This window comes from Ruditapes philippinarum, unplaced genomic scaffold (genome assembly GCF_026571515.1).
Source record: "Ruditapes philippinarum isolate M1 unplaced genomic scaffold, ASM2657151v2 ctg4563_1_1_1_1, whole genome shotgun sequence".
In the NCBI taxonomy this organism is placed as follows: domain Eukaryota; kingdom Metazoa; phylum Mollusca; class Bivalvia; order Venerida; family Veneridae; genus Ruditapes; species Ruditapes philippinarum.
Window position 1 is genome coordinate 1 of NW_026866083.1, and position 65,478 is coordinate 65,478.

General features: G+C 31.2%; 1 protein-coding gene and 1 long non-coding RNA gene across 3 annotated transcripts; both read right to left on the minus strand.

Moving 5' to 3' along the window:
- Nucleotides 1–98: 98 nt before the first annotated feature.
- On the minus strand, nucleotides 99–1,531 carry LOC132731270 (uncharacterized). Its single transcript, XR_009625856.1, has 3 exons — nucleotides 1,408–1,531; nucleotides 831–906; nucleotides 99–529 (listed from the first exon to the last, which is right to left on the minus strand). It is a non-coding gene; the product is annotated as an uncharacterized LOC132731270 (long non-coding RNA).
- A 2,397-nt stretch (nucleotides 1,532–3,928) lies between these two features.
- Nucleotides 3,929–57,463, minus strand: LOC132731271 (uncharacterized). 2 transcript variants are annotated; one of them, XM_060717427.1, is made up of 11 exons: nucleotides 57,325–57,463; nucleotides 28,220–28,364; nucleotides 26,928–27,121; nucleotides 25,574–25,780; nucleotides 24,885–25,006; nucleotides 24,279–24,435; nucleotides 22,609–22,740; nucleotides 16,942–17,184; nucleotides 15,897–16,016; nucleotides 6,300–6,344; nucleotides 3,929–4,020 (listed from the first exon to the last, which is right to left on the minus strand). In XM_060717427.1, the coding sequence occupies exons 1-11, from the start codon at nucleotides 57,404–57,406 to the stop codon at nucleotides 3,944–3,946; spliced, it is 1,524 nt and encodes a 507-aa protein (XP_060573410.1). In that variant the 5' UTR covers nucleotides 57,407–57,463; the 3' UTR covers nucleotides 3,929–3,943. The 2 variants fall into 2 exon arrangements, with proteins under 2 accessions (XP_060573410.1, XP_060573411.1); XM_060717428.1 differs by lacking the exon at nucleotides 57,325–57,463 and adding an exon at nucleotides 29,463–29,594.
- Nucleotides 57,464–65,478: the final 8,015 nt, after the last annotated feature.

Here is a 65,478-nt window from a genome sequence, read left to right on the forward strand (position 1 = left end):
GGTAAAAGAAGAAATTGGGTAAGAAGCATTCGTTTTCTGTCTTATTTGGTTTGGTTTTCAGATTTGGTTGACCAACACTGTAAAGGTCATACAGCAAGATAAAGTTATTTTGTGAAACATTTTAATGAAACTTATATTAATAGTTTTCACGTCCACAACCTGAAACTAATCAAAATTGGAGTCATATGAGAAATCTTAGTCGTGACCTAAGTAGAGCTAGAACTGACGATCCCAGGGTTGAGTGGCAGACAACTTTCAAAAGTATACATAATATGTCATAATTTATAAATAATGAATTGATTCAATATACAATCTCAAATTAAATGTAAAAAATCAATTTGACATCATATCGATTATGTAAAATTTAAATTTACAGATAAATAAAAGGTTAAAGAAAACGTGTCAAACAATTAAATACAAGGAAGGAAAGTTGTTCACAGTAAGAACATAATTTACGTACCATGTAGGGAATCATAAGCCAAATTATTTTCCAGTATCGGCTCTGCTTTGAAGTTGTTCATAGGTATTTCTAGATATAGAATAATATTTTATAGTTAAAACAAATAGTTTTCTTTGCAATTTCGGTCACTAAATCAGTTAATTGAGTGTTGATGCTTACAACAACCGGGTTTCGGGCTAAGTTTGACAAATAATCTTCTTTCTGTTTTTTTTCTAAAGCTATTATATTCGTTCAGAATAATTTTATAATTTATGTAGTATCTATATCAATTTTGTTCACACAAAGAATAACTAATTATGAGTGATTTAAACCATGAGAAAAAATAATTAACATTTTTAGCAATACAAACAAACATTTGACAATTTCTTACGGTAAATGTGACGAAGCATTTAATTCTGTTTCTCGAGATATTGATGATGTCTGGTGTTGACTTTGCTCCGTCCTACCTATTTTAACATAATCAGGATATAAACAATTTCCTTTAATCTTTCTGTATGAGTATTTTTTCATAAAAACACATTTTTATTAATGAAGCAGTTCCATATATAATGACATTTGTTATGACATAGTTAAAAACTAAATATCTAGTTAAAATTTTGGGAAGAATGCAGAGAAGGGTTAAGTAGTATAAAAACGTGACTGTGCACTTTGCTTAAGTTAGTGACAAGTAAATCTAGAAATTATAATTGGTGCTACATGTTTGTATACTTTATCACTATTTAAGCAAGAATTGGGATCTCTGTAACTATAGAATTCAACAACATTTCAGTCGTAAGATGTATTCCTGATTCTTTAAACATATTTGAGATTATTCGCTAATCATACAATTTTATTCAATGTCATTTATATCCATCAATTAATTTGTACATGAAGCCCACACCACAACATTTTTATAAAAAGCAAATAAAGACAATCACAAAAAATGCCATTCATTTAATTTAAAGTACCTTTCATTATTTGTTTTGTACTTAAATTCACCCATGTTAACGCCACCCCTATTAATACACCGACCGTAAAGAAGGCAATCACAATTGCAGCAATAACACCCGCTGTCAAACATTCCTCGTTTTTTATCTGCAATGACAATGATAAAAAGAACTGGTTTTACAATGGTTTTGCATTTAAAACAACATACTATACTTAAAATGCAGTTTTTTAAGTGAAAGGGAAAACCAATACAATGAGCATTTTAACTTTTGGCAAGACAACCCAAACAATTGTCAATTAAAATTTTTGTCGAATTTGACAATCAAAAATTTAAACAAACATTTGATGTTCTTTATTTTTCCCTATATAATTTTTTAAAGCGAAGGGTTTAAGCTGGGAAAAACAAAAATGCGCTAGACATTCGAAAAAAACCCCCCGGGGTTGGGGTTTTGGGACAACTGAAAAGTCACTCAGGCATTCCCGAAATTCGAAAGGGTTTACAATAAAATTTAAAAAACTAATTTTTTAACCGAGAAAATCAACAAATCAGTTGACGTAACTAAATTACCAATGATGCTTAGAAAAATTTGACTTTAAAACCCTCAACATCCGAAAATTCCCTTAGCTAAAAATAAAAATTTCAATCGAATGTGAAATAGAAAATTAAAAATTAAACCATCATTCAAAATTTTTCCAATGTGGAGCAGCTTAGCCCAATAGAAAAATAAGTCCCAAATTCGTTTATTTGCGAGTTTAAAAAAAAGGTTACCCTAGACAAAATAAAACATTAAAAACATTTTAAAATATTAAATTAAATTTTTCAATATCTTTTTTAAAATCAAAAGCTGCGCTAAAAAAATAAAAATTTTAATTTTCCCAAGTTGGGCCCCCAATTCCCCCAAAAAAAAATTCCCCCCCCGGGAAAAATTTTTTTAAAAAAACCCCTTTTAGAAAAAAAATTTCAGATATACGATATTAAAAAAAAAATTTTTTAACAGACAATCAACAATCAGTTTAAAACATAACAAATTTTACCAATAAATAAACATTAAAAATTTTTTAAAATTTAAGCCCCCCCCACCCCAAAATATTCCTTAGCTTTAAAATATAAAACTTTTGGGGCAAAATGTTGATTGTCTAGTTCATCATTGGAAATTGATTGTTGATTGTCTAGCTCAACATTCGAATAGGGTTTTCTTGAATGTACGTTTTTGAGAGAAAAAATGTTATATTGTAAGAAATAAATCCAAGATGAAGAAAGAACACATATTAAACGAAATCGTTAATATCAAATGTTTACAAAAATATGAAGCATACATAATTTAAATGATAATTTAAACATTATTAAAAATCGTTCCATTTGTATTGTTAATGTTTAAGAACATATGGCGGTATCGCTGATTTTTCCAAATGTCTTAATGCTTATTCAAAAGCATTTGGCTATGGAATATTCTTGAACTATAGTTTACGTGGTATGTTTACAGAAATTAAACTGTTAATGACTTTACATCGAATTCCATTGTCCCCTTTTTAAATATCACCGTTGATTTATTATATTAAATAACTAATAAATTTCTTACAATGCATACGCTGGACAAAATTCCACGAAGAATCTAAAAATGCTAGTTATGTTAAAAATTGGAATACTTTACATATGTTCCTCTAAATATTTACTAGATTATTTATCATTTTTTGATACGTTTTCTGTTATTTAATTGACTTTTGTTATTTAAGTCAGAAATACTTTCTCGGATTGGTTGATATTGCAAAATAAACTTATATAAAAATCAAGCCTTCATCATACACTTTGCAATATAAAATTATTAGAAGAATAAAACAAACGTTGTTTTCTTCAGTGTTATTCAACAGTCTTTAATTGCCGCATACAACGTAATATTATCATTAGAACAATTTGACATAGAGCTTAGAGCTGTTTTGGCTGTTATATCTATTCGATACAAAACAAGCTCTGATCTAATAATAGATAGCCCTTCGTCTAAAGATCTGTCCATAGTCGATTATTTCTTTTATTTAATAGTGTTAAGGCGCAAGAGTTTTGGAGGAGTCTGTTTGAAAATTGAAGCACAATAAGAATTAAATTAAACGATCTCACGTATTTAAGGCATGAATCTAAAATATCATTTTACTATATTTTTTATCGTTTTATATCGTAAATATAATACTCAAATGAGAATTATTCAATATTGTTACTTCCAAAAAACATTATTTGTAAAGATATTACCGAATTTACATTTCATGTTAATAAAGGAAGGTATTTATAAAATTTATTTTCTATAAAGTCTAAGTCAAATGTTTCAATTAGAAATAAATGCATACATTTTAATAATTACATATAATGTTGACACATTTTGGCAGTACATATTTTACATATGCTTCGATATTTGAAAATTGTTTTAGATTTATATAGTTACATATATAAGAATTTACTTGAGTGTGGTTACAACATACAGTATCTTTAAAACATACCACGATCAAGATATTTACTTTCTTAATGTATAGACTTGATATAGTAAAAATCACCTGAACAAAGGCTATTTAAAAAGCTTTTAAACATTTCAAATTTATACCTGTTGTAATTATAGCATTGGTTGTCATTCCATCACCTGGATTAACTGAAATTAAAGACAAGCAAACTAGTTCAGTTGAAATCAACCGCCTTATTATATAACTCATTTTACCGAACATCTATAAAAATTGTTTGGTTTCATAACTTGTTATAAATTTAGCATTGTCATTCTCGAGCAAGATGTTAATTTGTTTACATTTGAACATGAAACATTTTTAAATAATACATCAGAAATGATTATTTCTGTCACGGTCTTTCAACAATTTAATCGCACGAAGAACAGTGCATATGTTTCATATTTCAACTATATAAAGACAAAAAAAAAAAAAAAAAAAAAGATCACGCCTCATAATGACTTTGTTTTCCTATCAAAATAAGTTGTTTGTCTACACCGACTTAAACTCATTTTCGGGCATATTCTTTCCAGACGGTCTACCTAAGCTTTTCTGTGTAACTAACCACTACGTGATCGACTATAAAGAAAAAGATAAAACAGAACTCGGATAAAAATATCCTTAATCTAACACAATACAATCTAACGAAATCAACTCTAAATAGAACAGAATCAATGAATGATTATTGAAGTTTGCTTTTATTTAACTATAGGAATTTTAAAGAATGGTAAATGATAAATCATTTTTGAACTGTTGTAACCCTTTTAGAATACATTAAGGTTTATTACCCTTCCATATTTTTTCCGCCTTTTTGATTGGATATTGATCACCCGAAAGAAAGTGATATTAACGAGCCAGACGGGTAATATACACACTAAATTTCCCCGTTAGGTACCCCACGTTGTAAACAACATGCGCTGTGGCGATGCACGTACGGTTTGATCTTACACGATGTAAATTCCGATTTACAAGCACTTTTTAACTGTCAAATGATAAATGTTTACCAAAATAGAGTAATGATACATATTCTCATCAGTATTGAAAACAATATGACTTTGTCAAAGCTTGATATTAATTCCAAAAAAGTGCGTTCAACAGACTACTCCTTTTCTCTTGTTTACATTCGTTACGTTCGAAAGAATATACGTCATGTGTTTATGTGACGTCATGTTGTGGTCAAGGGGTACCCTAAAGGGAATCTGATTTCGACGTTTCATTTGAAATAGCAATGATATATTTTAAAATCGTCTAAGCTCGACAGGGGAAGGATAACAAAATTATTATTTTGGTTTTGGGGTGATATATGTGGATATATTACCTGCCAAGATAAAATATCACCCGAGCTTGACAGGTAATATATCCACATATATCACTCCAAAACCAAAATAACATATAATATTATTCCTTAATTTGTACTTTAATTTTGATTATACGTTCAAAATGCCTGTATATAAAATAAACATATTTTTTTTCTAAAGAGCACATGCCACGATATATCTTACTGTAAAACAATAATAACAATATATGAGGAAAAGTTTTTTTTTTCTCAAATAAACAATATTTTATATTTGTTAACTGTTGAACAGTTCACACTTCCCCTTATCAAAATTATATATAGGGTTTTGAATAAGAGGTCCGGGATGTCACTTCACTTACAATGACATATATCAATATATTATATTACTCCTTAAGTTGTTGTGTTTTCTCGACTGACATATTATTTTATTAAGTGGTAGTAAACGAACGTATTTTATACAATACATGGTGGTCCAATAATAGATTCATAGGAAGTGGGGTATTTCAAAGTTGCTACAGTTTTCTTTTAAAACACTTTCTTAAACATGTTAAAGGCACATTATGACTCGAAAATCTATTTTTGTTAAATTCTGTAGAGATCAAGTCTAATGTGTTAAATAATGTTTTAATGACGGATTACGAACATGTTAACATGTAAAGAAGCGCTGAATGTTCAGTTATGTGTCGTAAAGGTAGCAAAATGTCATCAAAGTAGTTTTTTATCTTTCATAAAAAATTAATAATGACTACAATTCATACAAAATACTTATTCACTACAATTATAACAATTGCCAAAAGGAGCAAAAAACGCAAACAAAAATTTATGTATATAACGAATGAGTCCTTTTTGAGAAACTGTAACAAGATACCAGAAATATTTTTTTAGAATAAAAATAACATCATTTGTGAAAAATAAAGCATAATATTAACGATGAATTTGACCGGCATTTTCATATTATTTTTAATGTCTTTGAGATGTCGCCAGCGAAACATATTGACAACTAATTTTTCAACAATGCAATATTTACGTTTAAAACTGTGAAACATTTTCCCGCGAAATTGTGCCTAGTACACGTGTTGTAAAAATCAATATACACAATTATTAAAAGGCAGTCAAATGGAGCGAATTTCGTACCTGTGGTACTTATCGAAGTGCCTGTTTGTCCACCATCTGAGCCAGCTGTAAAATTGGAAACATATTTACGACGAGATATGCAAAATATAACACACAAAAGATCCAATAAAGTTTCCTTTTAAAAGGAAAGGCTTGCCCAGTTGTGCCATCATCCCTTCCCTTTAAAATGATTTTTTTTTTGAAAATCCTCCTAAATCAACTCTTTATGATGAAAAAATAATTATAAAACAGACAATAATAAATTGACCTTATATACCAGTAAGAAACACGTTATTTATGTTTTTTACAGGTATAGAGGGTCAATTTTTTATCACTATATTTTTTGTATATCATAAAGGGTTACTTAAGATTTTTTTTTCGAAAAAAAAAAGTTCACTTTTAAAGGGGTAGGTAGGGTGACCCCAAGACTGGACGAGCACCTGTGCCCGTATGTGTCACCAGTGTTATGCATGCAAATTTCGACAAAAGAAGGACCAGAAGGTCACTGATTATAACTGAACCTGATCATGCAACGTAACAACTTTTTTTGTAAAAACGATTTTTTAAAAAAAATCTTTTCTCTATTTTGTATAAAACTAATAAAGAAAATAATCAATCGTAACTAACATTGACTCTCACATTTCATTTTTCACTTTTTTTTTCTATGTCACAGATATACCGACAACACAGGATGCGCTATCTGTAGATCAGCACATGGTAAGGTTAATGATATGCATGGGCTATTTTTAGAAAGACAAAAATCAATCATAAAAGAAACTAACTTTTGCGTCTTAAAAACGAATTGAAACGGAACATTTTCGTTTATAATTTATTTCTTCCTTTTACTTTCGCTTTAAACCAAAAACTCAAGTAAAACTAGAAATCCTATTGATATGAACAGACTAGGATTACCGAAGTAACTTAAATAGCTTAGATTTCCGTAATATTACTTCGTCTGATTCCGCAGTATGACGGAATCGCCTGAATTGTCACGGTTGCAGCGGAAACCTAGACTGGTTTCCCGTTCCACCATGCACTAACAAATGTAAACAGGAAACCACCTAACCGGGACAAGTTTTCCAAAACATTTTTAAAAATTGTTTAAATAAGATGACGTCCTTTTTCTGTTTTATATATATTATTGTTTATGTAATTAATAACTGACAATATCTTTTGACACATATATACATGTATACAATTTTCAGATGTGTTAAATTACAGAGAATTTTTATGTTACAACTTTTTTCGAAAATTGGCAATAAAATGATTTTACTGTTATAAAAAGTCTACAAAAATCGTAAGATTTTAAATTTTATTGCAAAGAGGCTTAACATTTGTTGTGAGCAAACAAAATGATGACCGTATAAAATTCTGTAAAAATATGAAAATTTTTGTTCATGATTATTGATAAAATTATTATGTCAAAGTATATATGGAACTGAGAGCAAGCAAAATAAATCGCCGTGGAATAATTTGATAAAATTTGGTTGAAACGGTAAAGAACAAGTTCAATGGTTATATATATGTTTATACTTGACAAGTTAAAGTTTAACCAACTTTCCTTCGTATGGCTCTGTTGATCAAATATATTTTGTTTTGGTCCTGGTCAACGAGTGAACAGTCTATATCCGCTTTTTGTTGTGTGAAAAAACATCTTACGAACCATCAAAAGTGATAACAATATTCAAATATTTTTTTAATTTTCGTTCCCAATTGGCTGTTGTTGGTTTCAGATATTGATGGAGCTTTGTTATCATAACGTTGCCCTCCCTAGTTGATCTGTATTCTCATATTTTATATACACAGTGAGAATTGAAACCCTTTAATATCAACTTACTTACTGACATCAGTGTAGAACCTTAGGTTGTTTTCAGGTGTATACAAGAAATTGATGCAAAGAATCAAAGGGCGTCCAAGCAAGACATGCAGCAAGTGAAGATGAACTAGTAGACATATGATGACAACATATTCATATAAACTTTTCAATGGTTAATTGGTTTTTGCCAGAAATGTATATCACTTATGAATGAACGGACGAACGACATTGCTCATTGTGAACTTTGATTGGCATGCTAGAGATTAGAATATTACTTGTTATTTTCTTATGATCGTGATTATTAACAGCAACGGATATACATGTATACAATCATTTATAATCCATATGTGTAACGCATGATCAACACCACACTTGTACTTGTCACTTATTTTGTTATCGCTATTAGCTAAGACCCCCTCTTAAGGTAGTAAAAATATGACACTTGTTATATTACCATGTTGATCATGTTGAGCATAATTGTTTATTATACAATAATTGTAATATCTATTTTAATAAAAAAATACAGATTTTATGAATTTGTTTTGTTTTCTTTTTTGTGTTTGATGTGCAATTTAATACTGAGTTTTTACGTTTACTACTCTCTTTTTTATTAAAATTGTAAAAAGTAAGAATTCAATTGTTATATTGACCGATGATTATTAGTCAAAACTTTACTGGAAAAAGTCAGTAAATTATAGTTAATCTTTCAATATATAATATTGTTTATTCTTAAACCATGTTTATGTACATTTGTATTTTCCTTTATCATTTTTTAAATTATCAATCAATTGAATAATTCATAAAATCTAATTTGTAACTTTGAATAATTCCTCGGCATCTTTACTAAACACGAATAACAGATTAAATAAAATGTTTCAAAGTTGATAGTGTCATATATATACCATAAAAATGTACCTTTGTTCTCAATTATTGTACATATTTATTGTTTTTATCTCATATACATAAAATGAAACAAGTTATTGTTGTTGTTGGTTTTTTTTCGAATTGTATGTTTATGTATAATAATTATCAATAAATTTGAGAGTTGATCTGTGTTAATTAATAACTGTAACCAAACTAAGTGACAAACATTCATTTTGGAAAAAAAGCTTATTTATCTGTAAAATATTTGTTCTGTTCTGTAACGATATCAAACATCTACTCCAAAACCGGGAGAGACCAGACAATAAATGTGTTATACTATTCGCACTATACTAAAATAGACCGGGAATTACCGATAGGAGTACATCCCTCTATAAATAGATTTTCGGAATGTTTAGGTCATCAACTCATCAGTCTATTTACAGCTTTCGGATACATGTACAACAATAACATACCATAATAACCCACTGTTTACTACAAAATGATAAATAAAAAACCCCGAAGAGTTCGATTTATTGACGGAAAAGATTATTTCATTTGAAAATGTTGCAGTGCGAAATTCTCCAGTTCGCTATTCCTTGTACATATCGCGACATTTCATTTTTAATTAATAATCAAGCACCCTCATATCGATCGGAATGATCGGCTTTTATTAAGACCGACTAAAGGGCTCGAGAAGTTGCCGTCGCCCTTTCACAACATCTGATTTCATTTCATAAGGGGCGCTTCGGCGCGGACGCCAAAGAGTTTCCATAAGGATCTCCACAAACTGTAACATAACACTCGAATGCCAGATTGTTGTCCCTATTGGCATCAGCTGCTGTTACGTTATACCTGATTGAAGCTACTCGTGTATATATACACTGGTTGTCACTATTAGCAGTGCCCTCATCATATGTACCTTGTGGTGACAGCCAATAAAGTCATCGCTTGTGGAAGTTTCAGATGTTCTATGCCATCGAATAATCGTTTGTGAGAAGCTTCCTATATCAGCAGTACATGTGAGTTCCAACTCATCTCCTACTCCTTGTCTGATGGTAACATTCCTTGTACTATAAAACCATTCTTCTTTGTTAATAATGATGTCACCTGAGGTTTAACTGGAATATTTAACATTAAAAAAGACACAAATGTTTGATGTTTATGCATTCAATAATTAAGCATAGCGATTATGTAAAAGAATTATGCTTTGACTTTCGAAAATATTTCTAATTACACAAGGATATGTTTGATTGGTGTAAGGCTATACAGGCGCATAATACTGCAAGACAATACAAAATTGGTCTACAAACACACTTTCACATCTCCTAATAGATATTTTAAGGGAGTAAGAAAGAGTTTCATTCTCCTCTACATGTATGTCAGTAAATGGTGTAAGAAATAGAATAAACGTTTCTTACAAGATATGCAACTGTTTTTAGATTTAATATTTATAAAAAAAATAACATGTTTGATAGTTTGCTATGAGTAAGATTTTAATCTGTTTACAAATATATCTAGCAGTCCGATTGTAGCCAGCCTTACATATTTTTATTCTCTTGAAGAGGAGTAAGTTTAAGTGACAAATATATTTATTTGTATCCCATACGAAAATGTCTAATCTGACAAAAATCTATGAACATTTAAAAAAAATCATGCTATGTTTTAAGTGTTTACAATTGTTGTGTTATTTGTATTCAAAATATTCACTATAACTAATGTAAAGATGCGGCTTATAAGTTTAACACGTACTACTCAACTTTGAAACTTTTAATTATTATATCTATATGCGATATTTTGTGTGGCGAAATATAAAGCGTTTCGATTATGATTGGATTCAAGTTGTGGCCCTTTGATGACGTCAATAGGAGATAGGTCGGACATTGCCGATTTTTTTATTTATGATAACATGTATTTATATTAATCAAACTTTAAATCTTTACTCTTGTTAGATGCATTTATTTTCTTGGCAAACTTTGCATTAATGACAAAAATATTAATAGTACGTTAAATCTATATTCTTATACAATGTATGCAATAATATGTCATATAAACCAACACCTTCAAAAATATTTACTTTAAGAGCCGAAGGAACTGGATTCGTTTGTTACTTTTTTTTTCGGTGGACTTTATCCGTTGAGTTTAGTGGATCGTACTATGCATATCGGCCGGTGAACAGATATACCGCAGTATGTTAGAAAACTCACAGTTTGTTAAACAATAAAATTAACTAATCCAGCAATACGGGAGGGCATAATAAATATCTAATGCAACAGATTTAACTAGCAACAACTATATTAAACTTGCTCCGTTAGTGTAATCAGGAAATTACAAAATGAGTTTTAATTTTTGGACGCAGTGAACCATCGGCATTTTACAGACATCCAAGGATAAATAAGATTTTGTCCATCCAAGGGTATATAGTGTGTGAACAGGTGAATAATTAAGTTTATATTATGCCATAATTCCTTTCAATTTCATCAACTAAAATATGAATATTTTTGCGTTTACTTTTTCTGTTTCATTCTATTCCAGAAATAGTCAATGTGTAAAAGACAATGCATTGCCAGTTTGAAAAGACTAAAAATCCTTTTTCTTTAGATTGTGTCAAAAAAGTGTCATCTGAATTTGCTATTAATTCCTCCTTTTAATTTCTAAAATTTTTAATTAGAAACCCTTAGTTACTGTAATATATCAACACTTTTTTTTTATGAACAGCCACACCTATATATACAGTGTATCTCAGAAAACCATGGGTTAAATGATTTATCTTAACCATTTAGTTAAGAATGAGTGTCTTAATAGTTAGATATAGAAGTTTGTTATGGTTTTAACTTCTAAAATTTGCATAAAATGCACGAATCTCTACTATCCACTACAAGACAATAAGGAACATATTTTAGAGGAAAAAAACTCCTTAAACTGTCCATAATGCGAGAAAATAAACAAATCTCGGTGCGTCGATCCGTTCGTTCTCTCACGTAATGGACAGTTCTTGGAGTAACATGATTAAAGATTCGATACCTGTAACGTGTTATTTATCAATTTAATTACCTTAAAAATAGTACAGATATTTTCACGTTGGCACAATATGTTTTTATTTTAGAAGTGTTGCTTGTGATTCCACGCATGTGCCGCTCGCTTAAAAAGACATTATACAAACATACCCTTTTCTATTTTGGTACTTTGTTATAAAGGTAAAAACAATTTCAATCATTTTTTATTAATAATTGTTGTTTGACCTTAACATTAGAAAATAGAAATAGATATTCATTTATGACACACCGAAACAAAATGATAACCTTAAAATATGCTACGAATGTTGCATTCTTTTATGCAGACTCAACAACTCCTTTGGTGATTCTATAAGAAAGTGAATATTTGTAAGCTTTGGCGTTTGCCTTTGCAATGCATCGCTGTTTCATTGCTTAAAGCATTTGTTTGCTTTTAGTATATTTAGATGTACCTCATCTCCATCTTACCATTTGTTCAAAGAAATGCTTCATTATTCAATTAGATTTAGTAATAAAATTGTCTTTAAAATGAAATAATAATTCCGAGCTTTGTCAAAATCAAACAAAACTTACCATATGCAGAGAAAGTGGCATTCCTTTTAACATCACGACTTGTTGCTATTATGGTGCTTTTATATGTCAATTTACATCTGTAATACCTGGCATCATCGCAAACTAACTTCTCAATGTTCATAGACAATGTAAGATATATGTAAGCAGGTGTATCAGAATCCCATGATCCTCCAGCAACATAATCTTTAGTATTTGTGTGTTTGTTTGTTCCTATCATTTTACGCCTTTTCTCAACAGTATTTCAGTCATATAGGTGGGTAGTTTCCTAACCATCGTTCCCGGAGAGTACCAGTACTAGACTAGCTTCCTCCTCGCTAAACTACCAAATCATAGCCCGGGGATCGAACCCACGCAAGAGAGGTAACTGGATTAGAATTTATCGACTATAACCCCTCGACCACGGAGGCCGTCTTTAGTATTTTATATTACATCACCAAATAATATAGGAGTTGGATTTTTATTCCTGCTTCCATTGATGCTAATGTCTGCCAATCATAAGGATCTGATCCAGAAAGTGTAATTGATTTAATTAGTCTAATCTGTATGAGGTAAATAGTAATAACATCTGTTTCAGTGATATTACATCTCATAGTTAATGTACCTGTGCTCTCTAGTAAAACTCTCTCCCGTTTAAGAGTGAAATTCACACCAGTTACTGTAACGTAACAGTTGAAATAAAACAGTATTTTGATAGTATTTTCAATCTTACCTGAAACGTTCAAGTGTAATGCAACCCTATTTTTTATTCTAACACAATAATAGTTTGTAAAGGGAAAATTGCTTTTACTCATAAAATGTACTAAAGATTAAACACTCAATGTGAATGAAAAAAAATCAAGAGGGTTTAGAAAAATATAATTTAAAATTAAGAGATGTACATGAAAGATATAGTATAAAATAGACGTACAGTAATATTTTAAAAAAATATAGTATTAAACATAAAGATATCCACAAACACGTAATATTTCCGTTAAAAGTTGCACAATTAAACAATGGCGATAAACAATGGATATACTTTATTATAACAAACAAAAATGATAATCAAATAAATATATATATTTTAATTTTTGACGATGCCTGTAAATTTAAGACAAATTAATTTTGACAGAAATATGTGAACTTAAAACTACCAATCTGAATAACAAAGTTAACCAGTTGTCTGTCAGCACAAACAGTGTTACAAAACCTCATTAAATTGAAGAATACGTGTAATTGTTCTTACAAGTTCATTTAACAACAAAAAAAAAATTTACTACTGTATTAATAAGGTAACCTTATTGCAAATAAAATAATTATCTAAAAGTATGGTGACGTAAACAGTACATGTACTATAAAGCAATGGACATTAAGTTCAGATGTGCACATTAAATGTTTTAAAGACAATTTTCAAAAAAAAAATGAAAGAAAAATACATATTTACTAGAGATGTTCAAACTTGCAATTAACAACTATAAATATAAAAATATAAAAAAGTATGCCTATGAAAGGTACGTATGATAAAAATACACTACGTAAATCTAAGTGTAGACGTTTTACAAGGGACTCCGTTTTTTGTACTTTAATTATTCAATGAATATTACTACAAATCATGTCGTATTAAACTTAGAAATCATTATACTGGAACACTATAAATACTATGAAAAAACAGCATTGCGATTTTGATTACAATAAGCACTGTGTCTGTTCTAACTAAAATAAGAAGCGGTACCCGGTATATGTGAAGCTAGAAAATGCAAAGCACACATGCTGATATAAAATAAATTTGTTTTCTCATGTATGTTTTGTCTTTTTATGGGGTTGAAGCGGGGGATTATCAACTTGCTGTACAAACTACATGGGATGAATCTATGCAAACAAGTTAAATGCGACTTATTTCATAAAAGATATTTTACCAAGCTTTTGGATATTGATCATAATATACAAGCTTATATAAACCTCAACGACTATCTAAGTACTACATAATATTGTGAAAGCTATAAAGAAGCGTATTTGTGCGCATGCATTTAAATTATTTAAATATAAAATCTTAGCCAGTAATCTGCGTATATGTGTATTTATGAATTTCATTACGAATAATAACTGTATCAAGAAAAGAATCAAATTTAGGATCGCGATTATTATCTAAATCAGATAATTAAAGCGCATATCTTGTTATGTAATAAAGGTAATAAAATTGCATGCATTTTAAATCATTTTTTATTTAAGTAATTTTGAATTTTAACTCTAGAAAAAACAATGGAGTATTTTTAAATTATTAAATTTGATCCTGATCTTAAAATCTTACTGAATACTTGGCCTGGTCTGAGTAATTTATATTTTAAATTAATTTGATTAAATAGATAGAGTTTAATTGAATGAATTTGGTCATAGCAACTTAATTGACAGTTTACTTTTCCGTGTTACACATGCATTTGTAGATCATATATATCTATTCAATGTATAAAACATACTTTAGTTTTATAATTATTTCCACTTCATGTCTTAAGTGGTTTTGAAACAAAGATCATATCTCATTTAAAAGATCTTAACGAAATTGCTGGCCATTGTAAATGTTAAGATTAGACTGGGAAAGGCTGAAACAATAATGTTGATATTTTAAAACCTAAATATTAATATATATTAACATCTAGCTGAACATGTGACAGAAAAACAACCATCATACATATAACAACACTTATCAGCACTTCTAAAACATTGAATATAAAGGATTTAATATGGTATATTTCGAACATTAATGAAAATATGTGAAATAAATAAGGTCCGACTTAACAGTGTAACATTTTTTTTTTCAATTTTGTTTGCCATTTCAAAGAATCTGTTTAACTCTTCAGTATCTACATATCACGCAAAATGATTCATTTTGCTTTGAGCATATTGCATGTACTACAATAAAAGGCCAACTGCATTAAAAGTTCAGAAATAGTAAGTTTAGTTTAATGAGAATCATTTCCTATTAAACATCTTATCCAATGCCAATTTTTATATATATAACATTTGAAATTTTAAGGCGTAGAAATGTTCAATATATCTGATATTGAAGTTGAATGTGTTGACTATGACTGGAATATGATTTTTCATTATTAAAAAAGAAACATACATGGTATGATTATAATACACAAATTTCACGTGAACAAATTTAAAACAAAACATAAAACAAATCTGTATGGTCAGTTAATTTTACTCCTTATAATATATACTAATTATGAAACAAATCTTACGGTATCAGTCTGTGCCAAAATATGTTTATAAACAATCCTTGAGGAATAAAATACTATTTTGAAATAATTATATATATTATAGTTTAGCTCAATGGAATTTGGCTTTATATACTTTTTTGGAAAAAAGAAATCTTACCCATTGAGCAAATGTATCGTAACCGGGTATTGCAAGCCGTAATCGCATCAGAGAAGTAGATGTCTCCCTGCCTAGTTGCCCTGCACCACCTCGGCTCGAGATTTCTCCATAGGCTTTTATCTAATAATAAATGAGAGGGTTTTTAAAACTAGATATTACTTTATGCTATTAAAGTAATAGATATTATTTCATTTCCACAAAAACAAAGTATATATATTTAATATATACTATATAGATACGCTGGTGTAAATTGAAAGCAAATAAGTTACATGTACAGGTTCACATTACATATATACGGATGTAATGAAATCATCTGAAAGTATATGATTATCAAACATCATGTAATCGTCAACAGGAAAGTAAGAATGGCGTCCTTTTCGTGTTGTTTGCAATGTCGTCCGGAACACTAAGATGTATGAATACGACAATATCAAGTGGCAGAGCGTCAGTGCGAAACGACGTCATCATCTTGATTAGATTTTAAAGAAGCATATCTCAAGATTCATGCTAAATTTCATGAAAATGTCTTTTAGTGTAAAAAAGATGTCAAAATGTGCAGAATAAACAGACCTTACTGCGTATAAGTCACGCAGTAGAAATATGGTGATAAACACAGCAAAATCAGTCATAACATGTAAATCATTACTTGAATCTTTTTACTTTTTCTCAAAATTGATTTTCCTGAAAGATGTTGGCTCATTTAGAGGAATGTAACTTAAAGACAAAATATGCATTAAGTATATACAATGTAAAACGACATGGTTGTCTATCATAGCACAATGGAAAAAATTGCAAATGACTTAGTGAGGACACCGGAAGGAGGAGACTTCGGACTTACGTGGAAACTGTTGGTCAGGCACGCTAACGAAGTTTGTGTGTTTAACAGGACAGTCACGTTTTGTATTCAACCTTTGTCTTAGAAAATGTGACCTTTTTAACAGGAAACGTGCACATTAAAAGTTTCATGTTCAAAGATATGTTAAGATATGTTATGTGGTCGTAATCACAGGGTTAAAATGATATCTAATATTAATACCAAACTTGCCTCCAGTATTTATCGGGTCCCAATATATTGAGTAAGCATCTGCAAGAACTCTTGAAATATCAACCCATAAATTTAAAAATGGCTGGGAGAAATTGACATCTTGTTTTAAAATATTTTCTCCGATTAGTCTCATCGTGCTATCATCGTTGGTACATTTCATTCTAGCTTCTTGCATATATACTTCATAAAACGGACTGTTTCGGAAGAACATGAGCTTTGGTAACGTCATTTTTCCTGGAAAAACTAAAAAATAATGAAAATAATGATTTGTAGTAAAAACTCCTTGAATAATCTATAAGTTATAGTTTATAGTTTATCACATGGTGCGATGATTTTTCTTTTGTACGGTCCAGTAACCTTTTATTTTTGGTCTACGGTCTCAATTATAGTGTCTGTTATACATGGACCAAATGTATTTACATAATTGTGCTTTATTTGAAATAACGCACACCTTTTTGTAAAGAAGTGTGCGTTATCTGAGATATAAGATTGTTCGTTATTGTCAATAAAGCATGTTACTGGCGTACGGTTAAGAAACATCAAAGATAAATCCCCGCATCATGCGATGAGATAAACTTAAAACAGAAACTGTGTATGTAATATTTCGACATAAATCCTCGTCAATTATACAACTTATATGGATACATTTTAATTTGATGTGTTTTTTCATCTTATAAACATAATTGTAAGGTCCTGGCTGTTTTCTTAGTTAAGCCTATTAAGGTAACCTTATAGCTTCCTTACGCATACAAAAACATCTTACACATATTCCGAATATTTCGTAACCACATTAAATAACACGTATAAGCTGGCTCTGGTCTAATCTAGGCTGGGACATTACGGCTTGTCAATTCTTGGACATTTTAGCTAGCACGAGTCGTTACTGAACCATTCAAACTGTCATGAGTCGTTATTTGGACATGTAAGCCACGGTAGGGAGTCACGTGACTTTTAAGGTTACGCGTACAGACAATATGGCGGCCTAAAACCCTCGCTTCACGTGTGTTTTTCAGGTAATTCTTTATTATATCCCTTTTACTTACATACGAGACCTGTTGCAGCCTACGCGTATAAAGAATTGTTGCCGCCTATACCTTATTTTCCACCCCTGTGCTCATAGTTTTTACAAACGCTCAGAAATTAAACAGAAATTTTCAATGTGGACAATTATTTTTCGGGTAACATTCACGCAAAATTTGTATTTTGTATGAATTTGATTAAACTACGTCGCGTTAGCAAAGAGAAAATGTTCATAGAATTTCTTTATTTGAAAATGTTAATATTAGGCATGTTAAATGTTGACTGGTCATTTTCTTTTCCAATACACGAGAGAAAAATGATTTGGGTAACTCCAACGCATACTTTTATTGTTGGTAACTCCCACGCAATATATGTGCAAGCAATATCTATGCACGTTATAGCCTAGATATTGATTGAAAAAAAAACATGATTGATTTAGCCTTAAACGTTCATTGAATTTTGAATAATATTAAAAATACCGCCAAAAGGTCCTGGATAGAATTTAGCCCCTATGGATAGCAGAATACATATTTACGTGAATATATTAAATGAAGTTTCAATATAGATGAATGAATCGCAGAAATTAAAATAAAAGTCTCAAATATAAGAAAGAGGTCGATTTCAGTTTAAGCACAATAACAGTTGTCATTTTTCATAGTTTGCAGATATGGACGGTTCCAGCTCGGATATTGTTTGTGGATAATGTTGGACAACACTTGTCTTAATGACCACATAAGCTGGCACTCGGCACAGGACCTTGTAAATGTTGTGACAAATCGAAACGTCACGGGTATGGCATTTTACTGTTATTCGTAATATTAGATATTAAAGACATTCAAATCATTTTATCACTTAGTCTTTTATGTAACCAATTATTTTTCAAATTAGTGTCTGTGTTTAATATTATTATGTTGTGTTGTTTTTTTTAATCTAAAGCAAAAATGAAAACAACCTAAAGAATATTAGAGTGGGTCTTTTATTTTTCAAACTAGGTAATAAAATCTAGAGGACTTATGTATGAATGTCATCTTAATATTAACAGTGAAACCCGTAACGTTTCCGATTTGCTGGGCTATAAAATGTTTTACCACAACATTTATAAAGTCCTGTGCAGTGTAGACTGTTTATTTGGTCAATAATTGAAACCTATCCGTGAATGAAATGTTACTACAATATCCGAGATGGAACCTTCCATATCTGCAAAATATGAAAAATGACAACTGTAATTATACTAATAAAAACAGAAATACAAAACCTCCTTCTAATATTTTAGACTTTTGTATCAAAACGCGACCTAGTTGAATGATTTGGGTTTGGTAGGCCTTACGCGAAATTATTGATGCCCTTGGCAATTTATGATTTTACAAGCCATGCCTTTTTGAAATTTATTTATCATATTATTGTAACCTATAAGCAGATGAAGTTTTGTTCGACCCATATAATTTACGCCCCAAGACGATTCGTCAATATAGCTGTATTTATATCTTAGTGATAGTAAAATTAAGTGTGAATTGGTTTGAAAAAAATACATTATATCCATTGCATTATCAAAACAAATATTGATTAAACTGTTTGCAGTTAAATAACAAAGTTGAGTGTTAAATTTTAATTTTAATTGCCGTGAATTTATAGGGAATTATAAATCTATTTTTATATTCTAGATCCTGGTCCCGGCTGAAATTTAGAGTATTGCAGTTGTAGCTTGTATACCATAAATTTAACATGGAAAGGACTGTCAGGTTTGTTTAATTGAAATTCTAATATTTAATATATATATATATATATATATATATATATATATATATATATATATATATATATATATATATATATATATATATATATATATATATATATATATATATATATATATATATATATATATATATATATTATATTTCTTTACAAAGTATAAATATTTCAACTACTGGATATTTATCTTGTCTTAATAATATATTATTTTTCAGAATACTTTTGTAACATCATTATTAATATAAAATTTACATGTTTGTTGTTTACAGGATGCTGCAAACAATGGTCTTAGATAGAGCCTTGAATGAATATTTCTTCGGAAAATGCTGAAGTAACTGATGGGAGCAGTTTTTCTTACCAAGCATAGGTCAGACTTAAATAGCTTCTTTTTAAAAAGTTTTTTTTTGTTTTATGTACATAATTTGCTGTCAATATGAAACTTCAGCTGTATCTTAATTTCTATGCTGTTTTATAATGTAAATCTTAGAGATAAGCATTTTAAGATAAAACAAATCACTAAGTTGATTAATTAAATATATTATTTGAGATTGACAAAGTCAATTTTAACTAGTAACTTCTTATTTTATTTGCAGAAGCAGTAAAAGTATTCAAACACCATCATGAAACACTTAAGACATACCTAGAGAGATCTAGAAGAAGTACTTGTGGAAGATTGGAACAGATTGTAGCTTAATTATTAAACTAAAGGGACTTCTTAAATCGTTTGAATTTAAGCTAAACTTGAACTTTATTTTTAAAAAAATAGCTGAAGTATTTAATAGCGTCTTGGTTTTCTTTGTTAAACTCTGTTACAGTACTTTGCATTATATTAATATTAAAGTATGTTGAAATGACATTGAAACTTCAACTTTGTGCCAACGTTAAATTTCAACGTTTTTTAAACTTTCAAATTCGACCATAAATCCAACGTTATTTCAACGTTGAAATCTGACCATAATACAACGTTGTTCAACGTTGATGTGCCTGCTTGGTTAATTCTATCAAGGACCTATTGGCGGTATTTTTAATATTATTCAAAATTCTATGAAAGTTTGATTCTAAATGCATCAATCATGATTTTTTTCCATCAATATCTAGGCTATAACCTGCATAGATATTGCTTGTACATAAAATATTGCGTGGGAGTTATCAACAATACAAGTACGCGTGGGAGTTACCCAAATCATTTTTCTCTCGTGTAATGGAAATGAAAATGACCAGTTAGAATTTAACATGCCTAATATTTACATTTTCAAATAAAGAAATTATATGAACATTTTCTCTTTGCTCAATCAAGTTTTAAATTAATCAAATTCATAAAAAATACAAATTTTGCGTGAATGTTACCCGAAAAATAATTGTCCACATTGAAAATTTCTGTTGAATTTTTGAGTGTTTGTAAAAGCTATGAGCACAGGGGTGGAAAATAAGGTATAGGCGGCAACAATTCTTTATTCCGCGTAGGCTGCAACAGGTCTCGTATGTAATTAAAAGGGATTTAATAAAGAATTACCTGAAAAACACATGTAAAGCGAGGTTTTTAGGCCGCCATATTGTATGTACGCGTAACCGTAGAAGTCAAGTGATTCCCTACCGTGTAAGCTAACTTGAGAAAAAGTTGGACATTTATATCCTGGTATGAGTCAATATTTGGCATTTAGGCTGGGCGAAGTCAATACTGGGGCATGTAGATTCGGCAAAGTCAATGCCGTGACATAAAGGCTGGGCAAATGCAATGCTGAGACATGAAGGCAGGGCAAAGTCAATGCTGGGACATGTAGGCAGGGCAAAGTCAATGCTTGGACATCTAGGCTGGGCAAAGTCAATGCTGGGACATGTAGGCAGGGCAAAGTCAATGCTTGGACATCTAGGCTGGGCAAAGTCAATGCTGGGACATGGAGAATGGACAAAGTCAATGCTGCGAGATGTAGGCAGGGCAAAGTCAATGCTGGAACATGTAGGCTGGGAAAAATAAATGCTGGAACATGTAGGCTGGGCAATGTCAATGCTGGGATATGTAGGCAGAGCAAAGTCAATGCTGGGATATGAAGGCAGAGCAAAGTCAATGCCGGGATATGTAGGCAGAGCAAAGTCAATGCAGGAACATGTAGGCTGGGCGATGTCAATGCTGGAACATGTAGGCTGGGCAATGTCAATACTGGGTGAGTAGGCATAGCAAAGTCAATGCTCGGATATGTAGGCAGAGCAATGTCAATGCTGGGATATGAAGGCAGAGCAAAGTCAATGCTGGAACATGTAGGCTGTGCAAAGTCAGTGATGAGTCATGTAGGCAGGGCAAAGTCAATGATGAGTCATGTAGGCAGGGCAAAGTCAATGCTGGGATATGTAGGCAGAGCAAAGTCATGGCTGGGATATGTAGGCAGAGCAAAGTCAATGCTGGAACATGTAGGCTGGGCAATGTCAATGCTGGGATATGTAGGCTGAGCAAAGTCAATGGTGGGATATGTAGGCAGAGCAAAGTCAATGCTGAGACATGTAGGCTAGGCAAAGTCAATGATGAGTCATTAAGGTAGGGCAAAGCCAATGCTGGGATATGTAGGCGTTGCAAAGTTAATGCTGGGACATGTAGGTTTGGTATAGTCAATGCTGGGCATGTAGGCATGGCAAAGTCAATACTTAGACCGAATGACCGGAGTCAATATCGGAGTCAATATAATTAGCTGGTTGAATAACACTAAAATCGTTACCCCGGGTGTTATAGTGATTTCCGTACTCGGGAAAGCAATCGAACTTACACTATGTTAAAGAAAACGAAAATGAAGCTTGTATATAAAGAACCATGACTGAACTAAATTAAAACTAGCATTCGAAAATGCCATTCAAATTATTATATATGGTAAAAAATACATTATATACAAGTTTAACCATTCTTACTTTGTCCACAAATGTATCCAACTCGTTTATAGCAGTTCTCGGTTGATAATTTTTTGGATGATTCTAAAATAGCGCATTGCTTATGTTGATTGGTATGTGGTTCCGATATCTTATGGAATGTATCTTCAGATGCTAAATAAAATAAACATAATGAAAATTTTGTGGATGTCTTAAGGTTTCTATAATTATTTTTAAGTGCTTGCACAAAAAAAAAACTCCAAAGAACCAAACATTTTTTTATATATTATGTTAATGTATGTACTGTAATAATCTATAGATCATTGCAGACGTCACATATTCATGGAGTATAAATGGTCCTTGTTTTTTCACTTAAAATTAAATTCTTATATATCTCATCACATATTGTAAGAATAACCGGGTCAGAAGGTAAGTATGTAAATTAATCTACTTATAGATACCTACTTATACTGAATGATTGTCAAACATAGACAAGTGGAGCACTTTCATATCAATAGATCGGTACTAGACCGCTTTTGAGAAAAGAGCCGGTAGGTAAGCGCTCTTCTTTAAGATTCTACAGATTTTTATGTTAATTAAAGTGTTGTTATTCAGTCATTAATCAAACAGTAAACTATAATGCCATTTCTGCACAACATAAACCTTAAATAAATCTTGAAGTCACAATATACTTTTTGTTTTATAACGTTTTGCTATGAACTATGTTCAAGATACTATTTTCTAATTTAATCAATCATGGACATACATACAAATATTTTACTACATCCGTACGTTTTTCATATGATTAATTTTTGTTTTTTTTTGTTTTCTTTTGTTGTTTTGTTTTGTTAAAACAGTTAAAGGTTATACTCAAACTGCCACTATTTGTGACGTTTCAGCTTCAATGGATGTAGGAAACCACTTTAGTTCTCATTCGCATGGTTTGCATATTCAAGGAAGCTTGATAACTTCACTTTATGAAAAAGTTCAACAGCTGAAGTGAAATTCAGCCTTACAACATTAAAATGCACTAAATGTAAATGTTGACCATGCAGCGACCTAAGCAATGGGGCATTGAGATTTATCTTTAAAATTCAGTACGGTAAAACAGTTGTGCTAAGCCCTTGATATATTGGCTTGCTTTGTATCTTTACCATGTTTTCAGTACATTGAGTCTCAGTACTGAGTGTTTCCTTTTTGTAGAAAGTACTTATAGTTTTTTTATAAAGTTGTAATAATGGATTTAGAACATGTAAAATGTTTACAACTTGAGAAAACTACGCTAAATTTAAAATAAAGAGTGAAAACGAAAGGAAAATGCAAAAAGTGGGATTTTGACTTCCATTTAAATATAAAATCATTATAACTGTACTGACTACTGAAATTCAAAATGACAGAAGAAGATGACTCAGCGATATCTCTGTCTAACGACTAACACTTAAGGATTTAGAACAGGACGCAAAAAAAAAGATTTTTGTTTTGAAAAATAAAGATATTCGCAATCTCAAAGCTTATTTTGGGCCTTTAATGTGGATGAACCGTAGAAAAGACGCAAAGAAACTTCCTTTGTTAACTAATTGAACTTTAACATTTTATATTAGCGTTTTTATGATAAATATCGTACTCGGAAATTGACGGAGTTAGCCGAAATTATACGATGAGCTTTTGATAGATGTGCTGATATACTCTTAAACAAGTTACAAAATTATTACCTATAGTATAAAGACTCCAGTAAGGATCTGGGCTGGATAATCCAGATCCACAGAAAAATAAAGTGTCCCCAAAACATTTCCTATTGCACCATCTCGGTAATACCTCGTCTAAGTTGGATTTCAATGATTGAGTTGGCAAACAACGGCAAAATTGTCCCTGTAATATTAATGAAGCAAAAATAAAAATAATTAAATCGACGTTAGAATTATATCTATACAGATGTTTTAAATTGGGTTTGTTTTGATTGGTTTCACGACGCAATAACACAACTTAAGTCATACGGCGCTGAAACAGGAAAAATGATTTTGGCTGCTCATGGGTGTACCAAACTTAAAACATCAGGGGTCAATACCACCCATCACCTAATACATAGACATCAGTAATTTGAACACAATTACCTCACCTACTGGAGCAAAAAATGCATAGCATCCAGTGATTCGAACTCACTGAGTTACCTCTTACGAAGACAATCTTATCAAACAAAATCTTTTTTAAAGGTGAAAATGTAATATTGACAAAATGCTTTTTAATTTCAAAGTTTCTTTGTATATTAATTAACCACTTCCCACGTTTGACAAATATAGAGAGATTAATGGTCAACTCACTGATAAAAGGAATGATGATGGTTGCGATTCGATACTGCACATTTGCAGACATGCTTGAGCGGTGTTATTATCTAAGTTGAATTCCTGATATTCAAATGTCTCTGTTGTAAACTTGAAGCAGCCTGAAAATATATAAATATATACAGTACAAATTCTCCAGAACAATCCCCTTTGGCAGACAAAGATTTGTGGTTGTTGTTGAAACTTAAAGATGTGTTGCTCCATAGAAATCTAATTTATTGTGAATCGAAGTATTACTTTATGAAGGATTGATATTTTCGAAAAGGAATATGCCGTTACTGTTAATGATTTGTTGCTGTACAGATGGTCGTTCTACGCAGGGTTTAACTATATTGACTTCAATTTATAAACGAGTTCAATTCCCTTTCTTATTCTATTTAGCAACATGGTTCATAGTACAGTTAACACTTACTTTAAATGTCATCTTAGAATTGGAAATAAATGTATTTTGTTTACTGACTTAAGATCAAATTATGTTTACCTAAAGCAGTAAAATTATTTATGAACTGGTATGTGGTCTCTAAAACAGGAATAATTTATCAATGTTCAAATAGAGATGTTACATGAAAGATTTTCCTTATATGAACAACAGCTATGGTTTCATTTTTTCAAACACCAAATTTGATTATCTTACGTAAGATTTTTATGTATTTAAAGTAATATTTTACCGTTTGACCAAATCCATGGAGTAAAAAAGCTCTTTGTCCAATAGACTTTCTTATCACTGTCGCTGTTCAACGCCGGTGTATGAATAGGCCCGATTATTTGTTTATATTCATTTAAACTGGCTATTGTCGCTTTCTTTTCTTCACAAATTTCCTCGGCATCTATCCAAGTATCAGCACAATGACTTATAAATATACCATCATGGGTCTCTGTATAATAAACAAATAATGTGTTATGTTATTGCACTATATAATTTCATACTGTATAAGATACATGAGATAAGCAAAGGTAAGCTGGTTGAATGATATTTTGTTGTATAGGGACCGACATGACTGGATCTTTATTTCAGTTTTGCCACTTTTTTTTCAAAATGAGAATATAGCTGACCGAAGAAAAGAAAAAGAAATAGCACGTAGGACTGTCGTATTTTAGAATATCAACTATTATGTTGGTATGATATAGTCATGAACACAATTTTCCTCCATGTGATCAAAACAAAGACAGGAAAAGGAAGAAAAAAGTTGTACATGTAAAATGCAACTGAAACCGATTCATCAATTAAAGAAAAATAAATACATGATTACAAATCTTTAAAGCGACATGCCTCGTCAAAATGTAGATAAAATCAATGTAAAAAGACTGAATACAAAGTCAAATCTTAATTTGATATGAACCTTTTTAGTTCAATGTGCATCAATAACATTAACGTTCAATCCCCCCCCCCCCCCCCGACATTTCTTATCAATGTTCAACTTTCGTTTCAGTACATAAAGCTCTTTTTCTAATATATTTTGTCATGAACTATTTGGTCTAAAATACTTTTCTAACATTAAAAGGAATGATATCAAATGTCCAAAATACCGTTCTAATAAATAAATGAATGATATCTCAACAAATGATATGCTAGTATTTTAATGATTTAATTACGTATGTCAAGCGATAAATTAGTCATTTGCACGTATTTAAACAAATATAAGTAATACCAAATAAATACAATCATAAATTTATTGCATAAAATTGTTCGAGGTAATCCTTTAAAATATTTTACCAATTACTTTTATCGTAAAAGATATATCACATTTGTGTGTATCAATTCATTAATAAAAAAGGTGCGAACCGTGACTGGAGCAAATCGGTATATGACCGTCTAGGAAAAAAACATATTGTAAAAAAATCCTGAAACATTTATAAATTTTATACTTCACAGCTGGCATACATTAAACATTTTTTAACTTATTTATCAACAGCTAAGCATCTATTTTAAACTCTTATTAGATATGTTCAAACCTTTTATATTGACGGCAGTGATGGAGAACAAAAAGAACTACTGTAACAATATAAACGTATTCAACTTACCGCCAAACGTCGACGAATTCGAACAACAGACGCTGGCGTAAGCATTGTCCTTTGGGTCACATTTACCAAAACCAGTCTTCCACTCATCACTAATACAGTCTGAAAAATTGCTTCCGTTTTTTTCACACTTAAAGTTTTCTAGTTGATAGTCGGGGTAATCAGGAATAAAGACTTTGTCATCTTTTCGAGAATATCTGTAAAGAAATATAGGAATGAAATAATCATAATTGGGAGCAATGTCTTTGAAGAAGTAACTAGAGATTAAGTTGAGATTAAGTTGTATGCATCATATTCGTATTGAAAGTGTACCAGGAATTTGTTGAGACAGAATTTGTGATATACCTGTATCTCACTTAAGGATTTAAAACATTTAATTGTTGTCATGAATATCAAGAGTGCAATGAATATTAATTTATAAAAAAATCATTGTTGTGTTCAGTCTTCTCCATATTCGCATATTCAATAATAAACAAAATTCTTATAAGGTTTGTAGAATGAAACATATAAATATACACAATTTTGATACATTATATACCAAGTAACTAAGCCTGAAATGGGTTTAGGTATTAGGTGTATTTTGCCCATATCGTCTACTTTTCAATGCTATTACTATTACAACTCACATACGTTGCTCCTCTAGATACAGTCAGTAGTCTTTTAGACAAGTATCTACATCTTTATTTGAGCCGCGTCATGACAAAACCAACGTAGTGCGTTTGCGACCAGCATGGATCCAGACCAGCCTGCGAATCCGCGCAGTCTTATCAGGATCCATGCTGTTCGTTTACCAACCCTATTACAAGTAGAAAAACTGATAGCGAACAGCATGGATCCTGATCAGACTGTGCGGACGCGCAGGCTGGTCTGGATCCATGCTGGTCGCAAACGCACTATGTTGGTTTTGTCATGACGCGGCTTATTTCTATACCAGATTACATGTACAGAATATACAACAAAATGACAAAAATAAATTCCAAGTTATTGTTAAACGGGTTGATGCTAAATAGATAAAGAAAAAGCCGCATATATTCCTTAAAACAATTTAATGACATCCAAATAATTATTACATTTTTTCGGAATGGAAAAGTGCTACCAAGAAAATAGTAAAGAATGAGCAATATATAACATATTATTGAAACGATTATCATTTACACGTTTTTAGAACGTCAATAAGTATTTGCATGTTTTGCTTTTTTTTAACATACAATTGGCATGAACGTTTTAAAGTTTCATCATGGAATCGTTCTGGTCAATATGCGGTCTATAAATTTATATAGTCACAAAAATCATACTTATAGTTCAGTTGCCTGCATACTGCCGCCGCTTCATTTTCCCCAAAGTTCATATCACAAACTTTGCCCCATCTTTCACCAGCGTGTCTCCTTACTTCAACTCGGCCTTGATTTCCCGCTTGTCCATCTGTGAGTCTTACATCAACTGTAATGTTCAATGCATAAAATAATATATTTTAGTTCACAGCTGAATGAATTTAAATGTTATTAGACACTTGTGTGATGAGAAGCAACAGTTAGTGTTAAGGTATATACATTGCATATTAATTATTGAAGATGCACACATAAAGATCGAGGTATATACTATTTGGGACTTATTTATTGGGTCTGATTTAAAGGAAATTATAAATGGATTTTGAGAAATGTCATGCCATTTCAGCTTTTCTATCCTTTTATTTTTTTACTAGTGTTGATTAAATAGAAAGAATAGCTTTACCATCATTGGAACTTCCTAACATATATTTTCACAATTTTATGTCAGATACCCATTATGTTTCATGACTAATCCAATAATAGCAGCTTTAATGATTGATTTCTCTGTGTGTGTGAATGATTTAATAGCGATTATCGATTTAGATTTTCACCATAAACTATAATATAAATGTTAATTTCCTTACATACGTGTAGTAGAAACAACTTAAACATATTAATTATTCTTCCCCTATATTTATTTGAAAAGGACATGTTTAGATCTGAATATGAGATTAATGTATTGTAAAATTGTTAACATTTGTATGGCGATGTTTAATTGTACAAGTCAAAAATAAAGTATATGTTCTGTTCTGGGATGCATGGTCTGACAATTGATTCAATTAAATGGACATGGTTGTTTGTTGTTTTTTTTCCCGGCAAATACCGTTCACCTTTTCACGCCAACGACACCACCACTTTGTCCCCACTTCGCTATAACTTAACTTTACTTTGTGCTTAAGTAGTATATGTATATTTTCTATTTATACCTTCTTAGTGATAAATAGCCTACTTATGAAGTGATGATATTATCTGGTTGTCCTACTTAGATCTATAAATACATGTATTTGAATAATGAATACCGGAAGTAAAAGGATCGGTCAGTGTCAAGTTGAAGATGTAGACCTCTTAATTTGCTTTTCAAACAACCTAAACCTTAATCTTTATGTACCAAAATCGATATATGTAATTTTATTGGTAAAAAATATTTACTACGATTTTTTAAGAATTAAAAAGAGCTTCAGTGTTAAAGCAAGTTTTAATTAGAACATACCTGTATTAACAGTTGTAATAATTCCACCTAGGACGATAGCACCAAGACAATATACATTTAAGACATCCTTATTATGTGTAAATATTGCTTAAAGAGAAATCAAAAATCATAATTTTCCCTTAACAATACCATTGTAGAACTACGCGTCTCTTTTCGATTCACCGATCCACTTATGAACATTTTTTCTACTCTTCACTGTCGATGATTTTATCGGAGTTTCATTTTTATATATTCATTGTCCTTATTCAGTTCACAATATAAACCAACATAGTGGATTAGTAATTGGACTAAAGAGTTATCTTCCTGAAGGAACAAATACTTTTATTTAAAGCTGCTCACTCGCACACTTTACATGCCAATGTACATTGTAATTATAAGAGTATAAGAGTAATTATAATATTTAGACGATGTTAAAATATGAACCTGTTGCTTTATATCGATGCAAATCGATTCATTTTCACATGTAAATTAAAGCAGCACCCTGCTAGGTTCAGGCTAATTTTCATGATCTTAAATGTATTAAAAAGTAGAATATTTTGAAATGAACAAGGAAAATAACTTAAACATTGCAAACATCACTTGTAATCCACGTAAATTACCAAAAAGTGGCAAAGAAATATGGTGATACATAATAACATACTGCAAAATCAGTCCTAAATAGCACATAGCAAATAAATTATAATTTGAATCTTACATCTTTTTACTTTTTGTAAAATCTAAGTACATTTTTGTCAAGTTTGATTTTCTTAAAATATATTGGCTCACCTGGAGGCATGTAACTTTAATCACTCGTGGGCATCAGTCGTCAACCGGTCAAAAATTATGCAACGGTCTTTAGTAATCTTGTTCTGCTTTTATTAAAAACTGTTTTTATTTAATTTCATCTATTAGTTTAATAGTATTGTTTTTTTATTTGTAAGTTTTTGACTGATATCAATTAATGCATTTTGTTTATGTAATGCACGTGGTTTTACTAATACTATCAAATATGTATGCATATAGAAGAGAATTATAATAACAACAATACAATACATTGAATTGAATTGACCAGTAATTTACGTACATGTACATACGTGAAAGTAGAAGTATGGACATATAAAAAGAAAAGAAAATAAAGAAAAAATACAGAAATACTGGTATAACAAATCGATCCTAATTAATATATTAAGTTGTTCGTACATATGAAAATTATTTTAAACCGTTTTAAAGTCGGTACATTGATACTTAATATCTATAGAATAAAACAAGACAAGTATGTTATTGCTATATTTCTCCTATTGTATCACATTTATTAACATTTCATGCATCGGCTGTTTCGCATACCCCAAGTGACAATTTGCACGGTATTTTAAAGTTCTATTCGCTAGTTTGCTCTTATAAAGGTATTAAAATTTAGAAGAAAACTTGAACAAAAGTTACATTCAGAAAGATAAACGATTCGTATTTAGATTACAAGTGACAATGGCAGGACTTACTGGTGATGCAAGACGTGTTAAGAAAGATGTCCTAGCGGATCTAGTGTCACTAAAACACGATTGTCAAAACTGCATCATGGAAGCTTCAATGCGGAAGGCAGTTCTTGCAGAATCGGAAAAAGACATTAAGAAAGATTTGAAAGTAATAATAAATAAACTGAACATGCTGCTGAAAATGATTCATGACAACGCCAGATTTGTCGCCTCGCAAGAAGTTACAAAAGAAACAGAAAAAGTAAACGATGAAATAATATTCCTTGAGGAGTAGCACAAGAGGTTTGTTGTATCATCAGTGAACTTATCTACGATTATTTCAATATTTCAAAAATTTTACATTTTTTATATTTAAGTGACGAACAGTAGCCGGTGGTAGGGGTCCTGGTCGGCAGTTTGCATTGCCTTCCGTGAAAGGGCTCAATAAAACTACACCTTCACTTTGAATTGTGCCGTGTTTGGGAACTTCCAAATTTACCATTTATATTATCCTCGACTACCGTAAATCCGCGACGCTAAGCATTCTCCGGTGTAACAAACAATAAAAGGTCAACAAGTAGAAAATATACGTCACTAACCTGCTAAAAAATTATTTCTTCAAAATTCTCACGAATATTTCACATGTATAATCTTCAACAAGTGTCAATGTCACCTTTTGTTTACATTTTACAATGGAGGCGGCCATTTTGTTTCACTTCCCGCCATTCGCGGATGTGACGTAATCCCATAGTTCTTTGCAAAAAAGTACAATTAGGCCACATCTAAGTTTGAATATTTGGTTTTGGTCACTACTTGGTCCAAAGTGAGCATTTAATTAAATATAACGGTTCTAACACATTTAACAGATTAACAGTAATATGAAATTAGGTGCTACCTAAACATTGAAAATTGAATTATACTTTTTTGTTGAATGAAATGTTTCTGGTGGCTAGAGACTGACATGTCCCACACTATAGAACATTTACCAACATTATTTACGTGCAAAAGAAAATGTGTTGCAAAGTAAAATTAAATTGATATTATGAAAACAATCAGTGATGAAGAAGGGGTTTCATTTAAATTTTTGGTTCAATTTGTTAATATATTTTGTGTTTAAAGACAGTAAACATAGGATGAAACTTGTTCCCTTTGCCTAGGAGAACAGCATAATTATTCAGCTGCAATATAAATACCCTCTTTGCATGTGTATCTATACCCATAATCAGACATAGGCTGAAAATGTTTAACTAGATAAGCCTCTTCAAGCTGACTAAACAAAGGTGCTGAGCCCATTACAAAATTTTCTGGGTCAACTTTGCCAAAACTCCTGTCTCTTTAATGTGTTTTTGGCACACAATACATTTAGGATGCCCCGAGGACAGATACACCATCTTCCCAACAAATTTGTTAGCATTTATCAGTGCTGTTGGGGAATATAGTCTGAAGATTTTCTTCATTGACTGTGGGTTAAGCTTAAAATAATAAAAAAAAATATTCAAAAATACAGGACTGAAAATTTAACAAAAAACATATGATTGGCCTTATTTTTTGATAAGTGGCGGGTAATTCCATATATGGAAAGTTACTATGAAGCAGACGAATTTTTATTTTTTTGAAATTCAGACAATTGTGCATTAAAAATGGATTTTAAAAGTTATAGAAATTTGGGGATAAGGAAAATGGTAAGTTTTACATTGAAAATAGTTTTGAAGGCTCTTACATGTTTAAACAGCATTATTTTTGTTAATGTTTTTGAGGTCAAAGTAAATTCACCCTAGAGAAAAAATTTCCCACGGTCACGCATGCGCAGAAACCAGTTAGTCCGAGACTATCATAGATACAAAGATTGCCGCGAATCTACGGTAGTCGCGAAATAAGGGGAGTTGATGATATACTATTTTATATAAACATATTAGATTAGATTAGATAAAAGAATACTTGTGTTTTAATGGTTGCAAATGCCAGCAAAATTATTCAGATATGGTTATTACGGGTAAAACGTGCATATCTACTTAGTTGGTTCGTTGGTTGGTTCGTTGGTTAATTAGTTCTTTCGCTCGTTCGTTCGCTCGCTAGCTAGCTAGCTAGCGTTTGTTTGTTTGTTCTTTGTTTGTTTGTTTGCTTGTTTGTAACATATATCACATTATCATAAAAACATGAAAGATGATTTTCTTCGACTGAAAAGTAAAATTATCAATGTATAAAACGCACGACCTAAAGTAAACTGTTTGTAATAAACATTAAAATATGTGTATTTCAGCCGGGCAGAAATGGAAGAATATGTTAAAGACAAGACATCAAATACAAATATGAAACATTACAAGTAGGAAAGGAAAAATGCGAAGAAACAAGAGAAAGAATTGATCAGTGTAAACTAGGCATCATGAAAAGGTCAGCAAAGTTCGTATTACATCCTTTGCTCGCACAAATTTTGGAGCAGATGGAAACTTTCTCTTTGGGAAGCAAAATGATCCTACCAGTGGAAGATGAGTTTGATGAAGAAGATGACGATGTGCAAGTATTTGATAAAACCCTGTCAGATTCACTGAAGCGGGAACCTTCATCTGACCCAATGAAGACGTCTTTTATGCGATAAAATTCATAAAAGCTAATAAAGCTTTCAAATAAGAAGAAGGGATCTGTTTCTTCTAGACTGGGCTCCAAATTGGTAATTGGTCTGTATAAAAAATATCTGTGTCAAGGCAAAGTTCGCAACTTGAATCAAATGCATCAACACCTAGAAAAGAAGAAGCACAAAAAATCTAAACTTATTACACGTTCAAAGACCAACGTTGCTGTTAAGGAAGAGGTGAATGATGAGGATGACGGAAAACATAGTTACAAGGCTATTGCCGGCCTCAAGGCGACACTGGCTGAACGTTCTGCGTCTGCTCCTTTATTCAAACTACCGAATAGGAAAGTGTGTTCATAGCAAAAAAGACAGAAGAGGCTCCCACTTTACCAGTAAAATACAAAGATTGTTTCGAGACCAAGAAACACTCCGATGGATGTTACATCACAGGTGCAGCAGTGCTGGCAAACGGACATGTTGTCCTATGCGATAGTGTACACGACTCACTGCAAGCATTCGACGTCGAATTTCAGAGATGATATGTCCGCATCCATGGGTACTGGCCGCGGTTTCAGACACAGCAGTCGCTGTCACTTTACATGTAATAGAAAGAGCACCGAAACACGAGGCTATCTGATTTGTACAAGGGGGCGTAGCCCCCGAGTATTAATCAGATTGCCGAGTGTTTTGGTGTTCTTTCTCTTTTGTATCATAGTCAAACATAAAAGCACGTTCCCTGTTGTCACAATATGAAACCCCGGCAAAAATGAACCAATGAACGAACATCTGAATATGAGATTTCTGTCGCTTTCCCTTTCTCTGCCGTCACAATATGTAAACCCTAGCAAAAATGAGCCAATCAATGGGCATGCTTTGGAGTGCGGGTAACTAATACCCGCACTCCAGTTAACGCACTGTGCATGTATATGTATACGATTTAACCCTGACACATTTTCAACAGAAAGGTCTCCAAACTATGATACAATATGATCATAACGTCATACTCGTACAAGCAGTAAACGAGTTGGATAGAATAAACGAGAAGGATATAATATTGAAATGTAAACATGTAAAACATCTTTGTTGTATGACATTAAGTACTATGCATACAGAATATATATCATTTGCATTAAAGGGGACATTCATATTGTTGGTCTAAAAGGGAGAGAGTACGGAGTTATCAGAACAAAAATGCCACCAAATATTTTAAAATACTTCGATATAGATGAAAAGAATGAAAATGTTATCATATCAGGGGATAGTTTGCTTGAATTTCCAAGGGTTGCCTTTATGGAACTTCAAAACACAAAACAAGTCACGTTTAGTATGCACGGGTATTCTTTTTTACAAAGGATATATTCTTATTTGTGATTGGGAAAATAATTGTTTGGTGGAGATATATGAGGACGGCCAGAGGATGAGGACAGTATATATCGCTAGGATTGAGAAACCTGTGGCAGAAAACGGTGGTGATATATTTGTTACATAGGGAGATATGGAACTATCTGAAGATAAAACGAAAAGCGTGAAAGTACTGCAACTTGATATGGTTGAAAAATGCGATACTGCTAAGATTTCCTAAAGCAAATATTGGTCGATTAAAGTGTTATTGCACTGGCTTATTGTTCACCACTGTGCTGTGTAATTTATAAATTATGAAGAATTTTATTTTTTGTATTACGTTTAATAAATTATTAACACATAATTTGCCGATATTAAAAAGATATAATGAAAACATTTTTAGTTAAATCCGATGATACCCTTTTTTATTTCCCCCGATTGGGAGAACAAAAAGACATTTAAGGATAAAAAAAGCTACAAAAAGAGAGGTATTTAAATATACATGTAGATATAATAGTAATAGTAATAATATAATAATAATGATAATAATAATAGTAAAAATATTTTAATTATTATTATTACTATTATTATTGTTATTATTAAATAAAGAAAGGATACATGTAGATGTCGCATCCTCTAAATAAAAATCATATTCTTTCTAAATAAATATCTTATGATAATATCTTTAATATCTAAATATATTAAGGGTGTATCTGTGATTAACTTCTATGTGAGAAATTAATCTCAAAATATAACAATATAGTGTTTAACTATAGCGGCATTATTTAATATTTGAAATACCAAATGTTAATAATCAATTTTAAACTGATATTTTCATGGAACATATAAACAAATTATATACATGTACTTTCATTTGCATTTTAAGATGTCCTCATGTACTTCCATTCTAAATTGTGGTTCGTTTGAAATCGACGTTGTAATCTGCCATGCAAATAAAACATTATGTTGTGTTTATGTATTTTATATGACCATAGTATCCTATTAAGTCTTTTTTTCAACAAAAATAAACATATCAAATGTAATGATAGAAATCATAATAGTAAGTATATCTACATAAGACTTTTTTTATTTCAAGAGGGATATTGTTCCAGATCTCCTTACTAGATGGGTTGTTTATGTCTTTCTTCCGTGTAGATCTAAGTATGTACATTGTATGTCTTCTAAGATAACGCAATTAGGTTAGAAACATAATTTATTTTGCAGTATTCATCACTTTATAAACATTTAGTCTAGAAAAGTAATATCTTATATATGGAAAAGGTAACAATTTAAATTAGATGTTGAAACTTTCAAGCGAATTGGTGTCGACGGGTTTCATTAAAATAACTCTGGCAGTTCTTTTCTAATATTTTGTAATCCTATAAAGGTCTGGTCTGTTAATTTTTTTACCAAGTAATACAACCATGCTAAAAATCGGACTATGTATTAACAATTATAAAATCATTGTTTCATTCCGTGTAAGAAAAAATTGAGTTCTTCTCAACAAGCTTTATTAGTACAAGTTTCCATCAACGCCAGAATATTTTTCTTTTTTAATTATCAAAATAATATATTTAATACTTCAATCGTTCTTGTCCATTTTCTTAAAATATATATATGCATACTTCGGTTCTACTAAACAGATAAGTAAAAATCTAATTGTCGATCCGAGAGTTACATACTGCACTGGTATTAAGGGTTTTGATTATCTCGATTTGATTAAATGGAAGCTGTAAACATGCAACTTAGATAAATTGAAAACTGTATTTAGAAATGTATAACTCCACATTTGCGACATGTAGAAATGTAAACGATAGAACGTACACAAAACGTTTAATGCTGTGGATCATGACGTTGAGAATGTATCTGCATCAGTTGACACTCTCAGATTGACAACACCACACATTCCTTTTACATTCTAATGCGATTAACATTTGTAAACGATTTTGCAACTTCCATATATGGTATTATCACGGAAATAGACAAAAATTAGTAGGCGGAGTCAATTTGCACGAAAGCAGAATTTAAAGAGAGGTAACTCTTGCTGGTACAAAATATTTCAAATTATTTTAAACTATTATACATTTCACCTACACCAACTGCATAACAGTTGACTTTGATTATCCTCTGATTTTGTTAAAATGTATTCAGGTACAGGATATTCTAGTAATGCGAAATTGTTTCAGATATGTTGTAACAATGTAACTACGTTTATACTGATAATGAACATAATAATATGCAAAAATTAAAGTTGGGAAATTAACATAAGGGAATGTTTCCAAAATATAACGACACAAACCACTGTATTTGTTATTATTAGGCTTTGTGTGCCTTCAAACGTTACAATGGTTGTACTCACACACTTGTCAATTTACATTCAGCAAACATGTACGAGAATGCGATACATGGAAGTTGATTTTGGCAACAGGAATAAAGAGAACTGAATAGTAAGCCTGCGCCTTTTTTATGAAAATGACATTATGCCTATCCAATGGTATATACTGAGTGAACTGGTGAAAGTCAAAATAAGTTCACTTTATGCCATTATTCCTTTCAAGTTTATCATTTATTTTGCATGAAAGATAAATAACTCGCATGGCCCACGAAAATTTCTAAAGATATCCATCGGAAATTATCTGTAACGTTTAATTTTCAAAAAAGAGTGGGCAGTATTTTTATATTTTAAGAATATTTATATTTTATTCTTAACGTCTTTCAATATCAAGTGTTGGTAACGAGAAAAATATTTTCATTACCGGTAAGCTACTAAAACAGAGCTACCGCTATTATAAATTACGTAAATATTTTACAAAATTTTATAATCGTAACTTTGATTTAATTTCAAAATTCAATAGTGATCTAAAAACACTTCTGTGACAAGGGATTAGCCAGCCTGATTTTTAAGGGAATGTTGTTTATAAACTTCGTAAAATCTTGGGTCATTGTAATTTTTCTGTTGTGTTTACTAAAATTATTAAACGTTTTATTAAAAGGGGTTATGACCCTACTATTTAAAGACATACCGCATGCTTAGTGTTCAACACATTTACTGTTGGACATTACGCTGTCCTCTTTTGATTACATCTGACGGACCAAGTGGGAGACTCTGTGATGGACAGTTCTTAAAGCCCTTTGGGACTGAATTGCCTGAATGTTTGTCTTCTGTCTTGCTTCGTCGGGCCCTTGTATGTGATTTTCTTGTTGCTCTGTCTTCCTTTAAGACATCGAGTACTTTTGTTATGGTCATTGGGTTTCTTTTTATATGTTTCCACATGATCATTTTGGTGTTTTACTTATTTAACCTTTTGTAACCATAAGAACTGTTAGAATTTTACTTGGCGGGGATTCATGTTATTTACACTGTCTTGTTTATAGGAACATGGTGGGGCTTAGAGCGAGGTTTGGTGCACTATTAACCGGTTTAAACTCCCCAGCAGTATTTATGCTGCTGACCTTTCCAAGGCAGCGCCCCTCTATGTTCTTCAGATGTATGTCTATGTTGTTTTACACTGTTATGGTGACACTTTTGTGTCTCTTGTTGTTTCTCGTCTACGGTACGGTAAGTATCTTCCCCTTTGCCCCTAGGTTTTATTTATTTTAGTTATTCCCCCCCCCTTTCCCGGGTCTCATTTTCCCTTCCCATGAGCCCTTTGACTTTATCAGCCTAATATTCAATCATTTATTTGTTTTCTTTTAGTTCCTTATCAGTTACTAATTATTTATTCTTATGTAGTAGTGATTTGCCTGCTCGTGCTCTGCCTTGTGCCCTTTCCTATTTATGCCCCCACAATGTGGGAGCATATAGCGTTGCACTTGTCCGTCCGTCCGTCAGTCCGTCCGTCCGTCAGTCCGTACGTCCCGAAATCTTGTGAACGCAACTCCTCTTAAACCGGATGGCAGATTTTGCTTAAACTTACAGGGATGAACAACCTTAATGTGTAGATGGAAGGAATTTTCGCTGCGACCAAATTTAAAAGAATTATGGCCCTTTGTTGATTTTTTCACTAGATACTATGTAGAAATTTTGTGAACGCAACTCCTCTTTAACCGGATGGCAGATTTTGCTTAAACTTACAGGGATGAACAACCTTAATGTGTAGATGGGAGTAAAGGAAGGAATTTTTGCTGCGACCAAATTTAACAGAATTATGGCCCTTTGTTAATTTTTTCACTATATACTATGTAGAAATTTTGTGAACGCAACTCCTCTTAAACCGGATGGCAGATTTTGCTTAAACTTCCAGGGATTAACAACCTTAATGTGTAGATGGAAGTAAAGGAAGGAATTTTTGCTGCGACCAAATTTAACAGAATTATGGCCCTTTGTTCATTTCTTGTGGCACATGTACATGTAGTCCAAAAAATATTTGACCTAGAGTCATAAGATTGACAGAACAGTGGCATGTGGGGGCATCCGTGTCCTATGGACACATTTCTAGTTTTGTTTGGGGTCCTCCTGGGCTCCTTGCCACTGACGCTTGTTGCTGGGTCGGGTGGGGGCTGCGTTCATTGAACGCCGCCTTTCCTTGTCGATCTTGTTTATCATATTTTATTTGTCAATCACCATTATAACAGTCAATGTTTTGATATATATAGTTAATTCAGCTCATCTTAAAAATGAAAGAATGAGCATAATGACACTTTAAAGGACTTTATTGGGTTGTAAAAAATCCCAAATTTTTTTCCAAGTGTATAACCACAGAACTTTTCAAAGTTTACTATCAGTAATTCCGTTGTTTAACCAAAAACTTGTAAATGTGTCCAATTTTAATGTTGAAATAAATATTCGGTGTATCCTAGCATCTCTGTTTACATCCATTGGGAGGTATTTTGAGTCACAGGATGTGATTTCAACTTTTATTATAGCAATTTATATATATAATTGTATATAATATAAAATTTATATATTATATGTAAGCTGACGTAGGTTAAGGTCTTCTTTTATGAATTGTACTGAATCAATAACAGCTCTAAAATATGTGTATACATACTGTCAATAGCTGTAACCTAGACTTGCTGTCAATCTGATCAAAAGCAAAGAGCTATTTTTATGTACATGAAATACTACACATAATGTTTAGTAAGTTTTGTAAGTGTTGGCTTTCTTAGAGAAAAAATAAACAAGGTATACATAACTTGATAATCAACACACATTATTTTGGACTCTAATATATTTTTGGAAAAAAAAGTAAAAAAGGGAAAATATATCTATACAGTATGGTAAAAATAAATAGTTATGCACGAAATAGTACATACAACTTTTTAATTTTACTATTGTGAAAAGATTTTTTCTTGTCAAGTCATACGCTAGATGAAGGTTACTTATGTAATGGAAAATGCTACTACTAGGAAAAACAACAGCCAGAATTTGGTCTGCATCAGTATTTAGTCGTATCAAAATCTCTATCAGTTGTTGACTTGAAAATTTGAAAGGTGCAAGGTAGCAGCTTAACTGTTAATGTAACTCATTTATTTGTCGTTGAATATCCTCATATCAATTGTATTTTCTTCCTTGAAAAAATATTTAACGGTAACCTCAGACAGTATGTAAACTGGTGAGTTGGTGAGTTTTTAAAAAAAAAATTAGTTTCTTTTTCAAGGAAATGTGGAATCTACAACGTTTCAAAACTTATATGCCTATAATCATTTAAAGTCCGCTGATGATTGAATAAAGGCATAGAATGGCAATCATGCAAGTGAATTATGTTTGATGAATAACTAAACACCTTAAAGGTGTGGTAAACGGAAACTACGCCGGTGCGTGTTCTTGGCTGACGGTAAATACTGAAAATTAGCGGATAAATACGTTTATTTACGATGATGTAGTGGGCGAGATAACGATAGTTGACTGTAGATGAATATACTTTATACAGACAGATTACATTAAGTGATAAATATATACATTTTTCATATCAACACATTTAAAACAACACATGCTAGATCTTCAAAATATTTCAAATTTAATTTAAAAAAGCGTCTTATGGTACTTCATATCCTCTTTCTTTCAGGCCACGTGAGTGACGCATATGTGTTCAAGAGTGCTACTGTCACTTTCGGTCAAAGTTTTCAAGGAAACCAGTTTTTCAGGACAGGGAGGCAGGCTACAGAAAATAATGTGTGTTTCGATTATGGGAAAAAGGGCCCCTCCAGAGGGCAATACACACAGCATCAGAAGTTTTGAGTACAAAAAAATAAAAGGCATGATGAGATCAGTGATAAGTATTTAATTTTTTTTGCTTACAAATGAATTCCGATTTCTTTGAATTACAAGAGTACAGCAGAAAAATGTTAAAACTATTGAAGTTAAATGACGGTTTAAACATAATAAAGAGTGTTGTGAAGAAATATGAGCCATTGAAGTTGTTATTGAAACAATCACTAAAGGATATAAATAACCATTTATATACACCTCAAAAATGTTTTATTGAAATAATGAGTCAGCCCCAAAATTTCATTTTGTAAAAAAATCAATAGTAGAATTGCAGTAAAGTAAACGAATTGTCTAAACCCCATTCTTTTCATATATTGCTCACAGGTTTTGTAAATAAGCAAGGTAAGAAAAGGTTGATTTAACATGTGAGAAGTTGTTAATAAAATGTTATGGAAAGAGAAAAATAAGATTGGAGGGCTGCTTTAGACTTTTCCAAAAGGACGGTTTTGTTTTTATTGTTGATTTATCTCAAGGATATTATCCACCACACCAAACTCATTTAGTGTTTTCTATCAAAGGAAGATATTTCTGTTTAACGGAATTACCAATTGGTTTCAGTACTGTCCATTTTATATTTACTAAACTTATCAGGTAAATGATTAAACATTTGTGTGGAAATGAAATAAAAATAGTATTCTGCTGAACTAAATTTAATCGTTTTGATTCTAAGTTTTACGACAGAGACTGTTGATGCTTTTACCAAAGATAATACGGGTGTCGTAAATTGGATAGTACCCATTTATAATTGGTTAATAAAGTTGTCTTAACTATATTGTGTTCCTGCTAAAAAGGGATGATTTTGATGAACATATGTTGTCCTTACTTTATAAGAAAAATTTTGATGAGCATAATGTTGTCCCTTCTAAATACACTGTTGTACACCGTCCACCGGATATAGCCCCGATAAACACCGAAAACGAAAGTAGAAAGCTGCACACCGAGTACGACCAAGGTAATGTTTTAACATTTTTCTTAATCATAACTTCATTCATTTTTCCAAACTAAACAATATTGCGAAGCTAAATATGTCTAGTTTTAGAGCGGTGTTTGCTTTTGTCTGCAAATTAAATAATTTTTGTTAAATTGGTGATAAAATGTAGTGTATTTGTTGACATTTGCGAACGATGTTGATATTTACCACTAAATCAAGCACAAAACGCATTTGCCGTATCAAATTCTGCCGTTAATACAAACTATAGTCATCCCTCTACTTATATTTGAGTTTTCACCCTTCAACTCGAGCTGCTTTGAACAAAATTTGCGAAAAACTGCCTTGCCTTGTGTACAAAGTCTAGCACGGATGTGTACGGGTTGTAGATGGAAAACTGTTAGCGATTGTGCGGGGTGTAGTAGGTCACCAATGTCATTTTCTGCAAAATAAATTCTGTACCAGAGCATATACACGTGCGCTGATGAGGAAAACGATTTATGTCGGGATCAGGGATTGTGAAGTGAATGATTTTAATTATATAAAGGGTAAAAATGTTTGATTAAATTGTAAACATGTTACGCAACATGTATATCAATTGCAGTAAACAGTTTCCGTCCTGCTATACCACTTTTTATGCGTGACTGTAAGTTAATAGGAAAAATGTAAAACTCAAAAGACCACAATTCCATTCCATTATCAATTTGGTAGAAACACAGACACTTTTTTGGAAGCGAATATAAGGCATTTATAATGGCATTACTCCAGTATATACAATTATTTTAATAGTATATACTGGAGTAATGCCATTATAAAACCTTATATTCGCTTCTTAACAAGTGTCTGTGGGTAGAACATTATGTACAGGAAATTCTATAATTTGTCTTAAACAATTTCAAACGATGTTCGAGTTATGCATTGTGAACTAAACTTGATCTAAACTTGTTTTATTGGTTTATTATGTCACCGGTCTTAAGACTTTATTGAAAAACAAACATTTGTTAATGAGCTTTGGTAAAATAGCCGCCTTAAATAGTTAGGTTAATCATTAGATTTATCTTTGTGGAGTACTATATTACTGGCTATAAAGTCTTTCATATTTTTTTTGCAGTCAAACTCGGGTGACCTCACTTGTGATTTCGATATTGTTTAATAAATACAACGCTGCCGCTAATATGCTGCTACTTTTTCTGAAAATGATTATGATGACGAAAAAGTGATCATGTTTTTAAACAACATTTCCAAGACGAAAAACAGTGTTTTGAGCCTAGATAGGGTAATTGTTTCACTGTTAGGCCTCAAAATTGGGAGGGGGTTGAAACGCCGTCAAAACAAGTGTTAATGAGGTAAAGGGCCTTGCTTTATATGACAGATTTTGATGAGCATATGTTGTCCCTGCTAAATGGGGAATACTTGGCGATGAACATTTTTGTCCCTTCTTAATAGGGAATGATTTGTATGTACAAATGATGTCCATGTTTAATAGGGAACAGTTTGTGTGAAGAAAATTTGTTATGTCATTCCTGTTTAAATAGGAAGATATTGTATGGACATAGATCATGTTGTTCCTGCTTAATAGGAAATACATTTTTGTTAATCATAGATTGTTGTTACTTGATATGCTTAATCGGAAATAGAGTAAGACGTATAAATACCTTACTAACGCTTTAACGGAGTTTTTGTGATGATCATTGATTATATTGTTCTTGCTTAATAGGGACGTTGTTACTTGATATAAACATATTTAAACGTAAATTTTTGTTTACATTTTAATGTAAAGTGTTTTATCTATACATATGTATATATTTAAGCTAATTGTTTGGTGGTCGTTTTCGTAAATAACTAAAGTGAGCGATTCATATTTGTTTCCTAACGAGTTTACTACTTTTGATGCAAATGAAGCGTTTTTTTGTTTTTTTTCATTTCCAAAAAATTTCATTTTGCTGTTTCTTTAAAAAATATTTCTCTACAGTAACCAAATTTTCGTCTATTTATAAAATGAATGTCATATTATACAGTTTATCATGGGTACATGGAATTTCAGGGCCCAAATATCCTTGTAAGTCGAGTGTCATGAAAGACATATAAGAATGTAAGTGACAAAATTATGAATGGATGAAAATCTGTATAATTTATTATTTATAATTATGTGTTTTATCTCCTATGCAAGTTTTGTGCGTTTTGATGAAGTTGTTAGTTTCAAGGGTTGTAACGTCGATATCGTCGAAACTCAGGCTAAAACGTTATTTGATTCTAGTAAAGCAGACATATATATAAACAAAAGTTGTATATGAAGAGTGACGTATGCCCCCGAAAGGACAGTTTGGCAAAATAATCCATAATATATGCCACAATATCAGTTATATACGCCTGATCGCCTTTGATAATACACCTATAAGTTCATTGAAATCCCATTAAATGTGTTAAACAAATTTTGCTAAAGGAAACATCATCAAGGTCCCATAACTGCGGGAAAAAAAATCATGCATACAATCATGGCACCATGCACAACTAGGTTTGGAAAAACATGACATCATTTAAACAGTTTTATAAAATGTTCACTGAAATTTCCCACATGATATTGGAGCAGATGATGGATAATGCTAATTTAATGAAACATTACAGTGCTGTTACAACTAGACTTGGTGAAGTTTCACTGAAATCTTCCCCTAGTGGCTTTGGAGATGAAGTGCGAACAAGCTTATTTTACCCGAAAATTGACCATCTAGGGTTCATAACTGTGTCCCAAAATCAAGTAGAAAATCAGGATACCATACACAACATGTCGACAAACAAATATTGTGAACTTTCACTGAAATTTCCCATTCCCCAGGTATTAGAGATGAAGCCTGGAGCTTATTTTACTTGTTAACTGACCATTAAGGCGGACAAGCTTATTACTCGAGACGACCATTAAGATACCATATCTGTGCCTAAACATATTCAAACAGAAAATATAAACATTATGGACAGCAAGGCTTTTTGACAAATAATGATGTGAAGTTTTACTTAAATCCCCTAACGGTTTTGGTGATGAAGAGCGGACAAGCTTATTACACTTGAAAAAAAAAACATTCAGGGGGTCATAACTTTGCTAAAACAATTCAAGCAGAAAATGCAAAAATTATGCATTACTAGGCATGGTGAAAACGTTCCTGTAGTTTCACTAAAATCCATTCAGCGGTTTTAAGATGTAGCGTAGACCAGCTTATTTTATTAGAAAACATTAGATAACATTAAACATATTCTTTAATACTCTTCAAAAGTTCAATTTTGGTAAAGATTTTATACAATGGGTCAAACATTTTTACACTGATATTTCAAGTATTATTGTAAATAATGGTCATTTCTCAGAACCTTTTACCATAGAAAGGGGTGTTCGACAAGGACGTCCTTTATCATTATCATTATTCATCGTCTGTTTAGAAATTTTATCCAATTACATAGAAAAAGATAGTGAAATAAAAGGAATATAAGTTGAGGACAAAGAAATAAAACAATCCTTCTTTGCAGATGATGCAACTTTCGTAAACGATGGTTCAGTTAAGTCTTTCGAAAAACTTGTCTATGTGATAAAAGAATTTAGTATATTTCCGGTTCAAACCTTAATTTAAAGAAATCAACAATATTACGAGTCGGGTCATTTAAAGATACTTACATTGAATATTGCAAAAATAGAAAATTTAAGTGGATATCTGATTCAGCAAAATTATTAGGTTTTTTATTTTCGTCAGAGTACAAGAAAAATACAAACATAAATTTACAACCTTAAATTCAAGATTTTTTAATTGCTTAAAGCAGTGGCAACACAGAAAGCTTACGTTAATGGGAAAAGTAATAGTGATAAAACTTTTGCATTGCCAAAATTAATATATCCTTTTTCGGTTTTAGCAAACCCATCCAATGATAAGATGAAAGAATTAACTAAAGCGATGTTTCACTTTCTATGGGCAGAAAACCATAAAAAATAAAACGCAAAACTTTAAAACTTAATATAAATAATGTTGGACTAAAAATGATAGACATTACATATTATCTAAATGCAGTAAAAGCAAGCAGGGTAAAAAGGTATATAAACAAAGATAATGAGAGTTCATGGAAAATTTTTGTAAAGCACAAGATAAAGCAATATGGAAATAATTTTATCTTCCAATGTAATCTTTCAAAAAATGATATCAATAATCTATATCCACATAATTCGTTCATGACTAATGTTCTTTCGTCTTGGTTTCACATTCAGCATGAGCACAATAAAAACAAAGATAATGTTAAAGACATAGTATGGAATAATTCTAGCATTAAAATTGACAACAAACTGGTTTATTATAAAACATGGCATGATAAAGGCCTACTTTATATAGAACATCTTTATGATTATAGGAGAAAAGCCTTTTATAAATATGATGATTTTAAAAACATTTACGGAATAGAAAATGCTGATTATTTAAGATACTTTATGCTTATAAACAATATACCAAAACAATACCTTGAGGAACTAAAAAGTAACACAACTTATATGGAAGAACAAGATACGCTTCTCAATAATATTCAAAAATCCAAAACAATAAATAAACTTTTATATAATATCAAACTTGAAAATGATGAGAAGGTAAAAAATAAAAATGAAGAGCAATGGGAAAAAGAAATAAATATAGAATTGAATTGGAATAAGATATATACTATACCAATACAATGTACTATAGATGTGACATTAAGAAATTTTCAGTATAAGTTCATCCATAGACTTACTGCAACAAACACTATGCTTTTCATATATAATCTATGCAATTCAAGTTTGTGTGATTTTTGCTGCAGTTGTTTAGAAACACTTCATCATCTATTTTGGGAATGTAATATTGTGCAAAATTTATGGTCAAACTTGCATTCCTTTCTCTTATCCATTAATTTCATTTTTCATACAGTAAAGAAACAGTGTTTTTTTGGAGAGCTTACAACCAATATAAATAGTAATGTAGTAAATTATATCATTATTCTAATGAAATATTACATTTTAAAAATGAAATATCTAGGAAGAAAGCCCACTTTTGATATTTTTAAAAACTTTTTGCTGTTAAGGATACAGATTGAAGAAGCAATTGCACTGTCAAATGATAAAATTGAATCGTACAAACAAAAATGGAGTAAATTATCTAACACTTTAACAAACAATACTGATGACTAAAACAATAATATTATGTTAATTAAACCATAAAACGTAAAAAAAATAAATGAAACTGATTCACTTGTCTTTTTTCCCCTGTCTTGTGCGTGTGTGCGTGCGTCCATGGGTGTGTTGGTGTGTGTGTGCGTGCGTGCGTGTGCGTGTGTGTGTGTGTGTGTGTGTGTTTGTTTAGTGTAAGAATGATAGTTTTTTAAGAAGATTTATTCTTTTTCTTTCTTTATTTTTTGAAAGTTTTGTTTTTACTTTTTTTCTGTGTGGAGTTTCTATGTAAATGTGAATGATTGTGTTTATAAGTTTTTGAAATTTAAAATAAATGAAAAAAAAGAAAACATTAAGGGGCTATAACTGTGCTAACAAAAGCAAACAAAATATGAAGACAGTATGCACAACCAGGCTTGTATGCACACAATAACCTAATGAAGTTTCACTGTTGATGAGGTGCAGAAAGGCTTTTTTTACTAAAAATGAACATAAAGGGACCATAACTGTTTCAAAAACATTCCAGCGGAAAATCAAGATATTATGCAGGACGGACTAGGCATGCTGACTAACAATCCTGTAAAGTTTTACTGAAATTTCGAAAGCAATTTTTGAGATGAAGCGCTGACAAGATGACCGGACGTTCGGACTCAAGTGATATTATGGGATGAATATCCGTGTTCATCGCGTACAGACTTGCACTTGTGGGGATAATGTTGCTTATGTGATGAAAAGCTTTGCTTATTGGGTTTTATATCGGAGAAAAGCAAATAAAAGCAACAGAACTTTAACTCAGGGAGAATGTCCAGAAGGACAGACAGACATTATGCCGCCCTTCAGGGAACATCGTAATTACTGGTAGAACTAATAATCTCACTTTTCCAGTAAAATATTTAGAATTTTGTATTGAAATGTGATATTTCTAAAGGAAGTAAAGAATTTTTATTCAGATGAATTTCTTTACGTTAAGATGATTATGTGTGGGAAGGTGATATTATGAAAAGATCAGTATCATAAAATCTTGTTTCCAGAACTGTTTTAATCGAATTAAATATTCAGTGTGTCATAGCTACTCCTATAAAGGGTTTATTATTCATAATAACAAATGATTTGATAATAAACACTTTATGTTTGGTTAAATGAAATGAGAGAAAGCATAAATATATTTTAACGTTACGAAAATGTAAATCTTTATGGTTGTATTATATTAAACTAATGCTTATGATAACACAGACTATAAATAAACGCCAATTTTGGCGGCAATATTTTACATACGGGTTGCGTAGAAAGTACACTAGTATAAATAGTACGTAACGGAATGTAATCACTTTCGGAGCTTTTGACACACTGATAGAACGACATGATTATATGACACCAACCCACCCTTTATCACAGCTTTTTTAAAAAACAAAAACATGTAATGAGATTCTTATTTTGCTTTGTATGTTTTAGAGACGTCATTTTTTTATTTGTCTTCACAAATATGGATAAGAAGTATAAGTGAAGAAGTTCTAACTCTGGAAGTTTTTAACCTTGTTTACTATTTGTACTAAGACGATGTATCCAGAAGAAATGGAACCACATATATGTATATGTAAATTGGAGAAAATGGATCACCGACATATTATTTTACAATAATTTCTTTAGAAAATTTAATGCTAAGTGAACGGTCTTATACTTAAATCATTATAAGTATACGTTTCATACATGTCGTCGATATATGTGGGTTTATAGAAATAAATGTTCATTGTGTTTTTTGATACTCCTATAAAGTATTTGCTTTTTATTATAACATTTATGATTAGTTAATAAATAATTTAGGTTTGAAAGAAAACTAGGACACTTTTTATAATACTGACAATATTGCATATGGTAAAAAGATTTATAAAGACAAACATACAAACAAGTAATTGGGACAGTTAAATAAATAATATGAAATATAAGTTGCCCTACTTTTAAGAGACATCAATATGCTTATAATTTCTATGCTGACAAAATGCTGTTTTCTTCTTAGCAACAAGAAATTGTTATGTCAATTGTATGCAACTAATGGGAAGATTTTTATATGTAAAAAAAACCAACAACAACAACACCCCCTTCCCCACAACAAACAACATATTAATATATCACGAAATAACATAATTATGTAGTTTTATTGCGGCCGAGTATCTTACTTAAAGATACGTCTTTATAATCAATCTCATTTATAATGATTTATTTTTAATGAAGTTTAATTGCGTGATTGTATGTTTGTTTGTTTCATTTTACGCCTTTTTCCAACAGTATTTCAGTTATATAGGCGGGTAGTTTTTCTAACCATCGTTCCTGGAGAGTAACACCAGTACTAGACTACCTTACTGCAAGCTAAACTACCAAAGCATCTCCCGGGGATCGAACCCACGCCAGAGAGGTAACTGGATTAGAAGTCATCGACTCTAACCCCTCGACCACGGAGGCGGTCTGCGTGATTGTATGATACATCCAAACAGAAGATAATGTTTCTTAACCATCTCATGTTTTAACTGGTACCTAAATTATCGAACTTACTTTCATTTAAAAGTTATAAGAGGTTGGTTAATCATAGCATCAATTATATAGTACATGCATTCAATTACAACATATATATAATATAATATACAATTATTTGTTTTACCTTTTCACATTGTCAGTGGATTTATTAAGCTTCAAAACAAATAATATTTTTAAATATTCACTTGTAACATGATAGTCAATATATATTTATGTATGCATTTGACATATGCATTTGACATTTTTAAGAGGGTTGTATAGTGGGTATGGGGGTGAGTGTAGTGACCAATCAATGCGCCAAACAACTGTGGTTTCAACATACAGGATCTTTAAACACTAGGTATAATTTAGATTTTATTGAGTGAACATTTTAACAAGGTCACTCCCTAGGGGACACTTCGTTAACCAAGAGTCTTTTAAGAATTTATGTACAATCATGTAGAATCTAATTTAGACTGTTCAAATTGTAAATTTTGCAGAATATATAATCATAATTTTTCATATGAAAAACACATGAAAGTTCACATATATTTAACATATGAAAACATATTCATACGAAAAACATGTGATAACCATGAGTTTAACATATGTTTGTCGACACATGTTTTTCATATGGTCCTGTTTACATATGTTAATCTTACATATGAAAAACACATGTTCTTAAACACATGTTTTTCAAAACACATGGAACACATATGTTCTACATATGGAAAACATATAGGGCACCAAACATACAGCAAACTTGTGGTGCATATTTACCTGTGTACCCACAAACCCATGTGCTATTTATATTCTGTTATTTTAGTGATAAGGCAAAAAAGAACAGCAACATCAAAGAAACATGTGGCAATAACTGTATAAGAAGTACAGAGATATATAAACAGAATACATACATGCAGGTTTGTTATACGAGGATGGGTTAATGAGTAATGCAATATGGTCAGTTAATTTAACCCAATAAGAGAACATGTTTTTGAATTACAGTGTTCAATTTCACACCTTCGAATACTCTCCTCATTATAATGATATGAGCTTGGCACAAACATAGTTTTACATTTCTGAACCATTCTATTTATATTTATAGAAATAACTGAGAAACATATATATACTCTTTTATATGCTGAAATGTTTAATGTTTTGATGTTGAAAGTGACATAAATAATTATGTTTTAGAAATACTTACGAGCAATTTCTCTGCAAGACCGATTCGGAAAACCAAACAAGTTATGGCTCTGCGAAATGTGCTTTAAAGCATTTAGTTTGTCATTAAGATCATGTATGCATCAAAGTGTATTCCGTTTTTTTTAAAGTTTGAATAGTGAGCTCTCCACCAATGTTCTCCTTGCCTATTTCTGCTTAAAATGTATAAAGGAATATAAGACCCCCATAAATTGTAATGTTTATTCGTTATACTTTCAAAGCAATTTGATATTACATATATGGGGGCATTTTGACAATTAAATGGATGAAACAAAGTGAATTACTATATTATGCCATAAAATTACTATCTTATACAATATTAGTTTCATTCAAATTTTGCTCGAAGGTTCCATGTATTCTTCAATTAAGTTCACTTTTATAATAGAGGAGGTAGCAGATGTTTGAAATTGTCATTTTTCTGATGTCATCGTAGGTTTTTTCTCTGGTAGGCATTTGTCAACTGTAGTGGAGATCGTGTAATGGGTGTATCTAAATATATAAAATAATTTGATATATGGATATTTAGAAATGTTAAATAAACACCTTTTTAATACACACAGAGAAAATATGTTACGTATTAAACTATACAAAGTACAGGTATCAACAGTATGTGTCATTACAAAAATTGACAGTTTTTATAAGAATAGACAGAAAATTGACAGTAATAGAAAGAAGAAACATAGGTTATAGTAGACTGACTCATATAAGACATATTCATGAAGAAATTTACAAGCTTTCAATAAATTTCTACAATATTATTATCCTATACAAAGATGACCATAGTATATCTTTAATGTTTTGAATATACATACTTAATTGCAAATATGCATGTTTTGAAAAAACAAACAGAAAGTTCTTATAACCTTGGAATAACTTGAACATGATAAAGTTATAACTTGGATTTCTTTAGAACTACGTCGATGTATGTGTATGTGTTTAATTTCAACCTTTTTGGACTTAACCTTTATATTTAGTTCAAGAGATAAAATAAGCCTGTTCGCACGATAATAGATATATATCAAAGATTATTTTATGACAATAGTGTTCTATCTCCACCCTAATATATATTCTAAAATATTCTGTTACTGTTGTGTTGCTTTTGAAAGAACGTCAAGGTTTTTACCCTCATGCCTTATATGTAAAGTCATACTGAAGAAGGAAACCTTGGTTTTTGTTTTTCTTTTTCTACAAAATGTACTTAATACTGACTGACTCAGAATAAAATGCACTTGAGGTATGAAAGTTTACTAAATTTCAAAACTAACCAACTAACCATTGGTATTGTTTTTTTTTAACTATTTATGCTGATAAAGAACGATTTCAGTGTACATATAAATTAAAATGATAATTTCCTCATTAAAAGTTGGAGAAGCACTTGTGGTTCAACTAAAATATTTATTTACTAAAATATTTACAATATTTAAAAATTAAGAATATCCATGACCACAACTGTAGGGCAAATTTATAGAACAGTTACGTTGATAAGATGATTAAACAATTATACTTTGATTTATCAATGTTTTAAGCGCAAAAAAGTGTTTTATGTTTAAAGGTAGACAGAACGCAATCGAAATTAATTCCACAAATGGAATAAAGCTCATTCATACAATTACAAAAAATTGAGTTATAAAATGATGATTAATTTAACGTTTAAAGCTGTACGCCTCCAGATAAGCAAAAGTAGTTCAAGAAAATATATAAATATTGAGTAAATTATACTTAAATTTTAAGAAGGTAAAAACATTCAAGAACCAAAATATATACAAAATTTTATGTGCAGATTAACCTGTTTCCTCATTTAAGCGTGTTTGGACGGCCCCCTCGTTTTGAGGCATCAAACAGTGAAAGAAATGCCATATTTAGGCTCGAAATACTGTTTTTTGTTTGAGAAATGTTGTCGAAAAAGTGATCACTTTTTTGGCACGGCCCCCATCGAAATGATTCATCAGAGGGTTGCCAGAAGAGGGATGTGCCCCATTCTGTTGCCAGAAGGGGAACGTGTCCCCTTTTGTTTTTGGGTTTGAAGGGGGCGACAGCCTTTCTCAACGCCAAGAGAATTTTGGACATGTGACAGGCTAAAAATGGCTAAAAATCTTAAGGTAATGTGTAACCAACGCTGAAAAGCAGAAGTAGCAGCACTTTGAAATTAGTCTTGATGGAAAAAAACAATGCAAAAAAGTGATTTTTCGCAATTTTGAGACGTCCCCAAGTTGCCATAAGATTGAGCATGCTCTTCAGGTCTCGACATTAACTTTTTCAGCAGGTGGTATGCCGCACCACTGGATCCAAAATTCAGGTGGTCCTTTCTGAACACAGGTGGTCCATCTTTTTTATTTACTCATTTGTTTTTAAAGAAACTTCAGAATTAGAAGAATTACACTTAAAATTGGTGACAGAGACATATTTATTATTAGATTTATAATAACTGAAGAAAACATGTATATTTGCTATTTTAGTAAGTCGTTGTAATCCTATTTAGTATTTATTATCTCATTGAAAGATACATGACAGTACTCATACTTTGGTTAAGTGACTTCCGCAACTCAAGTTAGGGAATAGTGAAACCATTTGTGAATGACTTATTTCCTTACTGTTATTCAAATACTCATTGCTGTTTCCTGGTACATCTGATAAGAATAATAATTGCTTTTTATAGATTAACATTTTTAATTACACTATTTAATTATTATTTTCTTGTCTTTGAAACAATGAAATATTAATGATAAACAGAAAAACTCCTACATTATAATTGAGCTTATCTTCCTCACATATTTATTATACATGCTTGTTTGTTGAAATTTATTTATTTTTAACAAAGTATTTATAACCTTTTAAAGTACTTTAAACAAGAAAAAATGGATCCCTGATCGTTTAAAATAGTAGCCAAAGATTACTTGATATTTAATTTTTCCTTTGCCTTTGTTGGCACCATTATTTATGTGTTTATCCGATATTCCATAGTGTTAAAATGTTATAAATTCAATGAAGTACTAGAGACATTTGAATGAATTTTATACTTTAATTATTAAAATAATTAACTACACTGTTAGCGAGTTAATAAAAGGTTAGGGATGTCTTAAGATCTTTTTGAACTTATGAGATGAATGAACATATACTTGTACATCGGAGAAATGGTTTTAAACAATAATTATAGAACACGTTTTCCGACCAAATAACCATTCTCCTAGATGAGCCCTGCATCATTTGGAAAATTCAAGTGGTCTAACGGACCAGTTGCCTGTAAAATTAGGTAGTCCTTGCCAAAATGAGGTGGTCTCGGACATATGGACCACCGCTTATGTCGAGGCCTGCTGTTACAGAGATTATCTTTCAGTCAACATTTGTGGCAAGTTTCATCAGTATTGAAGCATTTTTCTTAGTTTCATAGCAGTTTGAAATTTTAACAGGAGGCTTTTCAATGAAAACGGCCATTTTTCACAATGTGCACATGTGATAAATGGTAAATTAAAATTTACAAAACGTAACAAAACAACAATTTTCACCAAAATTAGGTGTGAGACCACGTGTTGACATGGAAAATCTAAATCTTTGGTAATTCCAAGGTTTTTTTATCATTTTTTGTTAACCTTTCCCCCATATAAGCGGGTTTTGACGGCTTTTTGTCCCCCCTTTTGAGACCTCAAACGGTGAAAATAATGCCATTTTTAGGCTCCAAACACTGTTTTTCGTTTATAGAAAAAACAAGGGAACTCTTTCATAAAATCTCAATGATAGAACGTTTTCTTATTTAACCTATCTATGCAAGCAGTAAAACTTCAAATGTTATAAAGTAAGTTCTTTTTATTACTCCGTTGGATAAACCTTATTTCGTATTTTTCATTTCGGCCAAACTTCCATTTTTTGGAAATCTTTAAATCCTTTATGATTAAATCATTCAGACAGAATTTAGCATAAATACTTTGTCTATACATGTTGTTGAACAGTTAATTGCACAATGGTTTAAAAATATATTGTAGCGAAGGATATTTTTTCCAATTTTCGCGAAAATGGCTTACTTTCGGTATTTTTTGACTTATTGGATAAACTGTCTTCAAGTCATTTTTACAATTCATAACAAACATTCTCATTGCATTACCAAGTACAATAATCGCTAAGGGGAAAATTGAGAAAAAAAATACTCGTGTAAGAATTATAAATTGAAGTACTCCTTAAAAACAGCTTTAAAGGCTAAGAATGTGACAAACACATTTAAAATTGAAAAATGCATCCCTATTTATTGTAAGTACTCTGTATATAATTAATTAATATGGACAATTATTACTTTTTTAAAGTGACTGGTTAGTGCCATTCATGTCATTGCCCCGCTATCCAAGCAAAATGCCGGGCGGGGCTTGCGGTTAAGAAAGGCGGACCGGGCTTGCGGAGCGAAAACACGCTAAAAAGCGGGGGCGCGGGGTTTATGAAGTTTAATAAAAGAAGTTCGCATCACATCGAGGAGGCGCGGAGCGAGATTTAAGAAATAACACGGCGAGAACGCGGAGCGAAAACACGCCAAATAGCGGGGTCGCAAGGAAAGATTTACTTAAATTTAAATTCGTTAAGATTATTATGATAAGATTTATCTTCATAAAATTGTGTGAATTTGTATGACAAAGGTCAAGTGAACCATGAAACTTTTTTACGTGCATATTGCCATTCCAGACTTGCATTTTAATCATACTAGTATGGAGTCAATGTAACAGTAAGGTTCCTTTCTAGTTAAGCAGATTGTTCAATTTTTAAAGTTCCACATTTACTCAAACTGTTACTGCCTGTAAAATAGCTTTAAGACATGAAAAAGAACGTAGCATCGTACAAAAAGGAACGAAATGTCATTTTATCATCATATACACATCATCATTTACACAACATCACAATTTCAGATCAAAATTTTTTGATATAAAATTAATGAAACAACTCAAAGAACAACATTTCACTTCTAGTACCGATAAAATACTCGACCGGATGTTGAAATCAGTATGCGATTGAAATGGTTTCTAAAATAAGGAAAAGAAAATTGATGTTGATTAAAAGCAGAGAATTCCACCGTAAGAATAGTTATACGTCTGGCATTAAGGTGAAATCGACATCCCTCAGCTTGAAAGTGGTACACAATAATGAGCGGGTATCAGAAAGAGTCTTACGCTTGTCATGATCAATGAAGACTACGTTAATGACAAGTGGACCCATGTCTACACGGATGGGTCAGCCACAAGATCAATCAAAGACAGAGGGGCTGGTATTCTCATCATACACCAATCAGGCCATCGAATAACACACCATATGGCCACTGGAAGCATTGCAACAACTCCAGAACAGACTGAAGCACTCATGAAGGCAGTCTCCATGATGATAGACTCGTCAGAATCTCTCTTCAGTGGTCTTTCTCACCAACGCACGATCAGTCCTGGAAATCCTGATCAACAACAAATCACCAGACCTAGCCAGAGCATTGAAAGACCTCAGCACCTCAGACCTAGTCGTGTAATTGCGAACGCAAAATATGAGAGATTAATAAAATTGCTGTAAGATCAATAAACAACCTTTTACAATAGGAAATTGAAAAGAAAATTGCATCTTATACTCTAGAAAAAAATGCCATTTTATAAAGCTATTAAACTGATTAAAAAAAAACTACCACATTACAAATATTAACTATCAGAATACTAAAAATGCCAAGTAATCAGAATTTTGAGGGATCACAAAACCTTCAACATTTACTCATAAACTCATAAACGAAAAAAAATCCAAATGTGCTGAATTGAATCAATAAAATTGACGTCCAAGACCATATATACTAGTAATTCGATCCGAGCATGACAACAATTGGCTACATCTGCCACTGTAGCGTCAGGCAAATGACTATCTGCGTAATTGTGAACAGGAAGATCCCATGTCTTACACGGATTCTCGTTTCATGTCGTCTGCTGATGTCCATTGTTCTTATCTAGCTTTAATCACAACGTCAGAAAGTGTGTCTTTTATATGTTGTTATCAATATGTTGTGTTTTTGCCTTGATAATTTTTGACATTTTTTCAATGAACATCGATGAAAAAAACCACAGCTTTGGAACTGTTTTCATCAAAAACTGAACACATTATCATCGTCGTTACCCGCACCCAAGTCATCATAATCATTAAGATTGCCCTTTGTTATCATTGGAAATAATACAAACTGCCACTATATGATTATGTATTATCGTGAGTATCAACATCACAATTATAAACATCGTCATCATCATCTCTCAATCCTCATGATTCACCCACCAACATGACCAGTGTCAGAATATGCAAACATATAATCATCACTGTCATCACGGTAACCGAAACGTTTTTCACATAGCCAATGATATTGACAGAATTATCATTTTCATTATCAACACCATCATTATTAGTTTTACCATAAATATGAAATATAGCAATAGAATAGTTTAAAATAGCATTTCTATTTTAAAAATGATAGATTACTTACTCGGTTTCGTGATAGCGCATATTTCCAAAACGATTGCAAACAACCCGAAAGAATAACGAATGAAATTTTTCATTGTAATCATACAGGCATAAAATACATATATATATAAAATGTCTAGATTTTAAACTGCATGTGAATAATAAACACATAAGAGAGGAAATGATGGCTTATATCTTGTGTCCGATCTTTAATTATACAACTACTTGATGACTCAAGAGTTATGTTATATTTAATTCGTGGATACTTAAAGATTTCCGCTGGAATAATTATTCATGAATGACCGGATGCGTTTTTTAATTTTGTTTCGTTCGGATATTCAAATCTCTTAGATCAATGGTAATAGAAATTGGAAAAAAGTTGTATAGTTGTGTACAGTCATTAACAATGCATTAACGATACGTAATCCTTTACTGGTGTTTTATTGCTATAAAAAAGATAAATTGGTGGGAGTTATATGTTTTATTCACAACATTGTATGAGTAGATCTGAACTTAAGTCAAATTGTGTAAATAAATATGAAGCATGTAATATATGTTATTTACAATTTCATCTAGATGTTTATTACCAAATAATACACCCACCTGGCTCAAGGTTTGAATGTTAAGGTTCCACTGTTTACAGTATAAACTTGTAGTGGTTGCCAAAATAGTGCGTTATATCACAGTCAAAGAGAAGATGCATTTATGATTCTTTTTTATTTGGGCAAATTGTAAAAAATATCTTGACAATGAGAATTACCACAAATGTTTATTCGTTAAATACCAGTTCCACCAGCCGCAGTATCATATTGATAATATTAGTAATAAAATGAACTTCATATTCTGAAAAAGAACATTTTGTTTATTCCATTTTTTTCTGAATGGTATGATGTGAAATGTTTGTAAGATAAAAAACAATTGTAAATAAACTTTTCTCTGTTCATACAGATGATGAAATGTATTATGCAATCTTGTTCTAGAAGCTCTTGATCTAACTTTACTGTACTCCTTTTAGTCAGTTACATTCAATATCCACAAAAAAAGCTACGGTGACATTTGACATGGAACCTCGAGGAGGGGCAGAGTTTAAACATTTGTTTTATGGTTGTCAGTTTTAACATGTGTTTCAGTAATTTAACATCTCGTTAATTTTTATACTTACTTTTAAATGAGTGAAATCTAGCCCGTCACTGTACGTTAAACAGAACAAATATAAAGTTGTTAAAATGATAGAGAACTTAAAAAAAACTGTGTCAGAATGAAACTTTGGAAAAATGATATTTTGTAAAAGATTTAAGATACCCGTAATTCTCGTATATTGCTAACTCTGTTAGGACAAAAATAAAAATGTTCATCGGTTTGAATTACCCTGTTCACGGACACTGTAGATCAATGCAAGCGTTCGTTGGTCTTCCTTCTACCAAACCCCTGTAAAACCTGTTTATACAAAATTCAATATCAATGTTAAGAGAGGAATTTAACACTTCTGTATATTAGTCATTTAGCAATTAGCAATGAAATAAAATCGGCATATATCAGACCGCTGTCTTAAGACATTTTACAATTGATATGCAGCTGTATAGAATTTCTCCCAATATGTAGTTGCTGTATTATGTATAAAAGAAAAAAAGTTAAATATAAGAAACAAAACCACGTAAATGAAGAATTTACTGAAATTGACTTTTTCCTATAATTTGGTTAATTTAAGAAAGATGCGCAATGTGTCAAATTTTCATTGAAATACGTGGAAAAGTTTTTGAGATATTGATTTGTGATCAATCCACGTAAAAAATTTTACCCCTACATTTTATTGTGAAAACCAAGTAAAATGATATAAGTGATAATGTTCTATTCCATATAAATAATATCTCGGTGCTAAAACCACTCCTTTAAAGTTACAGTCTTCTTGCAGATCCATTTTTTCAAAGTATACTGTTAACAATTATATGCTAGAACATCTTAAATACAGACAAGCTTTTTTGCAGAAACAATAATGTGAAAATCAGTTTATTTTCAATTTGCAAAAACCACGTATATAGAGATACGTCAGTCTTACAGACAAAACTTTTACCTCATGATAAACATTATTTTTATGCAAAAACAGCGTAAATGAAAATAAATGTTTTTTTCCTGAAAATGAAACCTTTGCTGTTCTCACATTTAAGAACATAAATGAATTCAAAGGTGTTTAATTGGTTTTATCAGGGAACGTGATGATACAAATGACTCATGTTTAGAGATAAAACGATGTATCTGTCATATTTCTCACATTGTCTCAGTCATTATTTTGGGGGTAATTATAAACCGAGAGAGATCATAAGAGTTTTAAAATTTTCTTTTGGGAAAACATTTTGTTTTTGAAGGCATGTTTATTTATTACTAAAATTATTCTCGATTTTTTTTTGCAATTATTGAAATTTTTAGCTAATAATTATGAGTGCGAGAAGACAAACACAAATATTTATAAAGGGTATTTACGATTTCATAAATTTTATAAAAGATTTGAAATGTCATTGCAAATTATCGAATCGAAAAAGTGTCGTTAGCACTTTCACGCAGCTTAAATTTGTATGTTGATTTCAATGATATAGCGTGTTTTTAAATTATCAGAACACCCATCCTTTCATAATACTTTTATCTACACTGCTTGTTTATTTGGAGAGTCAATTGTCAATATGTTAGAATTAGACAACAATGCTAATTTGTCATTAAAATAAGTATACATCCGTATTTATTTCAGCTAAATTATGACATACTGATAAAAGGAAAAAAAACATTGTTAAGCTATAAAAAGATATTTATTGATTAATGAACTTTTGATTCAGATTTAATTGCAGACACTGTCAGACAGCGAATATGAGTTTTCAATTTTTTGGATATTGAAACTATGTTAAATGCACATGGGATTCAGGAAAATAATTTTTATCTTGTCTTAATCTGCAAATAACTGAAACAAAAATGTGGACAGTGACATAGATCATGGACAGTCCACAGTTGTCAGTAATAAAAATCCGCCTGTACATAAATCACTTAATCCTGTGGACAATGACAATATCAATGATTAATCAGACAATGTTTATATTACATTTAAAACAGCCAATGAAATTGAAACAGAAGAGCAAAGGCAAAAACCTGCACAAAAAACCCGAGATATATTGATAGTGGCAATGAAAGTGACAAAAATGATAATGGAAGTGACAGTGACAATATCTCTCCTAGCTATTTAATTGAAAAGAGAAAATTGTTTGACATGGATGCCTCCGATAGAGATAGTGGTTTATATAAAATAATCAGACCTTCATCAAAAGATAAAATTCATCTGATTCCGAATATTCGTCCGATGCACCAGAAACCACAAAAAAGACCGGAAACGAAAGGAGAAATTTGAACGTCTGGTGGAAAAAAAGCACTTAAAAAACAAACAGCGTACTAAATTTCCTTAGCAACAAGAAAAGATGGTTTTTAAAAAGAGTTCATCAACATCTGTTGACTTTGAAATGGACAAAGCAAATAGTTCAGCAACAATTTCAGCAATAAATGAAAGAATAAAAGAAAAACTTATATGCAGTGCTTAGGTTCAGAACAGGGGTAACTATTATAGATGCGTTACTCACAAAAAAATCCTATTACGATGGTCAAAGTGCAAGGACATTGTAACGGCTCCTTTTAAGCTCGATTAAATTATCTGGGCCAAGTTACTCCGCACAGGGACCTAGGCAGTCAATATGCTTACATCTGGAGCAAAGCTCAAAATAGTTTGCCTGTTTTTTTATGAAAAAAACACAGAACTTATGATGGTGAAGCCTTTTGGAGTGAGCATCTAAATAAGGTCGAAAATTTAAAACGTGATAGATACTGGTCAGGTAGAGTTGCTAATTTTCTACCGCATGCTTTGGCCAAACCTATCATAAAGGTACAGCCAACTCTTTCAGCAAGTGATACAAATGAAATCATAAACCTGGCATATACATCTATTGTAACAAATATTGAACATTATGATACATGTATCTATCATCAAGGACATTGCTGACACGCAGAGAACACCTGGGACAATTCTGAGAATTCAGGGGAAGGACTGAATGACGTAACACTGTATGCAAGACATGTACAACTTAGGTATATCTATACCACACCGCGAAAATCTGCAACTTATAATACTCCTGTGAAAATCCATTTAGTAAGGAAACGAAAAGGCGTACTGCCTTAGATTAAGTGGTGAATTGAAATGTAAGAATAGTGCCATAATTATATGAAATAAGCAATAAATACAAGTGTTTATTACACCTGAATGTCATGTCCGTTAAAAAACATATATCATTGAAACTTATCACCATTTTACATATTATTTTAAGGTATCATGGAAGCAGATTGGACACATTTGATTCACTTAGAATATGCCAGATATAATGTTATCTAAAAAAATGATACAATGTACGAGTTCTGATCTATAAAGATTGTAAAAGATGGTTAAGGAAGACAAACTCGAAGAGATTATTCGCCCAAAATACATGAAGAAACTTCTGTATCTGCATCTAAACAGAAATATCTTATGGCATTATGCAAGGACGGATGTATTCCAAAAGATTTTAATGAATATTACAAACACTTACCTTCAAGTACTTCAGTGCTAGATAAACTACCGGAGCCTGACGCACAAGAATCAGAAAGCAATGACTCAGAATAGCAACTGTTACAGTGATTACTTTGAAAAACTATCTTATATGAATATATATATATATATCTGACAGAACAAATATGTTCCAAATACTTTTGAAAATGCTATGTAAAGTAAAGACTGTATAAGCGATTCAATCTGAAGTTAAGTCATATTCCTTATAGTGTGAGAGTCGGCCAATAAATGAGAATCTTTCGAGCATGGAGTTTAAATTCATAGCCCGTAGAACAACTGTGTGGTCGTTGTCGAGTTAGTTTGATAGTATGTTGAAACCTGTAAAATAGTACGGAATCTAGATTTTCCAGTTTTTTTAAAGAAAGGTTTGATGCCAAATGAAGACTAGAAAACATCTAAGCCTCCTGTTGTTGGTTAAAGATAAGCAAAATTATAAAATTATAGAATTTCAATACATTTTATAACAAAACATGGCTGTTTGTACAACATAAAGCTATGTATCAAATACTTTATGGTATTAATACAGTAACTATCAAATGAACAAAAATATGGTTAATAATGTTTGCAAAGTCATTGAAAATCAATACAACTCTCTTTCTTTCAATTTATGTAAAAATATAAGCATACATTAACAGAATTTCTCAAACAACTTGGTTTTTACACGTATAAGTTATGTTTGTAATTCAAAATGTTTAGTGGAAAGACATTGTAAAATGCAATTACTGTGATTTTGCAGACAATTTGTGTTAATCATTTCAATATTATGTTAATGCTAAAATGTAGCAAATACACACATAAGCTTTTTGCTGGAATTAATAACGTATTTTTTCAATACATGATTGTGGGAAAAAATCGTATATGTTTTTGAAAGGTTTTTGCAGACACAAACAGTGATACACTTTGGAATATGCTTCAAGCGAAAATAATGTAACTTCATATACTATGATTGTGCAGAGAAATTTTACTTAAAAGTTACAATTTTCATATGCGGTAAAATCAAGTATATACAGAAACATGGTTTGTGCTCGAGAGATTTTTAAAAAAATGTATTAAACTAGCATGCAAAAAAGAAGTTGAGTATGTATTGTCAATTAGGATAAAGATAAGAACTTGAGACTTTTACACCATTTACAGGAAACAACAACCAATACTTAAATTAAGTATGAACATGAAATTCTAAGGCAATTACAATTAAAAAGATTTTTTTGTCATACTGAACATTTTCGAAAATTACATCTCCGTGGTTTTTGCAGACACCCCTCGAAATGCATTAATAGGGAAATAGATAAATAAATAAACAATTTTGAAATCAGTGTTATCCACCGGGAGCAATGACAAGACAGAACATAAATGGGTTTAAGGCAGCCACTTCGTTACTAAGATAAAATATAAAGTGTAACATCTCTTTTTCTTTTGTATTTGTGAATAGGGAAATATCTCGAGAGGAAGGAAAGACATATATTTTTTTAACCTACTGACAATAGTTTTATTGGGTCTGAATGAAAACCCAAAGTGCCCCATAAATTGAAAGTTAAAGTGGAATTCATTCCTCAGCACCGAATGTATGTAGATTTGCATGGTTGGATCATCCCCCTTCAAAATCAGTAATGTCCCTTGAGGCTTAACTGGAATCTTTGACATATATTTGTTTTACTTCTTATATCTTAATGTACGCCAGGTCTTCTTCTACCAATAAATATGGAAATATCTGGATACAAAGTGATCACTCAGAAGCATTAAAAACAGCAAAATTAAAGATCCTGTTACACAATTTTTTCATAGTTTTATTTTATAAATATGATGCTCAAATTAAGATTTGTCAATATTGTAATTTCCAATAAGCATTATTTATAAATATATTACCAAATTTAAACTTTCATGTAAATAAAGGGAGGTAATTAGATTTAATTTTCTATAAATTCTAAGTCAAATTTTCCATTAAGAAATGAATGCATATAATATATATTGATTAAATGTAATGTGCACAAATATTTGCATTACACATTTTACATATTCTTCGATGTTTGAAAATTGTTTTATTTGTAAATTATACATATATAATTTTTTGTAATTTTGGTATACACACAGCAGCAATATCAATCACATAACATACAAGATCTTAAAATGAAAATTGAAGACGCGTTTTGATTGAGTCTGGGCATATGGATGTCGCCATTTGACATTTCCAGTGTCGTTGTGACTTAAAATTCAACAAAGCAAACACAGACTTATACACTCAGAAAGATAGTGATCAATTATAAATAATGGAATGTCAATCAGTAAGATTTGTTAAAAATTTAATTTCAACGTCCGTAAAACTATTTTCATTGTTTTTATTACATTCCTTTATAAGAAGGAGCAAAGCTGATGACAGACAATAATGGTATGTACATTGTACGACAATAATGGTATGTACATTGTACGGATTCTTGACATGTCTACTAATGTCTGTTGGTCAGTTTCGTTAAGTTCCCGTAATAGTTGATAGGAGGTTAAGAATCATGTTGGAGGAGTGGTATTGTAATTTCAACCTAGCAAATTGCCTGCGTCATGTAAAGAACATACTGTTCATATAGTTTATATAAAGAGTAATGTTTTAACGTTACAGTTACTATAATAGTAATGTGAATACTAGTGAATGTTTAATGTTGATATAAAAAAAAAAATTTTTGATGATTTTCGATTCACAATTCTTGTCACCTTTATCTGGTTATATAATTTGTTTTATTTACGTTAAATTACAATATTTTCCTGGTCTGTGTAGTACAGATGCAGGTTTTATAATGGAAAACTAAAGATTGGGAGAAATATTGATGTTTAAAAGTACGAGTTCATTATGTCTGTAATTTTTGATAAAGATGGTTAGATTTATACATACATTTTGTTTCAACTTCACCGATAGCCTATTCTGCACCATTTTTTTAATTTTTATAGAGATGACATATTTTCAATTTTATTGTCACGCCAGCTTTTGTTTAAGCCGTATTTAGCCCGTAAAATCACACCAATTATTCAATCAGTTCTGGATGTTATACTAATAACCCGTAAAGATAATTTAGCACAACATTATTGTTGAGTTAGTTGTTATATAAGTCTCTTTATTTGATCCTAATTGTTATTCTTCTTTGGCGGTTCCAGTATTCCTAATTGAGCACTATATTATCATCTATATGTGATATGGCGCTTGATTTCATTATTTGCTCTTAAACATCTATAATATTCAGGCTCTATAAACTCTGAACTTCTTTCAAAGGTCATTATAATAAGTTTCCTTATTGTACACAGGCATATGACGATGCAGAGCACTATAATGTCGTATTTAATGTGCAATGATCACCAACGTTTGAACACATGCCTATACAGATGTTTCTAAAACTTCAACATGAAAGTTTATTCTTTTTAGTTTTTTATTTCCTTTTTATCTTACAGAAACAGATGTTTACGATGACAATTTAACCAAATACAGAGAACACTCTCATACAAATGATGTCTGTAACGATTTTTACAAATCATATTTTTTCTCCTTTACCCATCATATTATTCAGA

Bases quoted from the DNA above. Each gene is read 5' to 3' on its own strand.
- LOC132731271 (XM_060717427.1), bottom strand. From the start codon at position 57,406: ATGATTACAATGAAAAATTTCATTCGTTATTCTTTCGGGTTGTTTGCA. The intron at 27,122-28,219 runs GTATGATTTTTG...ATTTCTTTACAG, and splicing joins TGCAGGCAACTGAACTATAA to ATATTCTCGAAAAGATGACA. The intron at 25,781-26,927 runs GTAAGTTGAATA...TTTATTATACAG, and splicing joins GAATTCGTCGACGTTTGGCG to AGACCCATGATGGTATATTT.